The sequence below is a fragment of the Amblyomma maculatum genome, chromosome 2 (genome assembly GCF_055883805.1).
Source record: "Amblyomma maculatum isolate TAMU_Amacu chromosome 2, ASM5588380v1, whole genome shotgun sequence".
In the NCBI taxonomy this organism is placed as follows: Eukaryota; Metazoa; Arthropoda; class Arachnida; order Ixodida; family Ixodidae; genus Amblyomma; species Amblyomma maculatum.
This window is the reverse complement of record NC_139345.1, coordinates 112,537,225-112,609,313: the sequence shown is the minus strand read 5'-3', so window position 1 is coordinate 112,609,313 and position 72,089 is coordinate 112,537,225. Positions and strand designations below refer to the sequence as shown.

Here is a 72,089-nt window from a genome sequence, read left to right as displayed (position 1 = left end):
GTTTGAATAGTGTCGGGGGAAACTGTCCTAATGCAATCTTCTTGGAGCAAATGAGTCTTGCTTCCAAACGAATACCAAATACACCAAGAAAAAGTCATAGAATCAAGTTTTCGCTAAAAACAAAAATTTGATAGCTTTGTCCTCAGTGCCGCTTTAACAGCTGTGCGGGATCTTATCAATGTTCAGCATTTATTCTATAACAGTAAAATCAACAGCGCCTAGGTGATTATCCGGTGATTGCGCTCAAGAGGTGTTTTGTGGGAATATCTGAACTGCTTTAGGAGATTAGGGAGCAGGAAAGGCCAGTTGTAACATAGGACGACAGTGCAAATTGCTCAGCGTAAATGGTGATTCGGAAAATAATGGCACCTGCTGAAGCTAGGCAGAAAATTCTTTTTGTTACACTTTCCGTCTAACAGAGCCCTCCTTTAAAAGTGAAAAAAAAAAAAACAAAAAAAAAAAAAACGCTCACCTGTGCATTGAGTGCCATGCAGAGAAGCGCCACGTAGAAGAACGTCAGCCACAGGTGGGAATTTGTGATGCGGCTCACTGCTTCCGGATAGGCCACGAAGGCAATGTCGAAGCCTGCGAGAAACGGGCCAGCATCAAAGTTTTCAGGTCCGAGATTTTTTCTGACTCACATTTCTGGCTCAGTGAAGCGCTTTGAAAAAAGTTGCCAGTCCTTTCAAGTTTACGTTTTTTGCCGTAGTCGCATGACGATTTTTTTTTTTTTTGCCTGGTGAAGGTGATGAGTAAGAAATTGACACTGGCAAGTCCTAAATACTGCATCAGTGTGCTTTCACACAAATTTTAATGAAAAAAAAAGAAATATAGATATTTGTCATAATTCTTCAGCGCTTGTAATGAAATCATTAGGAGAATAAATGATAATTAAGATGGCCTTAAATCCCGAATCATAATCAATGCTTCGCATCCTGAATACAGCCTTCATTTCATTTGTTTTGCTAGTGTGCACGTAACAAAAAGATAAAGATGCATACCGTTTTTTTTGTTCATTTGCAAAAATGAGCTTCATTTTAATATGGCGAAACCTTTGCCTGCACCACTGAGCGCATGAGAACGCTGTATGCCATACCAGATGAGATGACGTCTTCAACGTGCACCTGAAGCGAAGATGCCATGAAACCGAGCACGGAGAATGCGATGAGGCCGTAGCCAAAGCTGGCGAAGAATTGCGTGGCGATGACTACTTCCACGTCGCTGAAAAGGGAGAAAGTATATAAAGCGGTGTATAAAGAGAATCCGATAAAATAACCCGAAGTAGAAAATAATATGTTAGCATTTTATTTTCCATGTGTTTGCGCTGATGACTTTATACATGTCTCAATGAAAACTTTCTAAACGAACGAAGGGAAATTAAGGCACTCATTATGACACGTAAAAAGTACACAGCCACTGGCACCAAGGCCATGGGCTCGGAACCCACCGGCTGTATCTGGTGGTATTCCTCGTACTTTTTAATTGTTTATCTATATGATTACCTCATGCTTATCGCATGCTTTCCTTGGTTTCAGTGGCTGCTGGATCCCTTTCGAATAAATAAAAACAACTTCTGGGTGCGTTTTTTGGCTTGCGGTCAATAGGCAAGCTGTTTTGTAGCAGCATTTTTAAATGATTGTTTGCGTCGGAGTGAATAAGTGTGCCACATCTTTTACGATGTTGATACAATAAATTATTATGATTTAGTTTTGCTGTTTCGGTAAATGGCGAATTTTGTTCCTGAAAATGAGCGTTTGCTGTGGTTTATGAGGTTTTTTGCAGTAGCTGAGTCATGTGCATCGTAACGTAACTACAAAATTTCAACAATAAGGTTCGTAGCTATGTTGAAGGATATTTCCCATTGTAACCAGCATCAGAGCTTTGTACTAAGATCTGCAGCCAATATAGCGGCCGAAGAAGGGGCGAAAACCCACGCAGTCTTGGGCAATAGAATCTACAAATGTAAACTAGAATATTCGGATAGTCTCGCTTTGACAACGGCACCTCTTTTTCATTTTTCAATCCCACCTTTCTACGTTCACTTACGGCATGGTTCAGATGTTCAAAAATATGTGTGGTAGATACGGCGCCTTTCCTTTCCTATAAACCAATTTACAATTTTATAGTCCCTTCCCGATCGAGGCAAGAGCTCCTCAAGTCCTTACTTATGGATAAAATTACGCCACAGTTGCGTTCAATGAGTTGTCTACACAGCTATCTCGTTTTTCTTTTCTTTTTTTTTTTTTTTTTTTTTTTATCTGAGTGCAGTGCCTCAGCTTGTAAGCATATTTTTGAACGTAAGCTTTTCTGCTCGGGGTGCAACTTAGGATTTTACTGGCCGTTGCACAAATGGCCTTGACCTTTGACTTCAAACCTCTTCACGTCCGTTCCCTTACGGCGTGTTTCAGGTGCCTACCGAGAATTGTGACAGATAGAGCGCATTTTCTTTCCTTTCCTAAAAACGAATTTACAAATTAGGTGTAGCCACACCGCTGTGGCGCAGTGGTCAAGAGGCACGATTACAGTTCTGGAGTTACGGAGTTCGAAACCGCCCACGGCGGCTGAGTTTCCATGGAGGCGAAACATTGCGCCATAAATCCTAACACAGCACGCCAGTGCGCGTTAAAGATCCCCAGGTGGTCGAAATTACACCGCACCTCTTTCTCTCTTTGCTTTCACTCTCTCCTAAATCCCTTTCCTTACACCGCGATTCAGGTGTCCACGGTAAAAGTGAGACAGATATTGTCTTTCTTTCCCTATTTTCAACAAAATATTTAACAAATCTAGGGGGACACTTAAGGGTTTTGCAAACATGAACGATGTTTTTCCCTTTTATTATTGTCTAGTTTTATTTGCTTTATTTTTAACTTTTTGCATCATTACTTGCATGATAAAGCTTGAGTTTTTCATTCTCAGTATATGACACACTTGAACCTCCTTTTTACAAGTTTTCATTTTCGATTATTTTAATTACTTAACTGATATATTACACACGCTAAATCATCTTAAATCGCATCATCAAACAACGGCTTTTCCTTTTGAGCATTTTGACATCTTCGGACCTTTTATTCATCTTTGTTTTCGTTATTTCAATTAATTCGTGAATTACGTACAAACTTTTTAAATTAGGATCTCCAGGTAGTTTTCTATTCTTATCATTTTGACACTTTTGAATTCCTTTGTTTGCAGCCTTTCTATATTAAATTTTTTCCATAAATTGATGAATTACACACTCTAAATTTTCCTAATTAGCATCGTCAAGCATCGCGTTTTTATTTTGAGGATTCTGGCACCACTGAATCCAATTTTCCATTTTTTTTCATTCCTTTCATTCGTCTCTTAACTACAATGATCTCATTAACTCGTCATTACCTATCGCATGCCAATTAATCACCAATCACTAAGTTTCAAATTATCATGATATGACATTCTTTTTTGCACAGCCTCGATTATTTCCTACACGCGTGCGGACTACTACTACTACCACTACTACCACTACTACACAGTACCACTGCGAAGATAACCTCTCGACCGAACGAGCTGTACAAGCTATCGCTTAGTAGCGGAATGACAAGGCGGTGTCAAAGGCGCTATCACGTCTACTCTTAAGGCGAAGCCTGGCTCCCTAATTCAAACCGTCAAATAGCGTACAACATTGCTAAATAGTGCAAAATCACGCTTAACAGACCTTTAACCGTCAAATAGCGTACAACATTGCTAAATAGTGCAAAATCGCGCTTAACAGACCTTTGGCTGGCGTAACTATAAGTTCAAGCCATTGCTTAAGCCACTTTTCTTTTTTTCTTTTTTTTACATGGCGGCGACTTTCACTATGAGTGTAGAAATTACAAATGCTGTTGGCGCACCCGACAATTTACTTCATTTTTACACAAATAAAATATTAAGATGTCAATCGCTTCTCTATCAACAATGCGCACTTCCCCTTCCCCACCAGATCCAGGCATCAATTTGTAACCCCGGGGAAGTCCTTTGCTGCACACCGTCGTGGAAGGTACAATCAGGCAGCGGACGACATTAATGACGCACTGCAGTGGTGGCTCTTCGTCGGATGCAAAGCTGAAGTAAGATAACATCAAGGTTTTAAAGAGGACGAGAGGAAAACAACTCCACTCACACGTATTGTTTTAAGACAACATGCAGCGATGCGCATAGCCACTAGTGGGGACTAGATCGAAGACTACTAAGGAAAGAGGACGTTCGCACCTTCTTCTTCTTCTTCTTCTTTTTTTTTTTTTTTTTTTTAATGTAACACCTTTCAGTTCCCTGATTTAACCTCTTGCACACTGGTTGAGCCACGTTTGCTTGGCGTGTCACATTAATAGCGTTTCTGTTAAATCTCTGCTGCCATGATGCCCAACACGAACAAAACAAACTCTTACTTCGTGAGCTTGTTTCGGATCCGGCCGAAACCGGCGTAGCAGATGACGGTGCCGTAGCCCAGGCCCAACGAGCGGATCACTTCCTCAGCAGCCCTCCTCCAGAGCTGGAAGACCGGTAATGGGGAATCGTTACTGACCGCTCGCGACGCGTAGTTTCGTCATGGCTGCAGGCACATGTCAAGGAAAAGAGAGGGGGGAAACTAAATCTAGATAATCTCACCCCATTCTACTCCGCTTTTGGTTGTCGCGGTATTAATTGGCAAGACTCTCGTTGGGAATGCTATTTCACAACCCCATTTCCCCTTTCTCGCTGAGTACTGTAAAATACCTTGGGCTCCTCCAGAAAAGCATTCTTGGCTACGTACCCACATGTCTCTTGAATACGAGTGCTCACTGCAGATGGGATAAATTCGATATAATATAGCTACTTTGTAAGGTTATAAACAAGGCGTATGAGCCGGCATAACAGTGAAGGTTATTGTTTACTTTAATTGCCATATGTGCTTACTTTGTAGAAGGTCTTTCAGTTGAACGTAATAAAGTCCTCACTTTATCGAGATTCAGCTTGTATGAAGGCTTTTCTTTCATTACGATTTATTGGGACCTGTGATGAATGTCATGCACTTATCTCAAAAAGTTATCACTTTCGTGTGAAATGGTGCTCACTTACAAAGAAGAAAACGAAAATCAGCAGCGAGTTCATACAGCATCATGAATGAAGACTTGAAAGTGTCGCCTGCATCATTCATGTTCACGCCTCCACCTTGTAAGAAACACACGTACGTTTTACAGTTTTAAACTGCGCTAAGAATTGATTTTTGCGCACATGATTAGAACAAACTCCACACCGAAGAGCTGAGGATTTTTGGGCGATAGGAAAATCTCATTTGGAATATCTGAAGCGGGAGTTAGGTTGCTAAAGAGCTTTCATCATTTCAGTCTTGGAAGTGAACCATGCGCTGCCAGCGTACGTGATCACACACGAGGTATTTCAACGCGTATGCAGTATGTTCGATTTTTCTTTTTTTCTTTTTGCCAAGCCAAATAGACATTTTTGCAACCTCAATCATCGAGTCTAGCTTATACGACCAGAAATTTCGGCGAGAAACGTGCATGTAAAATCTTCTTATGGCGTATTTTAGTAGACGAATAACCTCTGACATGCAATAAAGAATAAGTGGTTCGAAAAGTTTCATGAAGTTCGTAACTGCCCGCGTTTATTTATATGTTCACCACTGTACTCTAAAACAACTTTTATGGCTGTACAGCGAAGGCTGGGCGGGAAAGGGAAAGGGAGGAATAACACCGTCTTTTCCCCATTCGCCCCATTCGCCTCACCGCACACCTACTCCAAACAATACAACACCACACGACGGCAACACAGACCTTCGCACTCTTGCTTAGCCTTAGCTGTAGAGCCACATAAAGCTGACTGCGAAGCTGACTGCGAAGCTGACTCGTACAGTCATTTTAGAAACATCCAGCCGACCATAGAGGACTTTTGTTATATTTACAGCTTTATCATTCCTGCAAAATTTGTGAGATTAGATATTACCACACTAAACGCAGTCCACTGCACTGAGCACGTGTGAACGAAACAGAGCACTCTGATCTTCAAAAGCGTAATAGCTATTTGTCACATAATCCCGTCCGATTTACTAAATTGATCTATCGCGTGCTATGGACGTGCATGGTGATTGAGAAGATCAAGGAGCAGCCAGATTGAATATAAGTTGCTCGCGCCTCTTCCACATTGGTTATCGGTTCGTGACTAGTGGTTTAGCTGTCGTATCATTTATTGCTGTAGAGCGCAGGCGGAGACATGCCCAGTACACAGTAATCTGCTAAACCTCGAGAGTAGGCTCTTTCTTGCAACCTCCTCGAGTGTTCCGGAGCCTGTTTTCTGTTACGCGGCTCAAATCTCCCCGTGCCCTCTTCAGCAGCAAATACCGACGGCAAAAAGGTTACGCTGCTACACTGTTATGATTGGTCAGCGCAGGGGCGAAACACGACACATCGTGATTGGCCAATGCGTGCACAGTCCCAGGCTATATAATCACGAAAGTATCCCACAATCAGAAATGAATGTGAACTGCTTCATAGGGCGCTTATGCAAACGCCCCATTCACAAATGGATCACGACTGGAAGGAATAAATGCCCTGGAAAAGAACGATAACTGGCTCAATGAGTCTGGCTTCGTATGGATAAATTCATTTTTCCGAAACTGATTCTTGGTTAACCGTAAGCTCGTTAGATGTCGCAAACATAGGTGTGGAGGTCCTGTTCAAACTTAAAGCAAAAATTTGTCGTGTGAATTGATCTGGATTTCATACCAGATCAATTCACCCACAAGCAAAGCTCCATAAAGCTACTGAATAATAATGCATACCGTGACGGATAGGACCTCACTCCAGCGGGGCACGACGTAGAACTTGAGTCCAGTGGACGCCCCGGGAAGGGTGAGCGTCCGGGCCAGCAGGATGAACATCAGCACGAAAGGCACGACGGTGGTGGCATAGATGGCCTTCAACGCATGTGGACCGAAAGAAAGATGACACTTAATATATATATGTGGCCACGAACAAACTGCAAAGCGGAGTTAAGAACAGCACGCAAAGGACAGCCCAACGGCAACGCAGCACACGGGAAAGAAAGATGGTACGCTCCTTGACAGCAGATCGAGAAATGCAGCACATCAACAAAACCTTACGCAGAAAAACCAGCACGAAAACAACGCGGCGCAACCCACCACGGTGCAGCACCGCGGAAGGGCTAAATTATAGCTGAATTGTCACAGCCAAATGAAGATGATACTCATAAGGTAATAACTGACAACACGTACGGCCGCGGCGTTATAAGAATACATTAGGTTGTAAGGGAACCGTACAGTTTTTAAAACACTATATGAACTGACCTTGCAAACGACGACAGAGTGACCACACACCACTTTCCTGGACTACACTTTTTTTTTCTGCTTTTTTTTTTTTGAATTTGCATTTAGGCTCATTTTTTATTATGTATTTTAGGCGCTTTACTACAATTAATTTCAGTATGCTTTCTGATTTAGGTTATGCAGAGTGCGATGCGTGAAAATAAAGGATTGTCCCCTTTGATCATTCGCTATGAGTACACGTTTTACATATTGTTTTGTATGAGACGTGTGTCACGAGCACTTAGCCCTTCTATTCAAACGCCACTGTGATTTTTCATTTCTGTACGTCCATATGCCTTTCAACTGTTGTGCGTGATGTGTAACATATTTCTGTTTGTTATGATTTATTTGATCCGGTTGGCATGGAGAGTAAAGCCCATTGTAGTACGTTCCGCTGCTGATACTCATCAGATGCCGGAACGCAGGCAAGCTGCAGTGATACAAATTTTACAGCGTAGCCCTTTGGTGCCCTTTCTTGCGTTTCGTGGTGTCGCTGTCATAGTTGCCCTTCGTAACCAGCTCCGTAGCCGGTTGTTGTTGTTGTTGTGGCTGTAGGAAGAAGGAAAAGAAAATGCACGGGCCTGCTACTGGCTCTGTAGCTGAGCCACATTCCGCTGCCTCGTGCGGACAGAAGGGAGAAAGTAGAGAAGAGAAGAAAAGGAAGAGGGAGAGAAAGACGCGCGCCGCAACAGCCGTCGTCCACCACCTAAGCGGTGGCCGGTGCGATGACGGCCTACAACACAAAACTTCGGTGGCAGGCTAGCCCCCGCCGCAAGCGGCGTTGACCTACCAGTCACAGCCCCGTAGGGCCAGGAACAGCCACCCTTCATTCCCTCTCCGTCACACAGCATCTGTCACATTTTAAGGCGAAAGCCTTTCCTTGTCCCATGGTGAAAATCTCGCGTGAGCGTGTCTGTTCGTGAGAATCTGCGAGATTTGTTCTTGTCTAGCTTTGCTGCCATCTGCAATCCCACACTTGAACGCGCGCCAAGGAACTCCACGCGACAGGAGCGATGGTGTACCGCCCAAACACACTTGCCGGAGAAAGTGTGACAGACAGCGCCCTTCATTTCATGTAAATCAATTAAAATTATAAATATCCCTGCAATGAGTTGAGCTGAGTTCAACTGCAACGAACGCGCTCGCCAAGGAAAGGAAATTTTCCACTGTGCGGCACGAGCTCCGGCCTTGCTGGATCGGTGGCGGCGGATCTCGATATGTGCATTACCCGAGTCGAAACGCATAGCCGCCTCCATTCGCCTCTGCGAACTGCATTTCCTGTTCCTGCGACTGGCAATAACAGACAATCGATCCACACCAACGTTAGTAGTGGGGGACTTTCCTATTAACTCCTCATAACTCCTGTTATGCTGAAAACCTGGCGTCGGCGTTGGGAGCGTAAAATCGCGCGCAAGCCTCTGGCAGGCGGTATTTGGCAGGTGGTATGGCGGGTTGTATGACGTCCGGAGATCACATTACGGGGCAAAGTTGGACAGCGTCCGCCAACTCGGGTAGCTCCCGTGAGATGGGGGGGCGAGGCGGAAATCGAAGTCAGAAATCTTGGATCCTCAGTCTGATACGCTACAGCTATACATTGGACACGCAGGTACCCCTCGTACAGCTTGGTTAAAGCAGCACTCTATGTCCGGTGATCTTGCACATATTGTAGTAGCCTGAACGATTGTGTGCTGCTCCCTATGCTTGAGATAAGAAAAGTACAATTAAGACTCGAATTAATTGTGGAGCGAAGGGCTTCTACGCGAACGAGGATCAGCATGCCGTATTGACGCGTGCTGTATTGTGGCATGCTGCGTTTTCCGGCGTTGTTTTGTCGTAAGTGTACTGGCTTTTGTGTGCTGTCTTAACGCACTCTGTTCTGCGGTGTACTGTTATTATGACATAATAAATGGAAGATCCTTCTGGATCGGAAGGGATTGTTGACGCTATAGGACGCATTAGTTCCTCTTCCCGTTCTTCTCACTGCTTCAGCACTGCGTGCTGGTTACACTATAGGCCTGCCCCCGTGTAAATTAACTTTACTGATGCACGCAGATGAAGCCAATATGTAGCAACATTAAGGGCAGCATAGGAAGTTGTTTTGGGTTGATCAATGCGAAATAAGAATGCAGTCATGGAGATAATTGATTAGAAAGTAGAAAAAAAATTTAGGAGGAGGCTGAAGCTTCCCCTAAGAGTAGACGCAGTGCGTATTCATTGCCTCACTTCTATTCGTACCTAGGCATCCAGACTTCGCTTAAACTATATAGCTGCCTCATACCCAGCGTTTTCCGCCTTCTCAGCATCCGTATTTTCCTAGGTATAGTCAAACCCCACCATCACGAGAAGGCCCATCCTACTATCACACGTATTCGGTACATTTGCAGACGACGCAGAAACATTCCCAGCCAGCCTTTGGGAGGAGATAGCCAGCGCTTCGGTCCAAAGGCGAGACAGCATGGCGGACGCTGAGGAAGTCGCAATCGACTGGCCATCAAGCACGCTCACACCACCGAGCAAATGACTGCTATCATGAGCGACTCGCAACAAGCCTGAAAGGCATGACCCAGTGGGGAGCTCTGCCGAGCAGACGCGTCCACATCATGTCGAATCACGCTCCCAGTACACACACATGTCACAGTATTCTGCTGATCCTAGGCCACAAAGGCATAGAGGGCAATAAGGCTACTGACGGGATAACTCGAGGCCATACATTTCGACCCCCGTCTGCGTCCACCTCCGAACCTTCGTCTCCACCAACATACGGCGAAATCATAAACTACCACAGACTTTATCGCGTGAAATGCGCAGCCCCCACAAAGACCTCACTCGTCCGGAAATCGCGCTATATGGAGAAACACGCAAGCCCGTATACTACGCTACACAATAAGGTTTGGCCTACGCAATACCCCCAAAATGCCCGTACCGCCTGTGGAGAGATTTCCAACATCCTGCACATGGTTTGGAACTATAGTTTTCGAAAGTGTCACTATCTCCCTGACCTCGAATCATCGGATTAGTGCAAACGCCGAAACCAGAAGTAGTAGCCATTTCCGGTTCCGGCGTTTCCGCCAATCATATGAATCGAGATCAAAGAGATAGCGACACTTTCGACAACGACGCAAACTCGGAATACGGACTGTGGTTACAGGAACTTATCCATGGGCAGTGGGAGGTGAAGCTAGCTAGAGCTCCCCCTTCAGCGCCAGCTGATCGGTCAGATTCGCCAGCGATTTCCCGGACTTGGTGAAGCACCCGAGTAATTACATTAAATAAATAAAGTTTATTCTCTCTCTCTCTCTACATATATCATATACACTCCATACTAGGCATCCATCAATCTTAATCGAGGGTTTTGGACTCGTCCTTGAAATAGGTTCGCGATTCGCTGTTCGTACTGGAATACGGTGTCGCCATCTGTACTGGCAGAGGCGTATCAGGTCGAAGTCCCGGTGGCCTCCGCAGCGGCGTTACTCAAGTCCTTTTCTGGCACGGTTTTCACTTCCTCTTGAAAGCTCCTTGTCAAACCGCGGCATGGCGACGGGTTTTCGAATCGACGAACTAGTGCGCTTCGCGCAAAACAACCTCATGTCGCCGATGGAATCTGAACCCACGACATCGAATTTCGCGTCTGGTGCTCTACAGACTGAGCTATTTGCTCTTCTATCCTCTACTAATTTAATAATTTATGATGCGTGTATCGTATCCTTCAGAGTATTCGTCATCTCCACCCTCGCAACGTACAACGTCTTCTGTTTCCGCGTCACGTGGACTGTGATCTAAAGGGGAGAATTGAAGGTATGTGATAACCCTCTACTCTCAACAGCTGTCGCTGTAGCTCAGTGCAATAAAGAAAAAAATCGGCGTAGCTCAATGAGTAGAGCAATAGACACTAAATCCAGAGGTCGTGGATTCGAATACCATCTGCGGCATGTGGTTTTCTTCCACTTTCTATTCGACTGTCTCCTTGACTACATTATTACCGTATTTTCGCAAGCTCGGCAGGATTCTCGCTGGTATCGCGGGTCACGTAATCAGTTTATTTCAAGAAAACTATAATCGCGCTTCACGAAACAGTTTGCGAAGTTTATTTTTCAGTAAAATGTTACTTTTCATGCCCGTCTTGTCAAGATATCGACGCAAGAAGGGAGGGGAAAGTGAGAAGGGGCAAGTTTTCGAATCTAAGCCCCCCCCCCCTCTCTCTCTCTCTTTCTATCTATCTATCTTTCGGCACTGCGATCATGTGAAAAAGCGGGTATTTGGGAATCGAATAGAGTATTTCCCATTGGTCAAAACAGAAAAGACTGCTCTAAGCCCTCTTGATGTCAATGGTTATTGGCTCCGTTTGTATGTGTCTCAAACCGAGCCCCTCAATTTCGCTACAGCTTCTTGCTGATTAACGTAATAAAAAAGCCTATTCTCGAGTCTTTTGATCGAGCTCGAGGCCACCAAATTAAAATTAGAACTCAATACTGACCTTCTTTGAGAAAACTAGTTTCTGAATTTGTATTTCAAAAAATAGTGTAATTCTAAGTTCAAGCTGTTATGTACTGATTGCAGTTAGCCGCATACAAGATTAGAGCAACGATACATGTGACAAAACGAAGAACTAGTCAATAAACCGACCAAGTGGCTAAGCTACGTCCATGATTAGGGTGATTTGTGTATAACTGAGTGACCTTCATTTACAAAACAACGTCTTCTCAGATATGGCATCGGGCTATGGGAATAACGTCCTAGTAATAGTAGTTGCGAACGTTATTCTTGCAACACACCGATGCTTTTAAAAGAATGTAAGTATCCACTTCTTCCACTAATCCCGTATCCAGGACACAAGTCAGCTGGAGATGTCTTTGCATGACAGTGGACGTGTCATGGCTGATTATTGTTATGGTGGTATTTAAATGGGTGTCGACGTGAGAAGTGACGTGAGGAGTGACTTCACCTTTGTCAATGACTTGATGCCGTTGTGGACGCAAGCGAACACAAAGCACCAGCCAACGGTCAGAGCGAGCAGGAGGTGAGTCTGGTATGAAGCTTGTTGTTTGCTTCGTGGGTTGAAACCAAGCACTCTTTTGCTGCAGGGAGGAGATGCAAACAGGGAACACAATTAATTAGATCATACACACACATATACACTTTAATGGAATAGCAGGGAAAGAGGAAGACAGGCTGCTGCTCAGCTGGATGGTACACAACGTTTCATATTAGGAGCTGGAGATAAGCGGTATACGGCTTTAGAAAGAAGTGATCATGTGTGTCAGCCATCTGTCGCTTTCCTTAAATGAAGGCCTGATGCCACATCCCGTAATGTAAGCTGAAGTGTTTATTTTTTTATTTTGCCCTTTATTGCACCAATTTGGTAGGCCCTGTAAGAAATTTGTAGAAGCTTCCGTGCTGCATAAACTTGAGGAAAGGTACCCAAGAGCTTTCTTGTACGTTTCTTTTTCTAGTGTCTGTTCATGTGTTTTGCGCTGTTCCTTCCAGTTTTCAGGAAAGGTCGTGTAGAAATTCTAGTTTCTCTTAGGAAAGGAGTTCTGTCCGCTCAGTTTTTTTTCGCTTTCATCGGCTTTCTCCCTGCTTCGCAAGATAAGCTCTACCAGAAGTGTTGATTAACACTGACGTTTCCAAATATATGATTGCCAGGAACCCATAATTACGCCCATGTCACAATATATTATAGAAGTAACAGGCTAGAGAACAAGAGAGATCTGCCATTAGGCACTTGACCTCGCCAATAGCGAACATTGCGGCGGCGCGTTGCTGTCGCCCACACCTGAACAAATTACTATGGCGTTTATGAGCCTGTCTTCAAACAAAATTGGCAACTCGTATTGCGTCATGTTCCAGGCGACTTTTTTTTTTCTTTGGTTGCGCAGTGTTTTGGGCGTAAAAATGTGACCGCTAAAACCTCTTGGTAATTTACCGGATTCTGGCGGTGCTGCGATCGCACTGCCTTGGGAGCATTACGAAATAGACGAGGTTTCATGGAGACACATGGAGAGACTCGTCCACTACATCATCTATTTCAGTGCTCTGTATTCATGTAATGAGGCATTATAGGATGTCATTAACACGGGGACACCGAATAAAAGAACCCCCGCTGTTCTCGGCTCCAGAGGCCCTTCCTTTCTTTCAGGTACTTCAGGCGCTGTTCCTTATTTTGATTTAGGAAAATATTTCCCCGTTAGAATAGTATACCTAGGACTCAAAAACGCCAATTCCTATATTTGCGAAAGCCAAGACTAGGCGATCATTGTGTGTGTGTGTGTGTGTGTGTGTGTGTGTGTGTGTGTGTGTGTGTGTGTGTGTGTGTGTGTGTGTGTGTGTGTGTGTGTGTGTGTGTGTGTGTGTGTGTGTGTGTGTGTGTGTGTGTGTGTGTGTGTGTGTGTGTGTGTGTGTGTGTGTGTGTGTGTGTGTGTGTGTGTGTGTGTGTGTGTGTGTGTGTGTGTGTGTGTGTGTGTGTGTGTGCGCGCGTGTGTGTGCGCGCGCGTGTGTGTCTGTGTGTGTGTGTCACGTGGCGGAAATGCACATAAGTTTACGAAAAAATATATATTCCCAGTGGAAAACTTGACTTGCGTGAAAATGATAGAAGGCGGGTGCCACTATGTGGAATGGTACTGCATTCAGTATCTGCTTTAAAAAACACTTCTTGCGACAAGAATGATGCTAAATTCACCTGAAACAAACAAATCACTGCCAACTGCTCCGGATGTGAAAAACGCGCTAGTCCGGTGAGTATGAAGTTGTGTACATAGCGCTTTAAGGGCGGACCTTAAAATTAACTGAGGGTAAACAGTCAAATCACAGTGTTATGCCTTCTACAAGCTTTGGTTTAAAATCATGCATAAGTGCATGATATTGAGTGACAAGGCAAAAACGATCCTTACTAGAAGAACTGGTACGAGGACACTCGGCTGGCATTGATGCAGTTTGTGAAGAACACGCTGTCCTCAAGGGCCGTGTAGTTGTTGGTTTGGTTCGCTGCTTCTAGATGGCCCAACCTCAGTGGCGTGATCGTGAGCAGCCAGTCGTGCTTGTACTTGTTGAGGACAGCCTCCTCGATGGTTCTGCAGGGGAACTGTAGGCAGTCGAAAGAAAATGAAATGTGCGCAACGGAGGCTTCCATTCAAGAAGCGTCCGTGTGCTGTGCGATGTCAGCGCACGTTAAAGATCCCCATGTGATCGAAATCACTTCGTAGCCCTCCACTACGGCTCCTTTTTCTCTCTTTTCACTTTCACTCCCACCTTCCTCCCTTCCCTTACGGCGCGGTTGAGGTGTCCACAGAAAACAAGTGAGACAGTTACCGCGCCTTTCCCTTCCTTTAAATCAATCAGTTCCATTCAAGAAAATACACTCATCGATTGGCATATGTGCTACACTTAGCTGTTCGTCATTTGTTAAAATACAAGCATCGTGGCCGACACGGTCAAGGTTTTAGTTTACATCTCATCCACACTTAGCAGGAAAAGTTCAGTACGCGGTTCCGCTGCATTAGGAAGCACACTAATGGACTGACATGCCACACACCAAGATAGTAGTAATTTGTTCTAATTCCATCGGGCTCATTTTCTTCTGTTGGGCGTCTTACCACTGCACCACCCCGGCGGGGCGATGTTTCTACTGAAGATTGCCCCGCCGGGGTTGTGCAGTGGTAAGACGCCCGACTACTGTGCTGGAGTACCCGGGTTCGAACCCGACCTCGGCGGCTGCGTTTCGATGGAGGCGAAACGAAGAGGCGTCGTGTGCTGTGCGATGTCAGCGCACGTTAAAGATCCCCAGGTGGTCGAAATTACTCCGTAGCCCTTCACTACGGCTCCTCTTTCTCTCTTTACACTTTCACTCCCACCTTCCTACCTTCCCCAACGGCGCGGTTGCGGTGTCCACAGAAAACAAGTGAGACAGTTACCGCGCCTTTCCCTTCCTATAAATAAATCAGTTTTAAATCAGTTTACTGAAGATTGATGAAGGTTTCTGTGGTAATATATAAATCATTTACAAATTTAGGGTATGGTGCGGACACGGCCACGATGTCGGTATATTGTGAGCCATGCTTAACGGGAACAGAACGTACGCAGTTTTGCTGCTCAAGTAGCGTCCGCAGCGTCTGAGCCATGGTCACCTTTGTCATGTAAGAAAATTAACAGCCGTTGGCGCTATGCGAACGGCGAATGAGGCAACGGACTGTTCCCACTATGTGTGTTCCGCGCTGTATGTCCGCTGTGTTAATTCCCAGTCATGCTATTCCTCAGCCAACCCTGTTCTCATGCCCACTTTCTTTTAGTGTGAATGCACTATTTCACGAGGTCTAACCGGGCCTTCGGGATGTGAATGACAGATACTGCACCTTTACTATAAGCCAATTATTATTATATTATTCAGATGTCTACAGAAAGCGTGACAGATACTGCGCCTTTCCTTTCCTGTAAACCAATTACTAATGAAAGCATTATTAGGGTATGTAAAATGATAAATAGTGATGGCGATAATTAATAAAAAATACTAATAAAATACTGACCCATGATAAAATTAGTGGGTTAAAAGAAGAAAATAAAACCTAAATAAAAAGAAAAATAAATCAAATAAGATCTTGCTGCTTGGCATGGCTGCCTGCGCACCGCGTAATTGGTACGGCACGCCAGACCACGCCAGGATGGCGAGTAAGCCGGGTCCTTCTACTGTCTTGGTCGAAGAAGCACGCCATATCCGGCGGGCTGAGTTGGAATGGGAGCCTGAATACGTTGCCTAATGTGTGTACTATATCCTAGAGAGGAACCAAATCGAAACTTAGAGAGAGAAAAAAAGAAAAATACCGACCAACAGCTAAACCGAATGAAACCATGCTTTCACACGTCTAACTCGGTTTAGCCTCAGTTGAAACCCTGCTAATTTTTCCTTTTAGCTGGTTAGCCGTCACGCATTGATCCTCACAATGCCTTCCTTCTTGATGTAGCAGTCGTCGTCGGCCCAGGCGCGGTCGCACTGCGTCCATGGCGCTGTGTCCATAAGCGAGTAGTAGAGGAAGACGAGCACGTAGGCCAACACCAGGCTGTTGAAGGCTGCCAATGACACGCACGCGTACACCATGGCCCAGCCCACGCCTGCGGACACGGACAGAACGCATGGAATAAAAAAAGTGGCCCAAGACAGCGAGAATATAACCTCAGTTCGTGCGCATCTTCAATATATAATGCTGTTAACGCACGGTATGCAGGCGACCTCCGGCAATGAACCTAAAAAGATGCCGTCAGATACAGAAACTGTGACATACCTTTGATAGACATGCAAAAAAATTGCATTTCACTTGTATCTACAGGCTGCCGCAATGCAATGACTAAGACGCTACATTACTGGATCAGAGCTAGGGGCAGGATAGGCTAATCCTTGAGGCTAAAGACAAGTTTTGTTTAAGGCTAAAAACAAGTTTTATTTAGCGTGACGCTGTATATACCTACACTCTTCTTTCTACCCCGCCCACTCATTCTCCTTTCTGTTTACTTAATCCCTTACTTCCAAGACCGGTTTAGGTCGCGTTCTTTCCTTGTAATCGAGCCCAACATTGTCTAACTGCAGTTGAAGGCACGCGTCACGCCAGGCGTTACCTGTATGCTCTAATAAGCATCTGTAATGCTTAACCTGCGAATAGCTCGCTTTAAGTAGGCGGAAGATTTCTATCCTGCAATTAGTATTGTCTAAAGGTATCCCTTTTTTTTTGTTAGGAAAAGGTTAAACATATATTGTCGCTTGGCCCGCTTTGATGAAGGGATTTCTGCATTTTAAAGGTGTGCCAGTAATGTATTTTTGCGACACCAAGCTCTAGCTCGTGTTTGGCTGCTTCCTGGTCAAAATAACGGGACGCTAAGCCACTTCACGCGAATTTATTTACTTTATATATGTTTACGTGTGGTCCTTATTTCACTTCATGAAAGTTCACAATTGATTTCATGACAGCGGTGCCCTACATTGGCGTACGAGAACATTTCAGCAGCACATATCTCAACAACAGCGTGTTTTAGGAGCACGATTTTGTGCAGGGTTACTGTCAAATATTACTAACAGGCCATCAGAGCTAATGACCACTCCGGAGGTTTTTCCTCCGATAAAGTAAACAATTGCCTTACGCTAAATGATCCCTGAAGTGAAATGTTGTTCTATGTGTTCTACGTTAATTATTAACCGCGCACAATGTTTTAACACTCGAATCATAGATCTGAGTCAAATTCAGAGACTCGTTCACTTTCTGTTTCCAGTTTTAAAATTTTTGGAGCGTTTGGCATGTTTCATTGGTAAAAAGCACTGCAGGTGCGAAAGGGTTTTGAGTAGGACGAGAATATAATTGACAAGTTAATGTTGCCTTAGATGCTAGGGCATATTTGACAGAGTAAAATAACCTCAGCACAGTGGCGGCTTTACAGGGGAGGCGATTATGTGGAAGAACCTCCCTTCTCCTGTCCATATTAAGCGAGAAGATATCGTTTTTTTTTTTTCTTTTTTGTTTTTTTTCACGGTGCTGTGAGACCCATGAATGCCCTGCGCTGACGGATCCCCTAGCTACACCGCCTCCTCAGGAGAATTTCATGCGAGGCCTAAGTGTAGCGTTCTTGACCCGGTATCCAATACCTATGGCTCAATTCCCCGCCCACCATTCGTAAAGTTTCGTTTTGGTGCAGTGCACTTACCTTTAGTTCTAGTTCATTAGTCCACGAATAGGTCTGACCTATTCGTGGACTAGTGAACTAGCAGAACTAAAGGTAAATGAACTGCACCAAAACGACGAATAGTGGGCGGGGAATTGAACCATAGGTGTTGGATACCGAGTCAGGAACGCTGCTCTTAGGCCTCGCATCAGACCTATTCGTGTGGGTGAGATTTCTCTCTTTAGGCGTCTTAGAACGTCCTATAGTGAGCACAACCTTGTCTACTTTTCAGAGCTTTAATTTGACAAGTAAGATCTGAGACCTCGGGTCTTAAAAATAATGAAACACGCGAAACAACGACGAAATCGGCGCGTACGCGAACACGCTTTTCCAGCTCGCCTTTTGCCAGCGGATATCCATCGAAGGCCTTTGTCTGAGCGTAGCCGGAGAACTGACCCAGGACAAGTTCCAGCAGGTACATAGGTCTTCCGGCGATCATTGTAAGCATGATGTATGGGATCATAAATGCTCCTGAGAAGAAAAAGAAAGGGCAGAGAGGTGTTGGAGAGCCGCTGCGTCTGGAGAAAATTAAGTGCCGGTAGTTGAAAAGGCCAATCGATGGCTATGACCCCAAACTGAACCGTATTTCTTCCACATCGATAGTGGGGGAAAATACGAACACCCGCAAGGATCACCAATGAATACAGCAAACATAAATCAGTGCCAATTGCGTTCGTGTCACGGAAATGTTTGAATTAAAATATATGCATTTTAATTACCAGTATACCCATACATCTTGTACATGAAAAATTTAAAAGAGAAGTTGTTTTTGAATTCATATTTTTTTTTTTTGCATATCGTAACACTGAACCATGATAATATATCCGAAGATTCTTCTGAGGAACGCTTTTGTTTTCTGCTATTCACTGTGAAAGGCACAGCCCATAAAATTACCTGTGGCAGACTTTGCTGTCGTGAGTGGAGAGAAAACTTTAAAAGGTCACATTTGGTAAACGTCGGAAGACTAGACGATAGCCATAAATATATTCGTGTGAGCGCCTGACAATATTGCTCCCCTGCCTCAAAATTAAACGTTATTTTCAAGAGAGCTGGACCTGTTTCTAAATGCTAATAATTCGATTAGGTGAAATTTCAAGTCTTTCGTCATAGCGGACGTTCATATTAGAAAAAGGAAGCAGCGTTTCTAGTCTTTCTGGCACCAAATGCGAACTAGGGCTTTCTCTCACTTACATGTACCCTGCAAAAAACTTCATTTGATTAATTCGCACAGGACGAGGAACCCTCGATAGACAGTACCAATGAGAATAAAGCACGTAACAGTGATTCTTAATACTCTTGTTGACGAGATTGTAGACGTTTGAATTGACCGCAGTGTTTGTCTATTGCTGTTCATAAAAGACATTCGGAATAGATGGTTTTAACGATGTTTGCGGAGAGAAGGTATTCAAAGGCAGTTCCAAACAGATAGCGCAAACTTCATTGCTTTTCTTTTTACGCTTTTGTCTTAGCTGTTCAAAGTAGCAGTGCATGGAAAGTTGCGGACAAGAATATTTGTGCAGGTAGAGAGGAGCTGGCTCGATGACAGCATTCGCTTAACGGCGACCTTCGAGGCTCTCATGACAAACCGTATTCAGTCTCCCGAGAGAGCGGCCTGTGGCGCCACCTATCACTGCAAGTGGGAAACGTCGTATGGTTGCAGGCACCTATGCCGCGGAAATGCCGTCAGGTTAACGCACCTCCACCGTTGTCATAGACGACGTAGGGGAAGCGCCAGACGTTTCCCATTCCGACGGACATTCCAATGAGGGAGAGGAGGAAGGTGCCTTTGCTGCCCCACTGGTCGCGCTCTGCCATCGCTGCATCCGGCCCGGGCAGAAACCAACGCAACATTTGGCGCATGAAGATGGGCATCGGCCACGAAAACAATTGATAGCATGGAGTCATAGGTGCAACAATAGGGAACGATAACTATGCAGACTGATGGCATTAGCAGGCGGCCCAGTACCACTGAATTTCATTTCCGAGTGCTACCTATACATGAGGCTCAATGTAATTTACACATTTGATGCCCTATTATTGATAATATCGAAATCACTACTGAATTTCGCGATAAGCACTGCTTTTAAAAGCCCGAGTGCAATAATTAACATACGAAAAAATGGCCGATAGGAGATGCTATGTAAACTGCTTACTACAAAATTATGCATCATGACGGCAGTAATGTTTTGTTGGGTTATTGAGACCAGAGAACATGCTGCCTTCTAGCCGCTGTAGACATCCATGCAACGCTCCAGGGTACCTTATTGAACCCAAAATACTGTTGCGTTCGTGTGCCACTAGGCTACTTTATTGGGATCTACACAGTATAGCACGAATTCAGACGCATCTGCGTTAGGAAGAAACTGATGCGAGCTTACTTTCAGCTAGCTTCCTTGTGGAGGACGCATACGATTGACCTGGCACAGCTTTTTCTCTTCTTCTTCCCTTTCAGCCTCGTGTGAGTATTGCACGTACGCGTGCGGTGCGACAGCCATGAGTCCATGACCAATGCCTCCTGTGTGCTTTAAGAGCAGCGGACATGACCAGCATCGACGACTGCTGCCTACTGTTCTTTCCAAGATGTATACATTGATTTTACTGTTCGGATACATTAAGGCAGAGGTCTCAAACTCATATTGCTATGCACGCCCCGTTGAGAAAATTTCGGCCCATGATAACGATCGAAACAATAAGAACAAGAATTGACAACAAAATATATAAAAGAATAACCATACTATGAAATCAATAATTAACAAGAAAATAAATAAAAATACATCAAACCGCCTTTTTCCTAGGCCATGTCCTCCCGTTCTTGGGAAAGAAAGGCAGCGTGGACACGGTTCTGCACGCCCAAATCATGTGGCAGAGCGTTGCCCACTCACCGCAATGTGGGCAGTCAGATGGTTTGGGCGTGCCGAGTAACCCCTTCTCTAAGCCATCTCCCCCACCCCTGCATGGAAGATTGGGAGGCTGCCCTGCAGGACCCCTGCCCGGAGCGCCAGCAATGGCTTGCTCGCCGCGCTGTTACTGCAGCCACGGCCAGCGGGGCCCTGGACTGAGGGTCTTACCACCTGACTAAATAAATAAAGATGTTTTGTCCTCCTCCTCCTCCTCCTCCTCCTCCTCCTCCTCCTCCTCCTCCTCCTCCTCCTCCTCCTCCTCCTCCTCCTCCTCCTCCTCCTCCTCCTCCTCCTCCTCCTCCTCCTCCTCCTCCACTGTTCTGCCTAAATACCAGACGGGCAACACATCACGATGGCTAGGAGAGAAAGCTACAGAAAGGGTACAACCGTAAATAAATATTACAGTCACTTATCCTCAAAAAAAAAAAAAAAAAAAATAGAGGGCGGGTTGTCCGGTGGCTTGCCCTTGAAGGCTGCTGTACAGCCTGCGGCGAGGCCTTTTACTAATTTTAGTTGGAAAGCGTCTGGTTTTAAAGCCGTCTCCTGAAACTGGCACATGGTTTCGGAACAAAGGCTATACTGTTCTTTATTTTTAACAACTTCCTTTTTTCCCCTCTAGAAAGCGTCGACTTTACCCCTCATCCTTCGCCTTACTATTCAATCCTCCCTAGGACTCCCACCTTCGCCCCCGCCTTTAAACACCGCGGGCGTGTCCTTTCGGCGTTGCCGCGCCATCTCCCCCCCGTGTGCGTCCCAACTCTTGACGAGCCTTTCACGGACGCAGAGATCTGGGCCGCACTGTCTCAGCTCAAGACAAAATCTGCCCCTGGACCAGATAAAATCAATAAGATGCTGCGGAAACGAGATCTAAAGTCGGTCACAGCGCTCACGGATTACTTGAATGAGGGCTGGGAGAGTGGCAGCATACCCCAATCCTAGAAGCACGCCAAGATGATTTTTATTGCGAAAGCAATACTGCTCGCAGTTTCAGCCGTCAGCGTGGCCCGGCGGTGACCACCAAGCTGGCAGGAGCTGACAACTTGGGTCTCTCGTTTCACATGGGACGGTTATGTCAGAATCAGCCTGCCAGGACCCTGGCATTCAGGTTACTCCTAGAGCCCAATAAGGCACGTTCATACGGCTTGGTTAAAGAGGGGCTTTATATGTGGGCTGGCAGGAGCTGCCAATTTGGGTCTCTCGTTTCACCTGGAACGCTTATGTTAGAATCAGCCTGACAGGACCTTGGCATTTCGTTACCCCTCTAGGCAACTAAGGCACATTCATACGGCTTGGTTAAAGCGGGGCTTTATGTGTGGGCTGGGGAAGAAGAAGAAGAAGAAGAAGAAGAAGAAGAAGAAGAAGAAGAAGAAGAAGAAGAAGAAGAAGAAGAAGAAGAAGAAGAAGAAGAAGAAGAAGAAGAAGAAGAAGAAGAAGAAGAAGAAGAAGAAGAAGAATGCTCGGTCACCCGCAGCTATTGCTTTTCGCTCAATATTCGGTTCAGCAGCGTTGAACTCTTCTAATTTTTATTCCACAACCTAACAAGATGATATATCTCGATAACCTAAGGCCAATCTCGCTCATCACATACTTAGGTAAGCTAATGGAGCACGTTGTGCTTAATAGACTACAAGACTATGCCGAAGAATACTCGCTTCTATCACACACCATGGTGGGCTTCAGAAGTGGACTTTCTACAAAGGATGTCGTGCTTCAACTGTCACATGACATCATTAGCAGATCTAACAAGGTAAATACGCAACCACAAGGTAAAAACGCAAGACAAATACGATAGCCATCCTGGCTATCAAGCTTATGAAAGCATTTGACAATGTCTCCCATTATACTATACTAGAACGCCTAAACGAAATTAACCCTGGCGAAAGGCCTACAACTACATCAAAGTCTTTTTCAGTGAGCGCTCGGTGGAACTCCACGTGGACAATTTCAATTCCGACTCGATAAAATTGGGAAACAGAGGCACCCCTCAGGGGGCTGTACTGTCTCCGTTCCTCTTTAATCTGGTATTAATCAAGATCCCGGATAGACTCATCAAAATACCAGGAGTACAGCACAGCCTCTATGCGGAAGATATTACGATGTGGGCAGCAAAGTGATCTCATGGTGAAATCGAAGCCGCTCTTCAAGCAGCTGCAGATGTCATCTACGAAGAGGCCAGGAGAGCGGGCCTAGAATGCTCCCCTGAAAAATCGTAGCTTATAGTGTTCCATAAAGGCAAATTAAATGCGCTTGACGGCAGTCATTATACAGGGCGTGGAAGTAGGTCCAAGAGATGAAGATCCTGGGGCTCATGCTGCAAACAAACTATGGAAACGCGCTAACAAACTTACAAACTCAAATGGGCGGTTCAACAAATATCGAGACTAATACAAAGAATTACTAATAGAAAATGAGGCGTGAAAGAACACGACCTCTTTAAACTTATAGACGCCCTCATCATAAGCAGAATTACATACTTCTTCCCGTACTGAAAACTTCGAAAAAACGAAGTTGAGAGAGTCGACGCCATCATTAGAATGGCTTACAAAACAGCTATGGGCCTGGTTCGCTCGCCTCCCAACGAAAAGCTTCTCAGACTCGGGGTCTAGCACGCCTGCCGATAGGACAATACTTGAGAGACTAGGTATTGAGGGTGAACCCCTACAACTATTCAATGCGATATCCGAAAGAGAATCACCATCAAACCTCTTCCTCGGAACATGAACCCCCACGCACATCAGGGCCGAAGAGAAGCGCGAGCTAAGAGCCTGCACAAGACCCTGAGTCGGCTACAGGATGTTATCTACGTCGACGCCGCAGAAGACGCGGAAGACCCTAATAAATGTTAGATATATGTGGAGTCACACACCCCAACATTAACTCGGCGAGACTCGTGATGGCAGAGACGGTTTCCACATCCGGACCCCTAGTGGCGGAGGAGGCCGCCGTCACCGCGGCCATCGCCTTTACTAATGAAACAACATGATGGGTTGATGGGGGTTCACCAAGGCGTGAAGAAAACTTACTGAAGCTGCAGACAGAATTCTCCTATCCCGCAAGCAGGCTGACGCTAAGTGTTTAGTTGCCTCTTGCGATTTATGTCAACGCACAACTCCAAAGGGTCACACCACACTAGCTCCTTGGTCCGAGTTCCCGTCATTGAGACCCCGTTTCAGAGAGTGGCGTTTGACATTATTGGCTAACTCAACCCGAAGTCCGCTCAAGGCAATCGATACATCCTGACCATGGTGGACTATGCCACTCGGTACCCTGATGCGGTCGCACTTCCTAGCATCGAGACCGAAAGGGTAGCCGAAGCTCTTGTCGAAACGTTTTCTCGTGTAGGAGTGCCCAGACAGGTCCTCAGTGACGGGGGAACTAATTTTACGTTCGAAGTAATGAAATAGGTTAGCAGTTTGTTGTCAGTAAAACAGCTGTATACCTATGGGAGACTTGCGCTGCCCAGGGGGCGCCACAAAAACGGTGCTAAAAGCGCCCTCTAGGCGTCTGCTGGGCAGTACAAATCCCCGGCATTTGCATTCGAATGCATGCAGTCGGTATAGATCCATTGCTTTAATTTGTGTTATGTACAAATTACAAAGAAATTAAGGCGCTGAAAATGCTTTCAATGTTGCCACGAGGTAAAAAAGACATTAAATAAACCAATGCCAGGCATTATACGACGTGCAGAAGTCTCAGCGCTCTGCCAGTCGATATAGCCAGGCGGGTGTCGCGCGAATTCGTGTAGCTCTTCGAAAACTTTACATGCACCTAAGCTTAAGTACATGAATACACGAAACCGCAACAGGGATAGGCGGCGTAAATAACTCTTCTGAGGCACTGTCTTTCCGATAGGCACCTTGCGCGGACCATGCATGGGCCGCTGGGGATTGCGTTCGTTGCGTACTTGTCCCTGAACTTTAAATTGTAAGTTGATCCTGCGCTGGTTTTTGCTTTTTACGCCCCGTTTAGCTAATAAGTCAGCCCGTAATGTTTGGAAATACAGGGTCCACGTACTGAAAGTCACACAGAGAGCTAAAGCTGGGACTGCAGAAACGCTCGAATTTTACCGCGGCAGGAGTTTCGGTGTTCGTCATTAGGTACAGATATCTGTGAAGGCACGCTGACCTCGTTCTACTGCTCAGGTGCAAATCGCCTTTAACCTATGTGCTTGCAGCTCTCGAGCCCGAGCTTCTGCCTTTTGGCGCAGGGGGCTCATCGCACATTAGAAGCGCACTGCCAGCTGAAGAACGCGCAGTGCATAATGATTGGAATGCTATTGCCGGCTGCTTAGTAATTATAAATCTGCGCTAAATGCCGTCTATTGCTGAAAGTTGCCTCTTGAAAGAGGGTGGCTGTTTGCATTAGAGAGCAAACGTTTCAAGTGAGCTCTAGTTCGCCATCTTCACCTTTCGTTGCTTGCTCATAGGTGCAATTTTTATACTTGTGCAGCTGCCGAAAACAGTAGCATAACGGACGGTTTCTATCGCGATCACAAATAAACGCGCACGTAGCTGGCTGTACTCTTGAGCCAGCGGAGCGGCCAGCGTAGAGCGAAAGGCGTTTCTCTTGAAGGAGAGCATGCATGCACCGGATCGCCCGGGCCGTTCCAAACACACCGTAGCCTCGTTCCGTGCGGCTATGAAATACAGCAGTAGGGTCGAATTAAGTTATCCAGGGCACACTACGACGCAATCGCAAAATAGCAACGGTGACGATGTTTCAAGGCGGACGGGTACACGGCAAGATCGATGCCGCATGCTTCGAACATTTCGCCACAAGACAGTCGCAGCGTTTTTTTTTTTCTATGTTAGGCTACTGCCGGTTCACAATGATGTCCATGATACATGACGAGCCTTTTCACGCTCATCAAGGGGCAGAAAGAAGCGCGAGTCGACGTAGAAATCCAGCGAGATACGTGCTGCAGCATAGACAGAGCCGACGTTGAACTACGCAGTGGCCGCCACGAGGCGGCGCCACCCTACATAAACCCAAAACTTACTGGATCTCTCTGCTCCTCCGAGCATGGTGGGCTGCAGCGCAAACAGCCCTGACTATAAAAAGGCAGACCGCAGCACACCCGCAGCAGTGGGCTCTGGGAAGATTCAGTCTTCCGTGCCTCTCTAGCGGCTGCTCGCTCTGGGAAAGTGTCTTGTGTCTCACCGAGCCCGCGATCAACTCATCGTTCTCCTCATTTGTACGGCCGCCGTTACCGATCAACTCTGCGGCTTCGACGCCTCATCTCACAAGAAAGCCGCGAGAATTCTTTTTGCCACAGACTGTCGGTTAATTGAGTATTTGGCTTTGTTATCTTTATAGTCAATCTTTTATCGCAGTGTTTTTATTGTGTTTTCTCTCTTGTCATTTACCGAATTACCGAGTTGTCTTTTATCACTATCGTGTCATGGCGTTTTTTTTGTTCTCTTATTATGCAGTGTAATTTGGACTACTGCTGTACCATTGTTTGTAAACTAAAGTGACTTTATTGGACTTATTCCTCAATCACACACCGACACACGTACTTTATGGGTTGACCGGCCTAACTTTTATCTGTGTTCTCAAACCTCATAGAGGGACGAAGGGTAGCCGTAAAGTGGATCCCGACTCTCTGTTGACCGTATAGGCGGGAGTTTGTGACCGAGAGGGACCGCGAGAAGACGGCTTTATTACACCCGACGGGCTATATGAGTTCCAAGTCATGCCTTTCGGCCTTCGCTCCGCCCTCGCAACCTTTCAGAGACTCACGGACACCGTTCTTGCAGCTCATAGCGAACGACAATTATCTTGTATACCTGGATGACGTGAATGTATTTGCCCCGAATTTTGAGGAGCACCTTCGTCATCTTGAAGCAGTATCAGAAGCCATTCAGTCGTCGGGCCTCACTCTGAAACACGAGACATGTCATTTCGCTAGGGAAAAGCTGAAAATTTTAAGCCATGTTATGAACGAGGTAGAAGTTCTGCTGGATCTTGAGAAAGCAGTTGCCATAGGCAATTTTTCGACATCGCAGGACCGAAAAGAACTTCACCGCTTTCTTGGATTCTGTGCGTATTACCGGCGTTTAGTGGAAAGCTCGGAAAGCAGCCCTCTTACATTTCTTACTAAGGCAAATATGCCTTTAACACGGGGAGCACCGCAAATGCAAGCATTTCAAGATCTTCAACGTCGCCTGCAGTCACCGCCAGTTCTGGCACATTTCGATGAAAACACCGACACCGAAATGCACACCGATGCTAGCAATGTCAGTTTGGGCGCTGTCCTAGTACAAATACATAACAACGTGTGATTGCCTTCGCTGGTCGGGCTTTGTCCAAGGCCGAGGCAAACTACTCTTGCCTCTGAAAAGGAATGCCTCGCCATCTTGTGGTCTATTGCGAAGTTTAGACCATATCTATATGGTAGGCCCTTCAAAGTGGTGACCGACCATCACGCGCTTGGTTGACTGGCAACCCTTAAAGACCCTTCTGCTTGCCTCGCAAGATATAGCCTACAATTTCAAGAGTATGACATCACTGTAACATACAAGTCAGACCTAAAGCATTTAGACGCGGATTGTCTGTCCCGTGCTTCTTTGCAGCCATTGAACCAGCTCTGGGAGCCACTTTTGACGCGTTTCTTAATGCGATCAGTTCAGTTAACTTTGCCGATAAACCAATGCAACAATCTCGAGATCCGCCATGTAATCGACCTTCTTCAAGGGGCCAGCAGCACGATACCTGAATCTTTTCGTGGCACTTTTATCTTCTTTCTGTCTACGTGACGGCGTTCTCGCCAAGAATAATTCTGCCGTCAACAGTCGCCAATAACTACTTGTACCAGCAAGCTTATGGATCGAAACTATTTATGCCTGCCACGACGAACCTACATCCGACCATCTGGGAGTCACTCGGATGCTAGCCAGAATTGAGGAACGGTTTCTCAACCGATGTGGCGCATTATGTTCGGCCCTGCCGTTGCTAGATGTCAGGAGCCGGTGCCGCTTAGACCATCTTGTGACGAAACGACGTGACCAAAACATGACTTTATATACTAATTTACAGACATGGTTCAGGAAAGAACATCGACACGGAGGCCGAAAACTACTGGCTACCGCGACTGTCCTCACACAGCGCCGGCCAGGGAGAAGCCACCACGCCCCCTCCGGCCGAGAAGCACGACACACGGTGACACGGTGAACTCTCAGGATGATATCACTTCGCCACCGCCTGGGCGCCTTCTTTTATCGGCGCTTGCAAAAGGGCGTCCGCCGCTCGCCTTCACCTGCTCGACTCCAGTCGTCGGCCGCTGCAGGAGCCGCGCGAACCGCGGCTAGGAGTCCAATCCTAACACCATGATTACCAACGCCGAAAGATTCTGCCCGTGAAGTCAGCCTGTCTTTTAAAGCCCATTAAGTCACATTTAAGAACCTCCCAAATAATCGGGATAGACTTGCTCGGACCGTTCCCTACCTCCACCTGTGGGAACCGGGATTATAGCTACGAACTGCCTCCCCAGCTTACGCGGAAGCCGCTGTTCTTTCTTGTGCTACCGGCTTTGAAGTTGCGAAATGTTTTGTTCTTCAGATTCTCCTGCACCAGAGGTTCTGATTACAGACACAGGAACTGCATTTTGTGCATAGCTCATCTAGCATATCCTTTTTCTTAGTTGCATTAGCCGTGCCGCTGGACGACTGCATACCACGCCCCAACAAACAGCCTGAGGTAGCGTGTAAACAGGACCATTGAAGACATGCTGTCGATGTACGTGGACGTCGATCACAAGACGTGGAACAATCGATGTCTTACGTAACATTTACATACAGTGCCGATTTTCAGGAAATGACCAACATGACTCCATTCAGACTAGTTTACCGATGAGAAGTGATGACCACGCTCGACGCCATATGTTACCCCATGTAGACGAAAGTAAAAATGACGATGCCGTCTTTTTTCTACAGTTTGCCGAATAGGCCCGTCAACTCGCAAGGGTGGGAATCCAGCACAAGCAAGGCCGAGGTGAACGCTAAAACTTGTGGCAATGAGCTACACAATATTTTCCAGATAACCTTGTCTGGGTCTGGTACCCTATTCGACGACGCGAACTCAGCAAAAACTCTTGCACCGTTATTTCGGTCCCTACCGCTGTCTTCGACGCTTTGGTGACCTGGACTATGAAGTTTTTCCTCAGGAACCATAGCCCCGACTTGCCATTGCGTTCTGAAGTGGTCCACGTGGCCCACCGTGAAGCTTTTTAACGCTAGACCACAGTGACCACTACACTGCTCCACATTTTAATTTACCTTCCCGAATAAGGGGGAGGATGGGGTTAGAAGCAAACTCTGATGACGACGACGTATCCAGAGGCGGGGAAAAAGAAGAAGCGTGCTAGCTCCAAGACTGAGCTTGAACGTACGCCCTGCCAATTCTTTAAGAGTACAGCGCGACCGTTGACTGCCAGTTGCAGCTGCGCCGAACCGAAACAAAGCGGAAATAGAGAGAGGGAATGAGCAGGGGAGTGGAATCATGCTACCTGAGCGAGTGTTGTCTGCTTGGCTGTTCTGCTCCGTCAGGAGCGACCCCTCGCATCAAGCTCCATGTCCGAGTTCTGTGAGCACTAGTTCTATCTGCTTTTTGCTTGTGGATTTGATTGGTGCAGACTTGTAGCATTCCAAGTGCTACACAGTCCACGGTTCTAGGCTCAAGAGTCGAACTACCCTACCACTGAAAAATAATGTCTGGCAGTAGTGTGGGTCACCGCTAAGTTTCGACCGTACATGTATGTAAGACCATTTCGTATCGTAACCGATCACCACTCCTTGTGTTGGTTGAATAATTTAAAAGACCCTTGCGGCCGCTTATCTCATTAGGCATTACAACTGGAAGAATTCGATTTTGCCATCACTTACAAGTCTGGTAGGAAGCACACAGACACTAATAGCCTGTCACGCGCACCAGTCGAACCCCCTCCGCAAGACATCGCTAACGACGATAGCTTCTTTGGAGTAACCAGCACGTCCGACCTCATGTCCAGACAGCGTGCTGACCCCGAGCTGTGAATGCTTATCGATCATCTCGAAGGGGGGCACTCTTTTTCTGACGTTCTTGAGGAATGAGCCTTTGCAAATGCTGTATCGAGAAGTTTCTTTTGGAAGTAATCAATGTGACGGTATTGAAATGTCCTCGACAATGATTTGTTCTGAAGTTAACGAGGGTAAATAGTTATTGTGTATAATAATTTGTTTATTGCAAATATGTGTTATTCATTAAAGATTATCCGCACTACATGCAGCGGAAAAAAATACATACGCTCTTCCCTTACGGCGCGGTTCAGGTATCCAAAGAAACAAGTGTGACAGACACTGCACCTTTCAATTCCTGTGAACCAATTATTATAATTATTTAACAAAGTTAACCACGGAATATCATGCAGCAGCAGGACGTTTTGACGGGATTGAGTTTGCTATGTCTCAAATATTAAACGCTGCTTTGCTGTGTTAATCAGGCGGCCATACTTCCAGACCACACATTGCATGTGCTTCACAGAGAATATATTCTTAATGTTTTTGTCGACGATGACGTTGGATACGAATCACACTTTGTAACATCGTTTGGCAAACGCAATTTCGATGTCAGCGGAGCAGTTTGACGCGGTTTAGGCTAGGTGAGGCTGCTGTCTAGGTGAATATCTTGCGTGAACCTGTGCAGCTCCTCGTCGTCCTTGGCTTGTGCTACGGGCCAGGCATCAACAAAGTGAGATATTTCCGTCCAAAATCATCACTTCTTCGCAGACAAGACACGACATAAGCAAATTGAAACAGGCAGTATTTGGCTACGGAGTGTGAAAATAAATAGTTTATTTTCGGCCTTTTCTTTTGATGCAAATTTTCTAAGTGGCTTATGTAGGAATGCACATTTCTGAATTTATAACTGCAGAATAACTGAGCAAATTAGCTATTTGAGAAGGTAGATAACTTTTCTGCTTTTAACATAGACGTATCCTACCGGATGTCACCTCAAGAGTAACATAAGTCATTCTGTCGTCTTAGCTGTTACTGACTCGTTTCACAAAAATGTGGCCTCTGTTGCATCCACAGGCGGCCGCCGTGCACTCAACAGGTGGTGGGTGCTGAACCGGGTAGCCACATCATTTATTTATGACGCAGTTTTCCACACGGCATAAAAGGTGGTGGTGGTGGTATCACAGAAATGTGTGGAGTGCAGCCATGTGCAAGAAGTCACATAAACTGCATGCATAAATGTTTTTCGTTATCCATAAATCGAAATTAGTTATTATTCGGTGAAAGTCCAGCTTTTTGTAGAATGGTGCGCATATGCGAAGTTCCTGGGCATGTCCATATTAGAAGCCGGACAGTGGTGTCGCTAGCGTGTTCTTCGCAGTGTTGGCATTTGTCGGGAACTGGAATTGTAGGACTTTCCCACTGGTGTCAAACGGCGGGTGTAAGGGCCACTCCCACTCTCAGCCGTCTCAGAGATTCCTCCTCCACGCTTGTTAGACTGGGAGGAATGGGGTACGTACATGGGGCAATTAGAGCACGTGTACGCTACTTGAGGGATGCTAATGATGTCAAATGGGTCAGGAGTGGATTCGGTGACAAGGAATCCTGAATAGGTTGTGACACATCTGCTGCATGAGGAAGCACGTCTGCTGCAATGGTAATCAAATTTTTGTTGTCTTGAACCCAGCGAATGATTATAGTCACTGAGTAACGGTGACAAGCAGCATGTATAGTTTGTATAGTCCATGGCCCTAAGAGTGCCATGGACTTTCTTTAAATGCTTTAGGGCTTCTTTGGAGTGAGTCATTCTGTGTACTTGTTTAAACGTAGGGTCGGCAGGTAACGCTTCTATGGCGTTTAAGATAGCTTGCAGTTCGAAGGCAAGAGTTGATTTGGTATCGGTAAGGTAAGTTAGAGTGGTGTTCAGGTGAGGGTGAGTTGAGCTTTGAAAAGCAACTAAACCACCTGTTAGGGTTACGGCTGCATCTGTGTAAATAACACAGTCATCAGGTGCTGCGCAAGAAGTTATTGGGAATGATGATGAGAACTGCGACATCTTGGTGAGTAGCGGTTTATTAGAAGTAAGGTTGTAGTAGTCCCATGGAGGTGGCTAGTGCTCAAATTCAGGACGAAGGGAAGCTTTCCTTAATCTGTTTGCCTGTCGTCGGGCGGTTAATTCTGCCAACATGTTAAGGTGGGCGTACTCCTTGCGTAGACGGATAGGAGTTGATCGAGGCAGGCCAGTAATGACAGATGTGGCGGGGTAGCCACATCTGATGGCCTGACGTCATGATCAGATTACCTGTGATGATTTAACGGGATGAAGATGTGCTCCGACGATTTTCGCTTAACTGTGGCCTGGAAGAAAGGCCATAGCCAGTGAAAATATACTTACAATTTTCCGCCGGTCAAAGTGCGTCTTCCACACCACAAGTAAAAGTACGTCCTCGAGCATACCATTAAAAATGAAATATTATGCTCCGACATGCACCAGTCCGGCACTCCTCAGCACCATGCGGTGCGCACGCACTAGGGACGTGCGCAACGCTACTATAATATATATTAGTATATTCAGGATTATCAATAAATTTTAATGTGTCTCCTGTCCTTTTAGCTCACAAGCATTATAACGCTGAATCATTGGGGAGCTTTAGAATACGGAGACCCTACAGGTTAGGGGAATAGGGTAATAGCGGGGCGCAAGTGCGCTTGCCCAGAGTGATTACCGCACCCCTCGCCTATTCATCATAGCCATCCGCGCGTGCGCACTGCCGCTTCGCTATTGCCCAATCACTCTAACCGATAGGGTCCCCCTATTCTAAATCTCCCTATTCGTTTACGAACCCCTCACCAATGTCTCTCACTGTGCGCGCGCGTGTCTTCGTATGTATGCGTGCGTGCGTGCGTGTGCGTGTTTTACGCTTACATTTATTTGATTCAATTGTTCACATGCATTTTTACATGTGACTAAGATATAAGCGCTGAAAATAAACCAATGGGTGTCGACTATCACTACAGTGCCTATATTACTGCAGTGTTTATAGAATTGAGTCCGTAGTTCAGCGCTTTCCCTATCGTCCATGTTTCTTCAAATTGGTTCCCGCTTCTTTTGCTGCAGTGCTATTTTCCATATTCCAGCGCATTGTTGCTCTTATGCTGCAAATATACGAATCGCAAGAACGTGGCGCACGCTATTTGGTGTCGATTTGAATACTAAGCATTTGTGTTCCTACACATGTGATCGGGGTAACATTTTTGTGTGAGAAGGTGACAAAACGTCTCGCATCTGCGCCGTATACGAATAGTTTCTAGGCGCCATATGTTGTCTAAATAAACACAAGACTGCAGTGGACAATGTGTGGCCTTTAATGCTTTTCATTCAACCCAGTCTGAGGTAGATCATTTAAAGTTTAATTATGTGATTCTCAGATATCTGCCGGCGCTGAAAACGGAACCAGGGAGAAAATGGTACTTACATTTGTACAGATTTGTCGCTTCTAACAGCCCAAGAAAGGTCGCTATTATTATCAAGCGCAAGGCTGCATTTTGTCTTCTTTGTCGTCTCGCTACAACAGCTCCTCATATGAGGTATAGGTCCGGCGCTGTCCTGGACGTTTCCATTCCGTCGTAGCGTCTCATCTTGCTGCAGACTAATGTTACCGCAAGGGTGACATTTGATGTACACACAGGTATACAATCATGCCTGGAGCGACTTACAAATATCTTACAATTTCCCCAAATATGCGTAGCAACAAGTATCGTGAATTTATGTATATGAGTGTCTTAAATGATTGATGCGTGTACTAAAATGTTCCTCATTCTCTATTCATCATCATCATCATCGTCAGCCTGACTATACCCACTGCAGGACGAAAGCCTCTCCCATATTTCTCCAATTAACCCGGTTCTGTGCTAGCTGCACCCACTTGACCCCTGCGAACTTCTTAACCTCATCCGCCCACCTAACTTTCTGCCGCCCCCTGCTACGCTTTCCTTCCCTTGGAATCCAGTTTGTTTCCTTAAGCGACCATCAGTTATCCTCTCTTTGCACTACATGTCCTGCCCATGCCCATTTCTTCTTCTTGATTTCCACTAGAATGTCAGTAACTTGAGTTATTTCTCTGACCCACTCTGCACGTTCCCTATCTCTTAATGTTACGTACCATTTTTCGTTCCATAGACCTCTGCGTTGTCATCAACTTAAATAAGAACCCTCTTGGTTAGCCTCCACGTTTCAGCCCCATAGGTGAGTACAGGTTAATGCTATTTTATTTTTTTTTTTTGGGGGGGGGGGGGGGGGGCATAACGAAAACCTCTATTACGCACACCTCGAAGATCGCCTACTACTTAGTAAAATTGATTGCACTGAAACAGCTTGTAGAAAAAAAAAAGCTTTATTTTCATCGCTTCAGTGTTCATACATAACTGCGAACATGGCAGTAGAAACGATTATAAGCTATAACGGCCTTCAGTTTCAAACTAAGAACACTTCAAGGCTTTGCTGAAGGCTGATGGACGTTGATATGCGCAGATAATGAAGCAGCACGCGGACAACCCGTGACAGGTAGCCGGGGCTCAGAAAAAAAAAAAAAAATCCTATTCTTGATATAACGCTGCCTGATGAACAATGGTGCACTTTAATTCGGAGATGAAAGTTTAGCACGGCGTTTCTAACAAACTAAAACTAATAAAGAATAAGAAGATGAGTTACGGGTGAAGCTAAATCAAATATATGCGCATTGCAGCGAATGTATAACCACGCCTGTTAGTAACACAACGCATATAGACTATGTTAGATCTCGATACGTAAGCCGCACCTGTGCACTTCCTTCTACTGGGTTTTCTGTCTTTTCTTTGCATAGGTTATAAAACGCCACGAGGAAATTCATCAGTTCGTTTTCTCACTCACAAGTAACATATGGCTTAAGGTTCCGTAATGTTGCACATAATTAATTTAAATTTCGTCTTTTTAGAGACGACAACAAAAAGAGGATTTCCGCATGTAATCCATGGGTTGTACGGTTTAACAGCGTGAAAAACTTCCCCGTTCCAATGTTTGCCTCCCAGTAAAACGCTTTTTAGGCGTTAAGATGTGTTTATCGACACAATTGGCGACACGCAAACTTAACGTGATGCTTGGAAATATAAAATGACAGTAATAAAAACAATAGTGTAATTGCAAGTGAATTACGCACACGTGGTACTAGACGCGTATGGTAGGTAATGAGTACACCACGCCTCGTGAACTCCAGCTGAAGGATTGAAACACTTGTCGAATACATCGAGGTGTGTTCTGAAGTGCCATTACATCCCTAGAGAATCCACAAAGAGAAGCTCTCTATCATGATTTCCAGTGAGCGCAGAAATCAGACGAGGCTTAAGAGTTCGTGTAATCGCTAAAGCGGTTTTCCAGCTACAAAAAAGCCACCAAGTAGACTAGTCCAAATCGACCGGAACTGTTGTCGTCATTCACTAGTCGGCGACTTTATGCGCCCACAATGGGAATTTCGAGGAGGTGCTTGATACGCTTTCTTTTTCTGAACCAGTTGCATTCAATCTAGTATAGGAGTGAACATTCTCCATAGTGAGTCTATACTAACACGAGGCATGATGCTTTACGGAACGATGTATCATATATATAAAATAAAGAAATGAATCTGGAAGCCGAGATGGTTTTCTTTGGAACGGCTTCGAATTCATTCCCATCGCTTGACATCCCCGCTGTTGCTATGTCACGAGGCAGAGATCCCCTGTTCCTCCGTACTGGATAATGCCCTGACGCATTTAATCGTACTTTTGGCTCAAGTGGTACGTACTCAATCTCTGACGTATTTGACAGTAAACGCATCATCGTGTCGAAAAAGGCAATTCGGATTACTGCACAATGTAGAATGCCGCGTATGATTCGCTTGGATGTAATAAAATAAAAAGAACACAGGCTAAATTTAGGCCTACGCCGTATTTCCTTATCCGCAAGGAAGCTGCAACTGACACGCGCAGAAGCAAATTTAATTCGGTTTTCCGTGCTCTAGGCGCTCTATATATTTAGCTTGGCTTCGACAAACAGTGTGCCGAAAGCACTCTGCTTACACTATGTTTTGTGAACACAACGCAAGAAACAATTGCGCCCTTGTTGTTTCCTGCAGCCTTTGTGTTCGTCAAGGTAAAAAGGTGGCGTCGGAGACGTGGGGGAGAAGGGTCAAAATTTAAAACTGCTCATCTGACAGGCACCGGCGCAGTCATTGCACTGCGGGAAGGTAGAACCTATGGTCGCCAATGACCTCTTTGAAGACATACTCCGATTTATCTGTGTTGAGAAACGCGGCCGGACATTCCGCACTCGCCGTCCGCACTAGGCGACCGGTGGCAGTTGAGCGCTGTTTCCACGATCGAGTCCTCGGATCCTGGTACTCGGCCATGGACGTTGTCGTGTGCTCGAAAGTGCCTCTTCCCACTTTCTGGTGTGTCCGTGGTCTTTCGCGTGGCGCCTTGCTGATGCGAGCGTAGGCACCAGTGTTTTCCAGCGACCGCAGCACTTCTGTCGACTCTTCTGCGCCACGAGTGAAGGCGTAGTCAGTGGCACCCTGGGCGAGAGCATCCGAAGAGTCAACCGGAAAGATGATGTCTTTCGCGACTGCGTCCCTCTTGATCGGCTTTGCGCGTTCGACGAACTCGCTAGCGTGATGCTGCAGGCTCGAGCGCGACACGTAAGATTCCTGAGTCGTAGTCGAGAACGTCATTCTTCCGGTGACTTTCAGGTTATCCACAGGGCGGTAAGGTTCAGGTTTTGGCGGGATTTTGACTTCACGGTAGGCCTCGCCGGTCGTCGTCTTCCTGGGCACGTAGTCTGTGTCATCACCGAGCTTCTTCAGACTCGCTTCGCGTTTGATGGGCTTGACTCTGGCCGTGGGCGTGACGCGCCGGAACGTGTCCCTCATGGTGGTAGAGATTTCGGCGTAAGAATCCTCATTGCTTCTGACCTTCAGGCAGCTCTGTGGCCTGTACGGTTGTGGACGCTCCACGGACACCGGCTTGTAGGCCGCTCGCGTGGTCGTCGTCATATTCCCGATGCCGGACGAAGAGCGTTGGCGCTGTTGCAGCACACCCGGAACTGCCGAGGCTGCCCCTGCGGGCTGTCCCCGAGTGTACGTCTTCTGTCTGTCGCGTTTGACTTTAACCGACTTCTTGTAAATATCCTCCATTTCGCGGAGCTCGTGCGCCTTGTACTCAGTCTGTGACGTCGTTTTGTATTCCACGGAATCATGACCGAGTACAAGCGTAGACTCCGGCTTTCTGACTGAAAATCTAGTCTCGCCAATGACAGGAGGTGCCTTAGAATAGCCGATCTTGTCTTCGTTTCTGACCAAGTAGGAGGTGTCGTCGCTCAGCTTGAGCGTCGAAACGGGCCTGACCGGCGTCGGCACTTCCACGACAGTCTTAGGGGTGAACTCTCCGTGGTGGACTGTTTCGAAGCTCATGCTCCCTTCGGGCGCCAAATTAGGTTTAGGGTAAAAGGGTTTTGGAGGCTGTATTTTTTCGCCAACGTTCTTGAAGCTGTCCGCTGTTGTTGTAGAGAAGTGAAACTTGTTTTGGTCTGCCCCGCTCAAATGCGAATTCTCTACCCTGGACACAAGAGGCCTCTCGGCACTTTGCTTGACTAGACGATGCGCTTCAGAACTCACGGCACCCTGATCAAAGTAACCCTGCGCTTCGTTACCTTCCACAATGACCTCTTCACTCCTATGAACGTCGTCCTTAGCTTGCACTCGTTTCTGGTGCATGGCCTCATACTTCCTGGCGGTCACTGAAGACTCAAGATATTCTTGTTGCCCCGTATCAATTTCGACTACGTCTCGCATCCGGCTTTCGTGCTGTTCCACTGGTATCTCCGCATTTCTCTTCTCTTGAAAGGTCACTCTTTCTCCGTTTAAGACTTGGCCAGCAAAGCGAGCCTTGTGAGTTGCATCTTTTCTGACTGCTTTACCCTTTTGCTGTCCTCGTGGTCGCTCCTGCGCTTCTTGCTGAAAACCTTGCCAATTCCCAGCTTCTATTGCTTGCTGACTGCGCTCTCTCTTTGACGTCTTTTCTAATGCGGCTTTCTTGCGTACAGACGCATTCTGCTTGGCTGCTTTGTTTTCAGAGCGCCCGCTGTCTTTTGCTCCCAGCAGGCCTTGAATTTCGGCTATGAGCTCCGCAGAATCCTTGCGACCGAACATAGTGATTTCATCAGTATCTTGTTTCTTGCCTTTGATTTTCCGTAATTCGTCTCCTGTCTGCGTGAACCTGTGGAAGACATCGTGGCTCTGAGGCCTTCTGCACAGGGCGACTCTACCGCGGCTACTTTCTGGCTTCTTGTACGACTCGTTTGTCGTAGTTGAGTACGAAACAGGGCCGTCCCACTTGAAACTGTCGTCCTCAAAGTGGGCTTTCCTTTGTCCCTTGGCCTTATGCTTTATGAGTACGTTGTTAGCTCCCAAGTGCATCTTTAAGTCGTCGCAAGTGGATGCGAGCCCAGCAGCATGCGTCTGTTCGACTCTGCCTTTCTGTAGTCTGGAGGGTTTTTCATTTCGGTGTGAAGGAACCGCGTAGAGGTCCCCATCAGAAGAGCTACCATTGCTTCCAAACAGCTTTGCCAGCGACTTAGGCTTGACCGGCCTCACTCGGTCCATCTTTTTCTTGTAGTATTCCATCTCGTTCGTCGTCCGCAGATCCATCTCACCCGTCGACAGCGCGAGGTTGTCTTTGGGATAGAACGGAGCGGAGACTTCGGGCTGAAAATATGCATCGGAGGCCATTGCCCCCAACGGGTGGTCGGTCAGATGCGAACTTTCCATTACTTGAGATTGAAGCATTTCGAACTCCTCGCGCGCTTCGCCAACTCTTGACGTTTCGCGATGCTGATGGTTTGCTTCAAGGTAAGATTGTTCGTATGTTTGTGCTTCCGACGAAACTAGTTCCCCCGATCTGAGCTGGCCGCCGTAAGAGTCGCCTTGTGCAACGATCCCTTCTGTTCTGTCCTGGAAGTCGTCCGCTGCGGTCACGTGATCTTCAACTGCGTGGTCGGCTTCGGTCCGCCTTTTCTTGACATCGCCCTCGTCATCTACGTGAGCGGTGTCGTAAGATGGATCGTCGAACCTTCTGGGTCGCAGACGCCTCGTCACCTTCTCGGCTTGGTCATGGAGCTTGAAATCTTCAGCAGTGGTTGTAGAATAGTGAGTCTTGCCCCCCGTTCTCAAGCTGGTCTGTGGTCGCGTCAAGGGATAATGGCGTGACTCGGACGTCGCTTGCCGTTCACTTCGATACTGCTCAGCTCTGGAAACCAGGTTGTGGTCGACAGTCGAGAAGTACTCGGAACTTGTGGTAGTGTATTCGTGAGGACCGTCGAGCCTCAGCGATGTCTTCGGACGGTATCGTGATGATACCCGGCCTTCAGCTCGACCGCCGTCAGCCTGCCACGAGGCGCTGTGCCGGTGACAGTTTGCCTCTGACTTCATGTGTTCTTCTGATTCATGGGCCGCAAATTCGGATGTCTGAACAACGTGTGACGCCATGGCGTCTCCAGACAAGGCTGCCTTTCCAGATTCCACGGCATGCGCAGCTCGTTGCCTGTTCTGACCCCCGATCTCATCACCGAGAATTGCCGTGCCATTCGCGACTGCCTGCGCATGGAAGACTTTGCTGTCGGATGCCCGCTCCTGCCTGGACAGTCTCTGTTCGGAGACGGTAGTCGTTTCGCTTGCGTCATCTTGACGCTCGATGCTGCGGTACGATTTTGAAATCTGGCGTACTGTGTCCGGCGACACCTCCCACTGCCTCCTTCCGGCTTCTTTTTCACCTAGAAATGAAGACAGTTGTTGAACCATGTGAGGAGGCAAGAAAAGAATATACACCAGCTACAGATGTTGTCACACATTTAACGCAACCAGCAAGTGTTGGCGACTTTGACTCATATATCACCATATAGATAGCCATCTCAATAGTTCCGAGAGATGGTCATGTTTCATCTCAGCGAAAGTTAATCTCGAGGTGTTGTTAATTGCTATAACTACATTCGTAAGCGCTGGGGCGAGATGAGCAACGCAGACAAAAAAGGAAGGAAGGCTTTCGCTTTTCGAGAACGTTAAAAAAATGAGAACTCGCAAGTTATGCTGATATGTGGTCACTTTCTGAAAGTATCATCTCTATATGTAAGGAGAATGCTGTGCCTGGGTATCTTAGTATTTTTATTAACATCAGACAGCAAAAGACATAGCATCGTAAGAATGGCGTATTTCTTTAAACTCCGAAACACGTCGCTACGACAACAATGCAAAGAGATTGGCATTGTTTCACACAATCACAAGTTTTATTCAGCAGTCTTCTGCGATCTAGAAAATACGTACCAGGGCAAGATCAAAGCGGCTACTACAAGCAGCTTGATTAGGTTTTTCCCCATTTTCATTCGGAAGCGCGGATTTTTTATGCGCATGGTAAACACAAAATATCTTCATATTTCAACATGGAGATATATGTTGCACTTCAGAACAACCGTAACGAAAACACTATAATACAACAATGTATCAAATAAAGGCTCGCATATTTGAAAGCATACAAAACAAAAAGCCAAACTAACAAAACCTTGTCGGCGATGAGAAGAAAAGAGGTCTTACGCGAACCATGCGAAATACCGCAATTATACCAATCGACGCGGGATTGCACAAAGATTAAAAGAGCTTCATCAGCACGTAACGTATTTGTGGAGAATATACTCACATCCTGCACATGCTCTTTGTTGCAATGCATCTTGTATGTGGTTTGCAGAGAAGTCTGACGACGCAGAGCGACAGCGGTGTTTCCTGCGTTGAGGAATAAGAAAGGCGTGCCATCAGTGTTAGTGGTCAAGTGGATGCTTGCCATGGAAATTTATGTCACCTTGCATTGCAAGAACCATCGTCACTTGTACATCATGTCATGAGACAAGACTACTACGCCTGGAAACATCATCTGCGTTAAGCTTAGCATGAACAAGTTGGTACGGTCAGAGCAAATACTGCAGGACATAGTGATCATTTCCCACGTTTAAACAACCAGCGGAAAGGTTCGAATGCTTTCAGTCGCATAGTTCGCACACTGTCCCGTTCGCTCGTCGAGAGTTGTCCTTGCCAGCACAAGACTGCAAGCTAATGTTTGCTGACATGACCATCCACGCTGAATGTGATTTACAGCAGTTGCAAATTAATTCTCACTTTTGAGAAACAGCAAGATCCACGTGCTTTTATCGTTACTAAGGCATCTCTCACGCTGCGCAAGGCATCTTTGGTTGGCAACTTGTAAGTTGCATCTTGCTTGTAACTTGTAAGTTGGCCTTTGCGCTTTTCTAATGTTTTTCTTTAGTGCTTATTTAGCGTACCTTTCTTTAGTGTTGATTACTGCTTGTATATAGTACTTTTGCTGTCCTGTCCTTTTGCTGTTTAGTGTTTATGTTAACATTCTGCTAATGCTTTCTGTTTTAATTGCCTTCTCTGTGTGTAGACGTTGGTCTATATTGACTAAGAAATAATGACGACGCTAAGACACTTTAAGCCACGTAGATGCTGAATGTATCCGCCATTACAAACCGACAGGCTCATGGCAGATTTTTAGATCGTTTTTCTTATTTTTACAGCTTCTGATGTGTTATGGATTCAACCGATCGACTTTCGGTTGCTTCTTCACCACGGCAGAAACAAGTGGCGTTGATTCTGGTTCCATTCCACTCTGATACGTGTACTAAATAGGATATCATAGAGCTTATAGTAAGGTTTGAAGGGAAATGGAGCTGAGCATGCATATTGTCGCGAATATTTGAAATTTTTATTTTGCTGTTTACTGCAGCCGCTGGTATGTGGCCTTATCACTGTAACTGTAAAACGTGGAACGTACTTGTGTGCTTTGTTTGTTCATGCTTTGTGTCACGAAACACGGCTTTATCATTTTCGCTGTAGTGTGAGATAGGCCGAGATTAGACTCGAAGAATTGCAGGGCAAGCACAACTGCTTCCGCATTATTCCAGACTTTTCCCAATGCCCCTCAGCTGAATTATCTCAACGTTTCGTCGCCGAATGCAAGGGGCATTATTAATTCGACTACCGACGGGCACGTTTGCTGTTATCGTCACCGCCGAGTTGCTTAATTATTTTGTGTGCGCGAGTCAGCCCAATAAAGAGCTAATTTAACTGCAACCCCAGCCTCTTCGTTTGCTGTCCTTGGCATTGTCATGACTACGTGGTAATATACTGTCCTATAGGGCGGGCACGTACTATGCAGTCGAGGTTTGGCAGAGCGAATAGCAGGGTTTCTTGCCAATAAACTCATGACTGGTAACGTAGAAGTGTTATATAGCATTACTGAGAGAGTGGCAGGCATCGTAATCAAGCTTAATAAGCGAAATAAATTTACGGTTGCAAAGGTCTATGCGCCTACATGCAGCCATGATGACCAGGTAGTTGAAAGCTTTTATGGAGGTTCAGAAGCGGCAGTTGGTAAAGTAAATGCGAATACTGTACTGATTAGCGGCAGTAATGCTAAGGTAGGCAAGGAGCAGGCTGGAGACAAACAGTGGGTGAATATGCATTGGCTCTAGAAATAGCAGATGAGAGTTACTAGTTGAGTTTGCAGAACGCAATTATTTATGGGTAATTAATTCCTTCTTCAGCAAACAAAATAACAAGCAACGTACACGGAAAAGCGTTAATGATAACGGTAAAAATTAAATCGAATTCATATTGTTTTCTAACCTTGGCATTGTCTAGGATGTATAGGGAATCAGAAAGGTGCGATACAGTGAAGATATGAGGGTAAAGTCTCCAGTTCTAGATTTGAAGAGGGGAAAAAAGAAGATAATGAGGAAGAAACCCATAAACCAATTAGCGATGAGAGGGAAGGTAGATAAATTCAGAAACTCGCTACAGGCTTTAACCGAGGAAGACAACCATATCATAGTAGCAAATAACAATAATCTCAGAGATGTCATTACTGAGTGCGCAGTAGATGTAGGTAGCAGGATAGCTAGACAGGACATCAGTAAACTGCCTAAGCAGCCGAAAGATCTGATAAAAAAAAAAAAAAAACGCCCAAGCAAGAAAGCTCCCAACCAACAGAGAGGATAGAACTGCAGGGCTATCAAAGCTAATAACAAGCGTAAAGTGTCCGGCTTAAAAAAGAACAACATGCAGAGAACCGAGCATGCTCTAAAGAACTGCGGTAGTCTAAAAGCGATCAAGAGGAAACTAGGCATCAGCAAAAATTTGATGCATGCGCTAAAAAAAAAAAAAGAAAAAAAAAAGGTGGCACTGTCATTAATAATATTTATAGGCTAGTCAGTGTAGTGGAGGAGTTCGACTCCGAACTATACAGTAGCTGAAGTAGTCAGAACTTTAAGTAGATTGTCAGTAGCGAAGAGCAATCAGACGAATTCCTCCAGTACTAAAAGAACGAATCCAACAAAGCTCTAAAATTCATTAGAGTAGAGAGCTGGTACAGTTGGTAGACATTTGTAGAAATTAAAACGACCAGAAAGACGCAGACACAGAGAGGTTCACAGGATATTTACAAATACCGACAAATATGTACCAACTGGCCCAGCTCTCCACTCTACTGGACCCTGTTTCTTATTCTATGGGCACGTTTCCAGCGTTGTCTTGCGTACATCTCTTTACCTGCGTCTTTCCGCTGGTTTTAATCTCTACAAAGCTCTAGAAGCTATGAGAAAGGAAAAAGAAGCTGAGGAGGATCAATGAACTATAGATTTGTTGAAGGTCGATGGGAACATCATGCTAGAAAAACTGGCAATCCTGTATGCACAATGTCCCATCACCTCGAGAGTACCAGAATTATGGAAGGACACCAACGATATCTTCATGCATTTGAAAGGACTTGAAAAATGACACTACTATCCATTAGTTACTGTTCGTTATGTACAAATATATTTACTAAGGTACTAGCTAATAGAATCAGTGCAAGCTTAAACTTCAAACAACCAATGGATCAGGCAGGTTTTCAGAAAGGGTACTTTACTATCGATCCTATACATATTATCAACCAGGTGATACAGAATAGCTCGGAATATAATCAACCCCATGTACGTAGCATTCATATATCATGAGAAAGTATTAGACTCAGTAGAAACATCAGCAGTCATGCAGGCATCGCAAGATGAGCGTGTGTATGAGCCATGTGTGAAAGTACTGGAAGATATCTATAGTGGTTGCACAGTAACCATTGTCTTCCATGAAGGATGTAATAAAATTACAATAAGGAAGGGTGGCAGGCAAGGACATACGGTCATTTTGGTATACTATTCACCGCCTGCTTAGAGGCATTATTCAGAGAGCTTGAGAGTGAACAGTTATGGATAAGGGTCAATAGGGGATATCTTAGTAATCTGAGATTCCTGATGAAAATGACTTGCTGAATAGTTTAGGTGACTAATTGCAAAGAATGATTATTGGCAGAGACAGGCAAATCATAATGATATGTCTGGAATCAAAATGCAGAAAACTAAAGTAATGTTCAACAGCCTCGGACAGGAAAAGCAGTTTGCGATATGCAGAGAAGTTCTGGAAGTAGTAAAGGAATACGTATACTTAGGACCGCTAATAGCTGCAAATCCAGATCACGAAAGTAAAATAACTAGAAGAATAAGATTGTGATGGAGCGCATTCAACAAGTACTATCAGATCATGGACGGTATGCTACCAGTATTCTTCCAGAGGAAAGTATATAATAGCTCTATCTTACGCGTACTCACCATATGGGACAGAAACATGAATGCTAGCGAGCTATGGAAAGAAAAATGGTAGATGTAGCGTTAAGGGACAGGAAGCTGGCTGAATGGGTCAGGGAACAAACGCCAATTAATGACATTCTAAAAGGAATCAAGGCAACGATAATGAGTGGGTAAATCGTGTAATACGAAGGCAGGATGATTGATGGTCTTTAAGGGCAACGAATTGGATTCCATGGGAAGACAACGCGTAGCTAAAGGCGACAGAAAGTTGGGTGAGCGGATGAGATCAGGAATTTTGCGGGTAATGAATTAAGTGTGGTTGGCACAGGACCAGGTTAACTGGACGGCTATGGGCGAGGTCCCTGCCCTCTGGTGAGGCTGGTGGTGATGGCCATCGCTGACCCGGAACCTATTGGTCGAAGAATTCACATTCGTGAGGCTCAGTCTCTATCCCTACAACGCGAGGTCCTTGGGCCTCAGTTAAGGTCTGTCCAAAGTCATACGCACAATGCAAGCAAGAATGCATGCATGAGTACGCGGTGGGGGGTCGGTGACGGAGCGCGACTCCAAAGCACAGCTGTGCTTGACGCGACCCTGCATAAGCCGTAACACAATGCCCAGGCACGGTCCCCCGAGATTTGTTAGGAGGTTGGCGTAACCATGCAATGGAGGCTCTCGCGGGACCGTGACGACACTCCTGCATATATTCTGACTCGTAGACGAGGAAACCAGTGTACATCAAAGCAACTGTAAATTTGGTTTTTAGGATTCAGTGTTGCCTCTTCAGCCTCAATGTATGACATGACAGCAGTTTTAGAAGTAAACAACCACTGCTTCGACCAGAACACAAATCTGATTACGGTAGACAAACACAGCGCCATAAGAATAAGCTTTCAAGCTGATGTGAAATCAATGTTGGTCCTTGGGCATATTGTATGCGGAATGAACAGCGTCGTATGCTGACAAGTGAAAAAAAAAAATGAAACCCTTTTTGAAAATAATCGCAGCCCAAGCGCCCCTTACAGTGGCTTTGATTGATATAGCGGATACTAATTATATCCGGTGGGCGTGTCCACTCGTCGATGAAGTGGGGTTCGTGAGCCCTTGTCAATCCAGTGCGCGTCAAGTGCCCATCTACGCATCTCTACAGCACTGTCGGCGACAAGTTAAGCGCAAACAAGTGAGCTGTAATGCCAACACATAAAACAAACTTGAGAGACGATCAATGAGATTCATGAGGCATGGGGCAGATTCATGAGGCTGTGTTACTTTTCTGTGGCATGCTACATGATTATGTTATTTCATATCCAAAGAAATGACAGATATCAATGCTTGTTGCTGAATCTCTTATTTTGCGCAAGCAGTTTTAGAAAACCTGCGACCAATCCCATGAAACACCGACCCAGCCACGTCACTTAGCAACTACCACCTTCCCGAGGCATAGTCGTGATTTTTCGAGGCTGCCAGGCTTCAAACAGGGGTGGAAGCAGGGGTCTAATTTGTTCGATTCTCATCACATCCTCCCATACGGAAGAAGCTGCCCGAGTTGAGAGCTCATTACAACCTTCATTGTCGCATGTCTGGTGACGTCATACAGCCTGCACGCTAATCAGTGCCTGACCATGTCACCTGCCAATTACCACTTGCCAGAGACATGCTCGTGATTTTTTTAGGCTACTTGACTTCAAACGCGGAGAGAGGGAAAGAAGAGGGGGGGGGGGGGGGGGGGGGGGCTGAGTGCCGGTATTTGTCACTTGCCAACTACCACCTACCACGGTTATGCTCGTGATTTTCCGAGACAGCGACGCTGCAAACAATCTACGCCGACGGACAATTTTTTGCGACATTTTCGTAACACTTTCGCGCAAAAGCAAACTCATATTAGCTTCTGGAAATGAACTGACAGCGTGGTCGATTAACACTTTTAAGGAACACTTTTCACCCCTTTGAAGTTAAATAAGCCTGCGCTAGTATTAAGTTTTCCCCGGGTAAGACCTTCTCATTTTGCCGTGCGCTAGTGGCTCTTGTCATGACTTCAGTTAGACTAAAATATCCTCGGCGATACCGATAAGGCAGAAGAATAAGCGACTAATTCATTTATTTATTTTTTTCAAAGAAGGGCGACAGCCTGGAAGATGCGTCAACACGTCTTCGTTGTCCCTTGCACTGAAAAAGATAGGTTGGTTGGTTTGTGGGGTTTAACGTCCCAAAGCGACTCAGGCTATGAGAGACGCCGTAGTGGAGGACTCCGGAAATTTCGACCACCTGGGGTTCTTTAACGTGCACTGACATCGCATAGCACACGGACGCCACTCCGTTTCGCCTCCATCAAAACGTAGCCGCCGGGGTTTCTAGTGAAGTTTGTGTAGCGTAAACCTTTTCAGAATGTGTGTCTAGTGTCCGAAGTTGTTCTATGCAACACAGGCCAGTGTTAACGTCATATTTGAGATACCAAACACTTTATTTGCGCTATTCTACATTTGCTGACATACTTCGCCCGTATTTTGGCATTAAACCTCGCCTCTCTGCGTGCCATCGTATCTTCCTTTCTCCTCATCTCTGTAGCTTATTATTTATCATTGTGAATCCACAAGCCCGTCAAAGTGTTCTGCCTAGAACACCGCACTTGAACACGGTACTTTCTGTTGAGTAGGAAGCAGAGAGAGAGAGAGAGCTAGCGCTCGCGACAGAGACCTCAGAGTTCGCTTCCATAACGCGGAAAAACAGTTCCGAGGCAGTGCTGCTCTGTGTTAGGTCTGTATGATAAGCTTGCTCGTGCATCCACGCCGTAGTCCAAAAGTGTTTTTCACAAATTCAAGATTAGTAAAGTCATTCACTTAATTAAAACGATCAGTCAGAAACACAGAGGGGAAGAGGTGAGGTGAGACAAAGCTTTACGAAGGCAAAATGAAGGATGGCAAATGGGACGTTTGTGAACAAAAGGGCGGAGTGACAGATTAATGGTACCTGCTTTTTCACGATTTTCACTAGTCTGAGGATACCGAGTTCCCGCACTCATACCTTCCTCTCATCTTGTCCTCAGCCAGCAGCCACTTATTGCTTCTGTAGAGCTGCTAGTTGTCTTTATGAACACCTCAAAATCAACGTAGAACGACCGCATGACCTTTTATTGCCGCAGTTAACGGCGTGGCTTCCTTAATGTATTACTGAGTGTTACTTAGAGCGGCAAGAGCAGCACAGAGCTCCAAGAAAGGAAAAAAAAAATGGCGACGATTACGATACTTCTTAATGCGAAATTTGAGAGAAGCTCATCAGCTGTTTCAGCTTTACGATAGATTGAGGCAAAGAATTCAAGCAATACATGTATGTGCAATTACAGACAACTGGTTACGAGGGACAACGACGACGCCGACGCGAAACTCAGGAACGGGCGCCAAAGAGCTTAATGGAGAAATAATATCATTCGAGACATTTTTTGAAAAGCAAAGTATCTTTTTTACCGTGGTGAACTAGATGTATATACGCCAACTACATCAACATATGATGTTTTTCTCTGTGAGTGTGCGGTTACTGCACATGTTACCCTGGAGTTGGGTGTGGGCGCTCGCATTATTCATGAATTATTATTTTTGCAGTGTGTACCATGTGTGGTCACGTCTTCCACTTGAGCTCTGAAGCGTGCCTTTCATAATTGGTTCATAGGAATGGAAAAGCGCAGCATCTGTCACAATTGTTTTTGTGGACACCTGAATCGCGCCGTAAGGAAAGGAAGGAAGGTGGGAGTGAAAGTTGAGCTGGTTGCGAGGGACAACGTCGTCGGCGACGACGACGCAAAACCCAGGAACGGGCGCCAAAAAGCTGCGCTCTAGAACTCGAACATAGCCGGAAACGCTAACAGTCGTTAGTTGACACTCTGGCATCAACACGTACCTGGTGCAAACGGCGTTCAGTGTTTCCGCGCATTCGCTTAACTAGCTCTGCACGTCTTCCGCATGGCTCGGTACCAGAGAAAAGTAATCTAACGGTGGTGCAGCCGACATCCGCTAACAAGCGCGCACTTATAACCTGCTGCTACTTCCGCCATTGTCTTATTAACTACAGCGCGGCCTCTTCAAGCGCTGCGAAATAAAATGTCAGATGAAAAAGACACGCTGCTTGGAATGACCGGTAGGGATTTCACGTCACTTGTTAGAGGTTTTCGCGCGAGAAACTCTGAGAAAATACACTTTCCGCCCTGTGTGAAATTGAGTAGTTATTTTCGTGACGATACCTTTTGCATCGCATGCCTGCCAAGGATGGAGTGATATGTTAGCATAGATGGCGCTGCATTCCGGATAATTAAAAGAGCAAGGAATGTGGTTTCAAAACGGCCAATTGATTTTGAGGAAAGTTAAGAGCGCAGTAACTGCCTTGCCTCTCGGTGTTTACACTTCAGCCTCATCAATTGAAAGAAAGGATCAAGAAGGGAATTAAAGTAGAAAGAGATAAGCAGCTACCACAGTGGAGGACTCCGGAATTATTCCAGCCACCATGAGAATAGTTAACCGGCACTTATATCTCACTGCACACTCGCTCGTTTTGCGTTTTCGGGCGCTGTGTGATAGGTTTGTAATTGTTAAACATCGAAAGATCAGAAAAGAAAAAAATTAAGGAGGGCGATGAATACTATACTTTCGCGCTGTGAAGGCGAAAACTGTAGCTTCAATCCAGCGCAACTGACCAGAATCCACCCAAAAGCAAACGAATACAACGCAATCCACAGTAATAACAGTTATTCCACCACGTGCTGCAACTTGATCCATTGTAATTAACACTTAATCTATTGCAATAAACCAGAATTCACTTGACTCTATCGAAGTTCACTGTAAGCCAGTTTACAAAAAAAATGCTTTTTGATCCACTGCAGTCACTAGAATTACCCTTCAATCAATCACAATCAGGCATAATTAAAGAAAATACACCGGTAATCTAATCCGTAACACCTTAATCGTAAGAAAGCGAATCCTAATTCCTCATATTTTAGAATATACCGCAATCAAGCATAATCAAACAAAGTACACCCTTAATTTGCCGTTAATGTAACGTAATCCAGCATTGATTTAACGTTATCCTGCAGTAACTTTCACAATTACTTTTCCCTTTCGATTTGGTAAATGAATAAAATTTGTCGCCAGTTGCTGACTATCCAGGCTGAAGAGGTCACAGCCCTGATTTACCACTAACGCCGTCGGGCTCCGCTGCCGATGTAGCAAATATAGGCTTTCGCCTTAAAACATGAAATGAATGGTGCTGACAGGACTTGAATTAAGCATAATGAGGGAGCGGTTGACAGTGGCGCATGCTGGTTTTCTCTGGTTTACAGGGTTTAAGGTGCCAAAGCGACTCGGGCTACGATGGACGCCGTATTGGAGGACTCCGGAAATTTCGACCACCTGGGGTTCGTGCACTGACATCGCACAGTACTCGGCCGCCTTGCTTTTCGCTTTCATGAAAAGGGGCCGCCGCGGCCGGGATTGATCCACACGTCCTCGGGCTCAGCCTTGTAGTGTTTTAACCACTGAGCCACCGCGGCGCAGGAATGGGAAGTGCCTCGCACTGCAGCCGCACCTCCGAATGAAGGCAAGGGTTCCCTATAACTAAATAAAAAGTGAATGAATTTTAAAACGAAGCTGCTACTGGAGGAAGAAAGGAGTGGTAAACGAAAAAACGAAATAAAGATGAGGTAGACAGAACTACTTTAAACAGGCAACGGGGCAAATGAGACAGAAGAAGCATATGGGAAGAGGAAGTGGCATACAGAGCAGGCTCCCAAACGCTGGCGACGATTTTAATCAGGGCAACGACACTAGACACTACGTGGTCAGATTTCGAGTTTGCCTCCACATCGACGGCGGCCGCGACCCGAGCAGCCCCGACTCGAGCGCAATGAAGCGGCCAGGCAGGATTGAGCGCGCGCTTATAGGGCTGGCGGAAAGGGGGAGGGTGGCGAGCCGCCCTACTTGGTGGAGCAGCTGCGGACCCCGATGACCCGGCAGCGTCACTCACGCGAACAAGCGACGCGCACTTCATGTTTCACAGATGGGCGCGCTATGCGTGTGTGTGTGTGTGTTTTTCTCCTTATGTATGCTCTCCGGTCATCGAAAACAGCGCACATAGTGGAAAAAGGTACTCCCGAATAAGTTGATCCCTTCGGAACCCGTGATTGCAGTCAATGTCCGAGAGAGAGTTGGATAATAGACAGGTCTGAGGTTGAACAACAAAGTACCTCGCATTCCGTAATAAAATACACCGTGGGAAGCAACGAAATGCCACCGGCAATGAGGATGGGTTGAGTTCTCGCCCTTTGCGTACTGTTATGAGCGCAGCTATAGTGCTCTAGGAGATCTATTTGTATGCCGGAATATAGAGCTCCCCTTCCCTATGCAATGCAGTCCCTATTAGGGTTTTAAGGGTCGTTCGACTAAATGAAGTGTGCATCGCTCCGCGGTATGCATGCTCTTTTTGACCAATGTAGTTGGTGTTTTCGTTCATTTCACTAAACTTTTACAGGACAAAAACTCCAGGCAAGTAAAGGAGGGCTTATGAATTACGACTGCCTACCGGCAATTGGCTTCCGTGGGGATGTGAATTTCGCCAAAGCCGCGTATTTATTTGTAGCTGACTGTGCAGTGAATGTGCGTCGGCGCACGCGACGCAGCAATTGCCGCGACGCATGTGCATTGCATCAGGCATGTGTTATATCTTTGTATATTTTTTTAGATATTCATGTTCTCTCTTTATATAGCTGAATGGACGGCGGAGGTTAAAGCAGATTACTAAAGACAGAGCTGCTAGCCCTTTTCTTTCGTGATTTTTTTCCCAAATGAATATTATTTGACTTCAGTTCTATAGCAATTTACTCTATTTATGCAATTACAGACGTGAGTGACGTTGAGCCATTAGCCCTTGTTTCTTTCGCAAAGTCTCGCTAGTGACTTCGTGGACTAAAATGTTCCGCTAGAATGAAACAATAAGCAGCTATAAATAGCATCAGTTGCTTTTGCTTCAAAAGTGCAAAAGTAGGCTCCATGAGACTAAGACAACAGGCAAAAAACTGTGTACCTTACTGCTATGCAAAAGAGCTCCTCGAATCTACGCGAGCAAATAAGTGGCTGGTATGTAGTGCCCAGAGCAACCTGGCATCACCAAGCTGAATCATAGTGTAAGGAACAGATCCGGCAGCTCCCTTGCGATTCATAGACACCGCGTACACAGGCGGCAGGAGCTGCCCAGGGAGTGTCACGAAACAGTAACTTCGTTCTGTTCTAATTTCCAGGATTTCTATACATATGGGCGTGCCAGTGGAGTGGTTAATGGATACGCCAGCTTCTTTCAGCCGACAACACCTTGTAATGAAAGAAGGCCTGCGATGGCACCTCTTAAATGGAATATTTCAACGAACCGTCGCTACTGTACCCGTGGTTTGAATGTATCCGCGATGCAGGGAATTGAGAGAAAAGAATCGGGCAGCATAGCAGAAGACATCCGCTCTTGACAGTGGCGGTACGGGGCGTTTTCTATGGTGACAGATATTGTGCCAGCAGAAAAACTTCTAGGCTATCACATCGATTTTATCTTCCACAGCGATCGACAAAAAGATGGCAAGAAGAACACAAAGCAAAACTTCATGATTGTGCCGACATGCAGATTTGAAGGGGCCACTGCTTACTTTCTGTAATGTGAGAAGCAATTAAGACGTCCGAAGATGCTAGTTTAAAACGTTTAAAATAAAAAAAAATAATTCCAAAATTCTGACGCATTTCCTAACGACTGAAAAGCTACTGCCACTATGTCCATCACTTTGATTTTTTGTCGTTTCGCCACCAATACTATTACGTACAGACATTTCGTTGACATCGATCCTTTATGCAATGCTAGAGCGACGGACAGAAAAAAAAAAAGCCCGCATCCAAGAAACTGCTGCCTTTAGATAGAGAGCAACAGACGACGCCCACGCCATGGAACGAGAGCACGTGTCTCCGCACGCTCCCGCACAGGCGCATCGCAAGCACCGACAACGCGTTATGCCAACACCACCTAGACTATGCACGTCGGAAAAAGAGAGAGAGAAGAAAAAAAAAAGAATGTCGCGGCTCATCCAAGCGTGACAACACGCACGCGCCACACAACAGATAAAGCAAAACATAAAGAACAAAGAAATAGTGAGCCTGACACCGCCTCTCTGCGTTGTGTCAGCAGCGCGCAGGCCTCAATTCGGAGAACGCGGTAGCTGATGGAATTTCCCGGATGTGGGAACTTGACTGGACAATGCGGACCGCGATGGGTCGGGAAGTGCGGGCGCAGAGCGACGGGGACGCGAAGACGACCTTGCCATTGGAGAAAACCTTTAAAAAAAGAAAGGGGGCGTCCTTGAGTTCTCAACAAAGGGCGGCTCAAACACATATGCACACACACACACATGGAGGCCGCCATGTTGCTCTTCCTGCGCTCACAGCGCTCTGTCTCCGTCAGCCGTGTCGCTTTGTTTATAATTGGCCGCGCGGGCGGATCGTTCTTGCGTAACGTTTGCCATTCACCGCGGGTGAGGGAGAGCGCGCCCCGGTTCGTCACGCCATGAACAGCGATGTACCTGTGTGCGCGACTTCTCTGCTTTGCCAGTACCGCTTCTGTTGGCGTGGAGCCGGTGCCCAGAGCAAAGTCGCTTTGTTGCACGCAAAGCGCCAGCTGAAAGGCTTGGCGGCAGACCTTCGCGCCAGAAGGGCAGTTAGGGAGTATCATTCTGTTAAGTAGTGGAAGCGGCCAAATTGAGCTTCGCTGGAGGAGCGCGGCTCTTCGAATCTGGAAGGAATCGATTAGGTTGGCGTAAGTGGACACAAGCACGCTAAGATACAGTCGAAGGCAGAAGGCGGTGCGCGTAGAAGGGGTGACATGAGCTATTTGGGACCGTAAAACGACGAAGCCGCGTTAGCTCAAAGTGTTTCTTCGGTCATTTTAAGAATAAGGATGGTAAACAGTCGCGGAACATGGCGAACGTTAAAGACACGCTTCCGGTGTTCAGAAACCCGATTCGTGCGCCAACTGACTAGTTTTCTTTTTTTCTTTTTTTGGTGCACCGATATGAACGAATGGACTTACTAGGCACTTTGTCATTTCCTGTCTAGCGATATAGCACAGAGTCACAAAAGCACGCCTTGCTAATGAAAAATTTAAAGAATATAAGAATATAGTGCACATAATTACTTGCAAGTGACGGGTGCTGCCGGATTTGTTTCGTCTGGTATGCACCGTTTTGAGTTTGATGTCATTCTGTATTAACAGGATTACATCAATGATGACGCACCCCTAGAAAAGCCGAGCGCCGGGACTGGGGACGCTTTTTTCTCATATGACTTCAGCTTACAATTCGTCTTGCAGTCAGAGAAAGACCGCCCGTGTTTGAGTGTATTCCCTGTTAAATAGAGGGTTCGAGGTATGTGCATATAACGCTAAATCCGTAAACTGCACGGAGACGAAAGAGAAAAGCAGTGTCACTTACAGTTAGGCGTGAACACAAGCGAGATTATATGACTTACGGAAACGCCATTATTGAAAGGCCATTTAGAGAAATTACACATGATCTATGAAATATCCTAAAAGATTTTCACCGTGATTGGTTTCGAGGCCTAATTATACTGCGGTCTTCAATACCACCTACATTTTACTTTCAGAATAGTTCATCAATCTCTCTGAGTTTCATTGCCATCATTCCGTCCCGCGTAGTTGGAAACCTGGTGGGGCGCAATAATTTATTGGCGTTACAAAGGAAGCAAGAGGATTAGGTCGAATCCATGCTCAGCTCTCACTCGACAGAGACAGACTTAACGACAAACACACACAAAACAGCATCAAGATCTACACTCTGCAAATATTTCAGACACTCGACAGCACGAAGTAAATAGAGGTGGTCATTCCAGCATAAGAAAAACTTGCGTAGAAATGCATGCGTTTATGCTTTTGGTCTCATTTGCGAAATGTGTATATGATGTCCTTTCTTTGTATTGTGTAAAGTTTTTGACAATTTTTCAACTTGTGTGTATATGCTGACTGGGTATGTGGGAAAGTGCTTGCTCCGGGGAAAAAAATGATATTTTATGCACTGTAAATATGAGCTTGTCTGATTCAACATGTATCAATAATATGCATATATATTACCTACCTTTACAGTTATGCATTTTGCTGCTACGCACATCAAAGAAGATTTCGTTTGTACATAACTTAACCGCTGCCCGCTGCCAGCAAAGGTGGCAAGAGCTTCAGTCAATCTGCTAACGTAGCAGCTTTTAGTCTTTGTACTCACATTTTGTGGTACAGGAAAAATGCGGAATAAAGTGAATGCGAAAACCTGCCAGCATCTACCTCTTCATTCAGAAAGAGCCTTATACCTTTAATTATGACTGCCTTTTGAAATTCAATGTGGCTGTTCGATCAGTCAGGTATTGCAGTAGACTGTCACTGCCTGCTGAAGACGTTCGAAAGATGGCTTAGACATCTCAGGTAAGTGAAGCACAGTAATACGTTCAAGGCGTTTACAAAGTCTGAATTGCTTAACTATAATGAAAGCATGCATAATAAATAGAGATTTCTGTGCGTGCGGTAGCTACAGATATAGAACACCCGATGGCTCTGGTATGAATTCCAAGGTGATGCGATTGACAAGCATATTCTTAATTAACTATTACGTACGATGAGGCTAGTATCTGGGGCTGAAGCGAAATTTTAAGGAAGTTTGGCTGGTTTCGGTGGCGAAGTATTCTTTCTGTGTGTAGTGATCACTAAAGTAAGTGCTCGCATAAATTAAGTACGGATACAGAACAGCGCTTCACATAATTGAAGATGCAGCGGGAGCGGAACACCGTTTGTCATATGGTACCTTACCGCTGTATCCTGTTCCACTTATCCTGGCTAGTTGCTGGCACGGCCAAAGCAGCACAATGCATCGGCCCAATACTGAAAATGTCTGGGCCATGACCGGCACTACAAATGACTGACGCTGTTAACACGTTTTTGGGCAGATGCCTTTCGCGTATTAAGGGGTTGAGTCTCGATTTATCCAAGGATTATGTCGCACCTGATTGAGTAGAGTGGTGGTGGGACTTAATTAACAACCTTCTTCGTGAAGCACCATAAGTGTTACCAGAGTTCCAAAGAAAATGGCTTCATAGGAACAAACAGCTCCAAATGGGAAAATTTCGTTACGTAAACAAGCTTGTACAAGAAAGCTAACCAGAGCGTAAAACATAGCACCTAAATAATCCTAACGCTCTGTTTTCCTGAAAGCATGCTATACGCACAAGTACTGGAGCGCGATAATTGCCGATGTGCTCCTCATCTTAAACGGAGCAATTGGATAGGCCCTGGCCCGTTCACGGTTGCTCCTTAAGAATGCATGACGTCGATGTACTTCCTCATCATTGGGTGGTTGTGACCGACTATGCTTCTGAGCCTCCTGTTCCGGGCTTCCAAACAATTGTTCGCCTCACGAATTCGATTTACAGCGAAGTATACGTTCCACTTGATATGAGGAAAGGAATCGGCGTTTGGCGCTGAGTTACCCAGCCATTCGCTCGGTTTATTCGCACATGACTTGCGGAAACATACGTTGGATCGGCCGCTTTTCGATGGAGGCGAAAAGCAAGGCGCCCGTGTACTGTGCGATGTTAGTGCACGTTAAAGAACCCCAGGTGGTCTAAATTTCCGGAGTCTTGCACTACGGCGTCTCTCATAGCCTGAGTCGCTTTGGGACGTTAAAGCCATCAAACCAAACCGAACCAAACTAGCGTATTATAGCCGATGCAGCTTGTCGCGTACGTCCTTCCAATAGATGCGTACCGTGCGAATAATAGAGCCAATGACAGGGCACGAGGAGTGACAGCTTTAATTACCGGAGGCCACAAGTTGCAACTAGACGTTGGTAGCTGCAGCACTGCTATGAGTGCACTAGTGTGAAATCAGTCAGGCTATTTCATATGCCACATGGTAATGTGCTCAGGCGAGTTTTGATGACAGCATTTTTCACACTTCTTAACTTCAATTGTATCAGTAACGTTTTTTCATCTAGTCCCTATTGTCCAAGATCCATCGTTTTGAGCAAAACTGCGGGATGTGACGCCTGGGAACATTTGGGTCCGCAGTTTCCTCCTTTGCGCACGCGAAATTTCTTCAGGGGTCATTTTTTTCTCTATTGGATTCCCTTTTTAACCAACTGGCCTAAATCCCTGTCCTCATAAATTTTCAAGGTTGATATACCGGTGTGTTCTACGCTCGCTGAGCATGGCTGGAGGTTGACAAAAACGACGGCATGTAATGCACAGAGCGAAAGAGTTAACCATGAAGGGTTGCGGCGATATCATTAATTAAATTAGCTTGCAAGTCAACTTAGTAAATGTTTTTCTTTTTCGACTCTCTTTGAGATTTCTGATGTTTCTGATCACCCATGCTTATGGGCTGTAATGCAGGAGGTGTATTTGGCGCTTCTTTTCATACTGGTCATTTTCGTACTTATTCTTTTCTCCCTTGAGTTCCCGAGGAAGCGGTTGTACAAAGATTTAGCCTGCTTGTTTTTTGTTTCGCCGATTTACCAATCTGTGCATTGTTGTGTACCGGGGCACAGCGTACTCCTAACAGTACGCTACTTGCCAAGTGCACCCATTTTTTTTTTTATGACCTACATGGTAAATAAGCCCTTGCCCGTTCAATCATGGTTGGACAGAAAAGAAATTTCCTTAACTATGGTAAACTTTTGTCTGATGTCGCAGAAACAATTGAACATCGCTTCCTTGATTTCAAAGGTGCAATACGTTTCTGGGTTAACTCGAAAGGGACATTAAAAAAAGGCTTTCAACACTGAATTCCGTACGATATATCACTGCAGTGTCATATGCTGATGCACTTTTGGCAACGTTAATTCTAGCTGGCCTATACAGTCAGTGGTAAACAAGCACGATGGACCGACACTGCGACTCTGTCGTTTCTAGAAAAGATCACATCATCATGATTAATGTGCACTTAAGAGAACTTTACGTGTACCCCTCAGACAGAGTTGCACCGAAATTACACATCCTTATTGATGACCATTATACTGGCTATTTTAGGTTTGGCTGATTTGGTTTATGGGGTTTAACTCCCCAAAGCGACTCGGGCTATGACACGCCGCTCCCTTAAATATAATTTTTTTTTTTTAATTTTATAATGTGTTGCTGCTTAGTTATGCCGAATACTACATTCTGTTTATAGATTGTTGTCCTAACAGATTGTTCAAAGCTTGTGCAGACAGATCTTTGTTTCACTGTAATAAATGTCGCGTTTAAAGAAAAGCGATAGTGTAGTGCTCTCGTGCAGTTCATGGTTAGCGAAGAATATCTATTTATTCGCGTCGCCACCGCTTTAAAGCCCATGCCTGGCACAGTATCGCCATCTTTACTTTATCGTCCGCGGGTTTAGCTAGTTTCAGACAAAAACTCAAACAACGATATATCGTCGGACAGAGAGCACTAGTGCTAACGCACTAAAAATGCGCCGAAAGCGAGCGATGCTCAGAGTCTGCTTATATTAACCCGGTAAAATCCCCAGTACGCTTGGTGGTGGGGCACCGGTACGAAGCACCAGGACATAAATGATGCACACACGGGAGAGGTATGTGAAGCACCGACTGACTGCTCTCACTCTTCAGTTGCGCAATCTTTATCAGGCAGAAACAATTCCCATTCTCTGCCAGACGGCGGGGCAAGTTGCAAGAGACCAAGATTGAAAAAAAAAAAAAAAAAGAAAGCAGGCAAAGATCGATTCTTTTTCCTCCTCTCCACTCTTTTATCTGTCGCCTTCGTTAGTCGCCAGCAGTTAAGCCACGTGAGGCCCGCACAACGTTCTGAGAGAGAGCGTTTCCGTGTCGGGACATGCTCCAGTTGCAGTTCTCGGGACGATGCCAGCGCGCACGTCCTTGGGCTTCGTCGTATGGTGGTGGACACACCAGGCGACGATTAGGGTACTCGACCAGCGGGGAAGGGAGGGAGGGGGTGCTGGAACTGAGTCTCCCTTTTCCTTCGTTATCTCGCCGTCACGTATTCGTGCTCGTACACTCACGGCGCGCGCTATGCTGCGAGCGCTGCGCCAAGGTCAAACACTGCCATGGCTGATACAGCAGCAGCAGCAGGAGTAGCAGCAGCGGGTCAGATGCAGATGCGCCCACCTATGGCGCCGCCACAGAGGTCTGAGCCCCGTTACGCTCACCAGTGCGTATAGGCGCACGCTGAGAGGAGACAGTGGGCGGCTACCGCTGCTATGCAATGCATGGTAATACAGGTTTAACGGTGTTTCTGTGGCACAGCAAAAAGGTGTCTAAACGCTTAGAGCAAATGTTCCGAAAGACACCGTCTCCCCCCGTTTGAAGACGCCCCCTCACGCACGTGTTGGTCATGTCATTTCGCCTCGCTCGATTTACTTGTGTGTCATAATCATCAAATGGAAGGCGTGCTTCTTTCCCGGAGGCGGGGCAGAAAGCGCTTGGCCAAAGAGCGATTCAATCGAATTATCGTACGGCCTCTTTCCTTTCGCCGATGGAAACCATTTTACTTCCCTGTAACCAGAAGCTATGTGGTTTCGCGCTGTGCTTTTTGCTGGTGCCCAAGTATTTTGACGCCGCACGGTATACAGCACTTGCAGCTTTCAGCAACAGCGCCGCCACACCTTTGTGAAACCAGAGGGCAGCGGTAGTTCCGCTGTATCTTTGGTGCAGCCCGCTGAGGTGACCAACGTCTCAACATATCAAGAGTGCTGCTGACTTTCCAGAATTTTTTTTTTAATTTTTGCTTTTAGGTTAGGGTGCTGCTATATAGAACTCATTAGTGTACTCGTATCATCTGTCAACTATCATGGACAAGTCAATTCGCATTTGTTTCTCTAATACAGGCATTGCAAATGACTTCCAGAATTCAAGCTCTCAGCCATAACTCAACCCCTCATAAACGTTACTTTGTATTTTGACTGTGCAATCGAATGAGAAGTACGGAGAGTAATTAGTTCTATTGGTGATTTTCACGAAATACGGGAGGCGTTGCAGTCGAGCCAAGATGGCGACTGCAAAAATTAAGGACTCCGTTTCTGATCAGCTTAAGCGCGATAACTAGTTTCCTCGATGGTACGATTTACTCGGTTTGTTTCATTGAAGGTGAGCGATTATTTCTACCTGGCAGCTTAATTTAAGTATAGGCCTAAAACAAAGAACCAATGATAAACTGCAGATCGTCCTCCTATGTCTGCAAACGTTCGTCTTGCAAGCGGAAGCGTACACTATTGTCGCATGCCTCCAGGGTGTTTTTTTTTTTTTCTTTCTTTCAGTGTCAGCATTGCCAGTGTTCAGTGTTCCCGCACGGCGAGAAAGTCAGAAAAATGCGAAAATGTTGGATAATTTACGCATTGTTCCTGGTAAGCAAGGCTTCACGAAGTCACCGCATGAAGCTGAAAGCTAAAACATTTTGCGGTGGATTCGCATTCGGCTGTACTCTGTTTGAATCTCAGTTCAGCAAGATGAAATCAATTACCCTTTGCATGTGACCATTATATAAGTGGAGCAAGCTGACTTGTTCCTATGCAGACTTGTTTAGTGCTCAAGAGCGGTGTGCAGATGAACAAATCCAAGAGCGCCAATGGGCTCCTTCCTGACTTATTTATGTGCAGCTTCACTTCAGCGCTAGCACTGACTGTGAAGCTGAGTACGTGCTCTGAAATGTCGGTCAATTTGTTCTGTAGAACACTTCTCGAGCACTTTGATACAGACCTGCGGACGTCTGTACATTGTGACGTGAACTCGATGCCATCGAATCGGGGCGCACTCTCGGAGGTGCCACAGTGTGGTTAGTACCATACTCGGGTTTCCTCTCCTTTTTTCACTTGCCGGTAATCTATTTTCGAGGCTTTACTTCATAGCCCTCCACTACGGCTCCCCTTTCTCTCTTTCTACTTTCACTCCCACCTTTCTCCCTTCCCATATGGCGCGGTTCAGGTGTCCACAGAACAAGTGTGACCGATACTGCGCCTTTCCCTTCCTGTGAACCAATAATAATAATAATAATAATAATAATAATAATAATAATAATAATAATAATAATAATAATAATAATAATAATAATAATAATAATAATAATAATAATAATAATAATAATAATAATAATTATTATTATTATTATTATTATTATTATAATAATAATAATAATAATAATAATAATAATTATTATTATTATTATTATTATTATTATTATTATTATTATTATTATTATTATTATTATTATTATTATTATTATTATTATTATTATTATTATTATTATTATTATTATTATTATTGAAACAGGGGAAGCGCAAATTACCGGGTGGGTCTAGCGCGTTATATTTCCAGCGAGTTGAGGCGCCCTATATCGTCGCTTAATTTGTTTCTTGGCCCATCGGCTCCTTTCACAAATGTGCTCACCTCTCGTCACTCCGGTCCCCTCCCGTCGATGTATTATTTTAGCTCCCCCGGTGGCATCCCTTGCGGACCCTTGTTCGCGTACACGCGCTTTACTACTCGCTTGATCACTAATACCTTAACTTGTACCTCTACTATCTTACTCGGGGTCCAAGAATCCCGGAAGGACGAATTCCTATTTCCACTGCAAAAAAAAAAAATAAAATAAAATAAAATAAAAAAATTAATAAAGCTCCTTGTGTTGACTGCTCCTGCCAACTTGGCCGTTTCATGTGGTGTCGTGACGTCCTCCAACCCGGCGACCAATCAGAGCCCGGTTATGATACCTGCCAACTGCCACTTAATTGCCACTAGTATGCTCGTGACTCTTCGCTTACAACGCGACATTAGACTTTCTGGAGAACGGGGTCTTTAACGTTGTTGCATTAAAACTCAGTGAGCAAAAAATAACGTGCCGATCATTTGGATTACAACGAGGTAAAATTTAAGAATGTTATGCTTGCATCACGGTACCAATTAGAACAAGTGGCCACGATTACCGAGCTGGTTGTTCAAATGAAAGAAAACATACTACTTAATGAAACCAAGTCCATACTTGGAAGACAGAAGTCCCCTCCCTGAAAATGCCGCGAATGCACGGCTATCAGCTTTGTGACTGGCTTGTCAATCCGCTGTTTCTTCTCTCAAACTTGGATTCTCTTTAGGCTACTTGCAGTGGACAATCGGTACAATAGTATTTTCCCCCGACTTTTCTATTTAAATGGCCTACAAAAAGACAAAAATCAGTGCTTTCGATTTTTCTTTCTTCCGCGACGCCCGCAATACGACATCTCAAAGTGCTTACTATATTTAGCACCAGCAGCCCGCAACGCCAGTCCGCCGAGCGATTTTTTGCCTACTGGATCACGGCGTGCTAGCAGTGTAGCGTAGACGGCATAAAAACCGCCCATAAATTCATAAGAAAACTATGACAACGAGGTCTGAATTCGCCAAAGACGCGCTCGAGAAGGAGCAAACAAATGTTTACACAAGTTGCCGATCCTTCTTAAATTAGTTTACGGGACCGCAAGAATATGGCGTCAATTTCGTGGCGAACGGCTAACCCCATCTAGCGGGGGGCACCTTTATGCAGTAGGCACTGCTGAGCATCACAGCGATACTGTGTAGCGCCTCTAAAAGACTGGGGTGTGAGAGAGAGGGGGAAGGACTGTTATATGGAGTACAATAATTTAATTCCTCTTCGGCATGGTTGGAGCACTGACGATGCAAAACGTTTTTTGATAATCACCAGTGCCGATGATACAAGAGGTACGCAAGATTTCCGCTGGCCTGGTGCTCGGTTTAACTGAGATGAGTAGCATGGCAAATGGGCATCTGACCCCTCCATGAAAAAAAAAAAGAATGATTTGTGCCCTGGCGGTCTTTGTCCATGATGTTTAATATATATCTATCACTTTTACGTGGTATCAGGAGCTTGTAGTGACTGCTACAAACTGCTAGATTGTGATTAGTTACGATTGTAACATTCGTGAGTAGTTACAATTGCACCCTCTCTGCTCTCGTCCCAACGGTTTTTAGTTATAAACAGTTTCGTAGTTTCCTGCGCATAGGAAAGGGAGCTTACTGGCTGACCATAACTGCACAGCAAGGCAGTATACAGGCAATATGCTCCGATATTTTGGTAAGTACATGTAGTCAGCATGAAGCGTCCATTCAGTAAGGGCGAATACTGTCGAGTATAAATGACCAAATTAGAGTGTCGAAGCAAAACACACGTGATGCAAAGGAATGTCTGCACGTCAAGGAGAAAGTTTAGTTCGAAGATGCATTTACAAACCAAACTGCCCATACAAGCAGATTAGAGTTAGGGTCTGGCTTGATGTTCTTTGAAATATCTTTTTTTGTGCAGGAACACCAGATAGGTTGAACCTATCAACAGCACCTGAAGTGAGAGGTACCCAAAAACAAGAATTCCTTGACGCTGAATTGAACGTAGGCCATCGAGTTTGAAGGTTTGTACAGCGAGGTCTGAGGTATTTGGAACACGGTTCATGCTTACGCTTTGAGTAAGCAGTACCAAGAAACGTTTTTGTGTCACTTGTAAGCATTCTGGTGGGAGCCTTTTTTTTACAGAGAGCAAAAGTTTTCAGTTACTGGTCTCGAGATACTGAACTAAGCAATGAACTGGTGCATGCGAAGGAATCAAGCAATGTTGCTGTAGGTAAAATGGATGAAAGCGTGGAAATATACCTGCCTCAATTTATCCGTGTACCTGTCAAGTTAGCGTTCATTTATAATTACCAAACATGCCTCATGATGCCTAATTTGTTTTATCCGCCACTAAATCACATTACGTGTTTCTGTATGCCTAAATTATCTAAGTCCTGACTTCCTGGATGAACTAAAGTGATTAAGAAAATGACAAAACCAATCAACAAAAATCTCGTGTGACGTGATCTGCCCACGGAGAACTTCACTAATATTCCGAGCAACTGAGGTGTATCGGTGGGTTTTTACAAACAGCAAAAAAAAAAAAAAATTCAATCCCTAATAAACAGAGCGGTATCTTCGTTAACAGCAAGAGCGCAGCACGCAAGAAATAGTTACACAGAAGGGTATTAATGAAGTGAAAAACAAAACTCAGGACAAGTATAAAAGTACCATAAATATTAAAACATACCAGCCGGGAAGTCAAGAAAATCTCTCCGCCCCCCGTCGCTGTGGTACAAAAACAAGGAAGCACGTGGGAACCACTCAACCAAATCTCAACGCTTCCGCAAACAGCCGGCGAATGTGGGCTTCCTAGCAAGCTACCTCTTTGTGCGGTGAAGCCAGCTTTCACGAGAAACCCCATGGATCTGTTTGAGGGAGTGGCACAGACTTTTTGAAGCCTTCGCAGACGGCCCGCGAATCATTGTGCGAGTCACGTCGATGGACTGCCCCCCTTCGTCTGCCTCTTCCTCTCCCCACTGCACATTTCTCACTTTTCTGCCGCATGTCTGTTTTGTTTTCTCTTCAACGTCGGCCGATGCGAATAGCCCCGGTCCGCCAAACCTCCGGGAAAAATGAAATCGATAAGAGCGATCGGTGCGACACTGAAGGCATTTCTGATGAATGGCCTTCCGTTTATTGTTGAGACACGGAAAGCGGGCCATTAAGGTTTAACATATTCGAAATGGACACATGTGGTGATATTACGTCACAACTCGTATCTGCTTCGTCACCAACTGCATTCCATACTAAATTCGAGTTATCATTGAGTAGGTGTTACAAACGCGTGAACGAATCGTCTTAAGCCCTTAGCCGCCATGGATAGCTAATAGCTAGGGGCCCATGATCATACATGTATGACACAATACCATACAGACTCAAAGCTGACGGTTTTAATGTACAGGATCTTACACACTGCGATAATACCAGCTGAATAGGAGCAGCAATGAAGACCGTATAGTTACATGCAAATTCCTGGCTTCACAAATTTTGTATCAAAGCACCAGGTACAGTATCCGCACTCCTATCAATAGTGAAGATTGTCACACAATGCTGGAAACCTTCGTGTCTAGGGATGATAATGAGTTCGCCTTCATGAATAGGTTTTGGTTGGGCCAAAGCAAAGCATCTACATCAGTATACACATTAGCTTCGCTCTGAAATATATTAAGAAAAAAGGTTAGTCAGTGCAGTTTACGTGAAAAGTTACTAACAATGTAACAAGGAGGCCAGAAAAGTGCGGACGAAATAGCACACCGTTACTGCCTATTATATTCCAACATCGTCATATTCCACAACATCACTCCGCCGTAAAATTAACTCTCTTAAGTTTTACAACAGTTGGGCGAAACGTGAAATGGTTCATCTGGGTGTGATTATACATATATTTTAGCTGGTCACTTCCAGGAGTATACTGGACGTAAACGCGAGTACTTCCATTTAGATTTGAGCTCTGACAACATCCACAAAGTTTACCGATGAAGAATATGTTGCGTTGTGTACACACAAGACAGATGACGTCACGTAGTTTGTTTAGCACATGTGAACAGTTTAGACCCCCATGCGCTGTAGTGTGAGCGTTAAGAAGCTTGAGCTAGAATAAAAGGAAATTAATGTGAAGTGGTCAGTACTCTAACAATGTTACCGTTAACAGATTATTAGTTGTAATTGTGGATGTAGATAATAAATCTCATGTTATCTTGCTTTTATTTTCATACAGGTTTGGTACCTAGCTGATGTTTCCTGCAGGAATGTGTTACTGAAGGTTTTTCACTCCCGTTTATCACTCGCAGCTGTTTCTGAGCGTACAGCCATTCATGGCAACGGCTTGTCGCAGGGTCAGCGTCCGCGCGGGCTCTGCGCGCAGGTGTTGTTTAGTCGACTAGGAAGACCGGCGAAAAAAAAAAAAAAATTCACTCACGCTATCTTTCGCGAACAAAGCCACAGAACAACCTGCGGACTTGTACTGGTCGACTACACGGCAGTGGGTCGATGAGATTTTCTTTTTAAACCATGTTATCGTGTCGCAGCTTTCGGTGGGCGAGAGCAACGGCTTTGCTTTACTTATGCAAGAGAGGGCAGATGAGGAAGTGCTTTGACGTAGTGGCTGCTTTCAATATGAGCGAAGCTACGCCCTAATCGGTGGACATGTCATTCCGAATTAAGCTATAAATAACAAAGCAGATCCAGACAATCATATCCAACGTACTGCCTTTGTTTTAGGTGGATAAAGCGAGCAATGAGACAAAGCACTGCGAAGTGTAAAATAAATTAGCGATGGAAAGGCTGCAACTGTAAATGTCGACAGCTGCGAAAACATTTGCTGTGCACAAGTGAAAAATACGAGATAGAGAGAGAGAGAGAGAGAGAGAGAGAGAGAGAGAGAGAGAGAGAGAGAGAGAGAGAGAGAGAGAGAGAGAGAGAGAGAGAGAGAGAGAAAGAGACGGGTATGGTACAAGCTTCGGATATTTTTAAAGGGTTACGACTAATGTGCAGGAGCTGCGAGCACATGTGACTGTGACTAAAAAAACATTCGTACAACTTCTTCTTTTTTTTTTTTTTTGGCTAAGAGGAGTTGCATTTCATTAATCAAAATATGAATTAAACACGCAGGTTACACAATTTATCAAGAATTTCAGTTCACAAAAAGAAAAGTGTTGACGACGAAGTGCACACGCATTCCCTCTAAAAACAGTATTTATAATTTTTTTCAGGCAAGATTTAGAGAGGGAAAGGGGCGGTGTCAGTGACGTCAGTCGCCGCTTTTCTAACTCAACTTTTCATGAAATATTCCCAGTACTAGCAAGGTCTCGCGCAGAGAGAAAGTACACGATGCGTCATTCGCAAAAGAAAAACTAGTACACACCGGACAAATAAATATGAAGCAAATTTTTCACCCAGTTACTCTAACTCGGCATAATTTGTTCAATGAAACGCGAATCTTAGTAGGAGATTTAAAAGAATCGTTAATGCTGTAAAACACATCGATGTCACACGCCTCTAATCTCAACCCTGTGGTCATAACCGCGATTCGCAAGCGAGGGAATACAGGCGAAACAGTGGACGGAAGACAATTATGAGCCATGTGCCGAGAGTGCGGAAACCTGAATAGCAACGCTGGACATGCTTTAGGCACGGAGAAATTATTCATCGCGGAAGAAATTGCTCCACACCTCGGACCGAACGATTTGTTGGCGTGTCACGAGGTGATCACGCGGTGTGAGACAGACGGTGCAATCTGTATGCACGCACGATCTCATAACGGTCACGAGTTCCGATCCATGGTCAAATCTTGTCCACTATATACACAGCCTCAACAACCGCACCCTGAGTCTATACTTGAACACGCATGTCATTTAACGACAGAAGAACTCTGTGTACAAACCCGTATTGCTATACTTCAGTTACAGCTTGCGTTCTCGGCTTCTTACACAACAAAAACGTTGAGACCAAGAAAGCGCTTAAAGTTCCACTTGATTTCGAAGATCCCGCTGCACTAATAACGTCGATTAGTACAGTAAACCCTTTTCCCGGGCGGCCTCTATCGAGCGTTATTACGACTTCGGCTCACAGGCAGCGTGCAGTGTTTGCGCCGCCTCGCCGACGCCTCACGTGACGTCCGACGTGTCCGCCCAGCGGTCGAACTCACCCGCATGTGCAGATCTGACAGACGCACTGCTCTTCTTTCTCGAGCACCACACCGCCGTCGACGTCGCCCGGACCCTGGGACGGCGGCTGCTGCTTCGGCTTTTGCAGCACAACCCGTTCCCGTTGCTCGACCCGGGCCGGCCGTTCCAGCTCCACTTCGTGTGACATGGCGGCGTCGGTGTCGTCGTCACAGTACGGCGCGCGAACGCGCTGTGTGTGACAACACACACACACTGGCAAGCGAGCGAGTCGCTCGCGCTGTTCGCGACTCCCGAAGCCTCCAGCGTAACGCCCCCCCCCCCCCCCCCCTTTTCTTCTCTCCTTCCTGTCATGCACACCCTTTCCTCGAAGCGCCTGTACGTTTCCTCCTTTCCACACGCGCGCACGCACGCGTATCCCGTGGTTACCAATCGTGCGGCGCCTACTGATGCCGCATGTGGGTCATTGGGAAAACGCGGTTGGCCGGCTACGCGGAAAACAGTTTTCATTTATTTCACTTCGTGTACCTGGCCGGAGGAGGGCGCGCCGTGCGGGAAGTACGGCGTGGAGGGCAGAACCGAAGGTCTCCCGTATATGGGGAGCATGTGACGCCAACTGGGCGACACCCTTTCACATTTAGCGGGTAATCTTCTCGGGTACACCTGGTAATTGTTTGGACCATTAAGCAAAGGTCATCGTTGCTGAGGGAACGATTTTGTCTCGTGTAGCTATATCGGCAAGGCTTTTTATCGCAAGCGTCCAATACATGTTGTCGGCCGAACTATGATCCTTACGGAAGACACGCCCACGGAGCTTTTAACGTAAACAAGGACAACACGCCCTCCAGCTGGGGGCCACATTTGTTAGACACCATTTTCAATGTTCCTTAATTTGACACAAAACAACTTACCGGTAAGAAACAGAGTTACCGTTGTAGGGACAACTGGACAACCATGAATAATTAGCTTCTTGTAGTTATCGCAAAGAAGGTGTATGAGAGCACGCATTTAAATGAACTACCAATCCCAACCATACGAACGACTTGAAAAAAAAAAAAAAAAAGCGCCACAATAAAAAAAAATACACAAAATAAGCGCTCACCTGCATGTATCGATGTTCTATCCAACAAAACTTATGTCAGCAGTTAAAACATTTTTCAGGCGAAGAAATATTTCTCCATGTCCGGAGAATGAAACAATGTCGAATGAGATACTGCGATAGTCACTGTTTAGCCAGGTAGCTTGGTGGCCCTGTTAGTTTATGATTCATGGTAAATTGAAAAGACAGCGGAAATAGAACGCATTCACAAGAAAATGAGTGCACAGGAAATTGTTCGAGCAAGTTCTGGTCGCTCTGACGGCTGGGGAAATCACGAGCAACACAGCGTGACAGGACGAGGCCACTTGCAATTTGCTATCCTCTGCGATGCAATTCCCAGTGAGTTCAAGGGAAACATCCAATATAAAGCACCGTACTGAGGATGGAAGTGACAGCATCAACCTGGACTGCAGAAGGAAGCTGTGCAATGAATGAAGATCCCGTTAATTTCATAGTTCGTAAACTAATCAAAGCTATTCCAAGAAGATTGAATAAGTATTGTATGCGTCCCATTGTTTTCCCTTGCTCATTGCAAAGAATAACATTCGTCATTTGCCAAGAATGTTGTAAGTTTTTTTTGTTATTTTTCATCGCCAAGGTTTACGTTTGGGAACTTTGCTAGCATGTCATTACAGACGGTGATTTTTGTTTTTATACAGTTTACAAACTTGTATATTAGAGACTACGAGAGATACATCTGTTCGGTTTGTGGAGGTGCGCTTTACGGCAATGTGGAGAGATTAAAGATTAGATGATTTATTAAGATAACTAAACGACTGTTTTACTTCTGATTTTAGGTACAGTGTTGTACTAAGTAGTTGAAGGCAGTCAATATGAAAGCTCAGCCCCGCATTTAAATTTTCTTAATCGGCAGTAAGGTGCAAAAGGTAAAACTAAAGAAACAAAACTCTATTGAAAGCTCACTGAACTGGCTTTTTGAAACATTCATGAAATAGCGGCTACAACACTTTAAAAAGATCGAATACAGACACCGTCTGAGAGTTTGATATTGTTGAAGAAGTTAGCATAATTTTACAGACATTTCCACGCGCAATGACGTCTTTCTATATTTCTGCAATGCGGGATAGCCGACATAACTAGTTTTATTATGTGCCCTTTTTAACGTTCGATATTTTGATCCGTGCTGCCGATTGCGAACATTTAAAATAGGAGCTCATCTTTTATGTTGACTGCCTTCAATTTCGCGATATAGCGTTGTCCCTTAATCTAAATTAAATAAAATTTGTTAGTTAATTTTAGTTGAATATACGTCTCAACATTAAGCTCTACGCCGTACATAACGTCCATCTTGCTATAGAAACCACCTGCAGTGACCGGACAGATGTATCTCACGCAGCTTTTAGAATACAAGTTTCTAAAAAGTGAAAACAAAAAGCAGAAAGAATTCTGTATTCTAGAAGTTCAGTTTACATGTAGGAAGATTTCTAAGTAATTGCATTGCATTTTCATTGTTCATGGTTTCAACGACAGCCAATTATGCCACAAAAAGAGGGCGCAAGAAAACTCCAACGGCGCTATCTTCCGTATTTGCCGGTGAGGATGTAACAGAGGCATTTTGAAAGTTATTAGAACGATTGAGAAACGCGTTACAGCTGTAATTATGCACTAAAATAAGTAATTACCACAGGGACCCGTTATTGCTGCCTAGTTACCAGCCAACACAGAACAGCCACAATTCTAAGCTTTGCGCATACATATACCGTCAGGAATATTTCACCGTTGAAATTTTAATGAGCTATGGGGAAAACGAACGAGTGTTCTCCATAACAGTCCTGCCTGTTTCTGCGGCGTTGTATTTTTAGCTCTGTTATGACCTTACCATTTCCTTACTAAGGCAGCAAATTTTTAATAAACTTCCTTATTTTCTACAGCCCCCGCACTATCTTTTTTTTTTTTTTTCTCGGTACTATAGTTGTTAAAACATCGATTGCCGACTTCGTGATAGAACTGTATTGTTCCAGTACCACAGCAAGAGGAGCCATACCGACGCCCATCTTCGTGACGTGAAATGAATTAAAAAGAGGCATATACACAATAGTCGCGACGCAACGCTCGAACCCGAACAATGCCTCACCCGTACGCACGCGTTGCGCGCAGCATCTTTTCAAATAGGCGGATTCGATCTACTCGAAACCCCATGCATATTGATATAGGATGAAGAAACGTCGCTTATCGCATGAGCGAAGCCACACCTTCCGAAGACGCTGCGACTGCTCAAGGACAGCGATGAAAGGTGTACCGGGCTTCAAAAGTGAATCTTCGTTAACAAGGCCAGGCTGCCATAGCTCAATAGAGAGCCGCTTGTATAGCGCGGAACAGCGAGGCATTCCTAGTGAATGGAATGCATCTGCGAAACAAATCAACTGTCTGCAGTTGGGCGGAGCCGTGTGTATCTGCGTGCATAACCCGTGCTTCGCTGTATAACGCCCCTGTTTAACCAATGATGTACTAGAAGTCTAACTTCGTAGTGATGAAGGGACGACCATGGCTTCCATGTTGATTTAGTAGTATTTACGAATGTGAAAGAAAGACTAACACGTGTAGTCTTCGAGTTGGTATATATAGTTCTTTTGGGAATTACGTGATGGAATAATATGATACATAAAACCGGTACTTCCTTTTGCTTCAAGAAGCAAGCCTTTCTACTATCTGCTCCCATTATTCTGCATTGAAACTAGATGAAACTAGTTGGATTGTGCTTTGCTGTCATTAAACTGTGACAGTACGTTGCGCACGCTAGCGGATTCTGCGACTCGAAGGAAAATCGCTGTTGATGCTACAGCATGTTTCTCGTTGTGGTTTCTATACTGCATTCATTTTGTAACAATAATATAGGAAGAATGACTGCTCTGTGGAATGGTCTTTAGCAGCGACATGCAACTGGCAAGCACGTTTTGTGCGTGATCAAGACAGATAAAAATGGCGAGAGATGAAACAGGGTTGCTCTCTGCTCACGGCTCAAAGCAACTAGAAGTTATTTACTCTGCGGCATCCCCATGGTAAGAAGACGTACCAAGTGATAACAATGTTCGACTCTATTAAACAGCGACCCTAATTGGCAACCGGCCTTAACAGAGTGGCCAGCTTCGGTTTCCTGAAAAAAACCGTCAAGAAGTTTTCTGGGAATATGTGACCCCTCACCTTTAACGCTACGCCGTCAACATCCCTACTACGAATCAAAATGTTTGGTACCCACACTTTTGTCAACTGCGACTGACTGCGAAAGGTTCTGAGGGAAGATGAAGAGCAGGCAACAAATGGTTCCAAATTATTTTTAGCTTTATAGCGCTCATTCCGACAGACCACAATATTTGTTGGATCACCAGCAGCATCTTCAGGTTTCAACAGCCAATATATATTCGAATAACGGAATCAGAGCTTAAGCGCGACACTGCAAGAAGAGTATACATCTTTAGAGCCCGCAGCAATATTACTCGTTCAGTTCTAAAATATTGTGAGAGCACTGATGAATCTACACCGAAGAAATGCGAAAGCATGAACATTGCTGGTGCACACGGTGCGTCACGTTTGTTCTCATTATTATTATCAACTAAATGCACCGTCATTATCATTGCTAATGTAATAATCGTCATTATCACTAATTGCAGCATCATTGTCTTCGCTACTATCATCCTCACTGTAAAAAATAATTATGGTGTGATTCCACGATCCTGTATGCACATTGTTGACCGGCAATATAAAAAAAAGAAAACTTGTGTGGCGCAGTTGG

The 72,089-nt window shown here is 45.5% G+C and overlaps 2 protein-coding genes across 2 annotated transcripts in view; both read right to left on the bottom strand.

Moving 5' to 3' along the window:
• LOC146199575 (sodium- and chloride-dependent glycine transporter 2-like) overlaps positions 1-19,843 on the bottom strand; it is a 20,125-nt gene extending 282 nt beyond the window's left edge. Inside the window, exons 1-9 of the mRNA XM_084595882.1 lie at positions 19,726-19,843; positions 18,368-18,499; positions 16,263-16,432; positions 14,221-14,411; positions 12,276-12,408; positions 6,791-6,925; positions 4,401-4,504; positions 1,097-1,221; positions 473-585 (exon numbers count right to left, since the gene is read on the bottom strand). Coding sequence (XP_084452008.1) covers positions 473-585; positions 1,097-1,221; positions 4,401-4,504; positions 6,791-6,925; positions 12,276-12,408; positions 14,221-14,411; positions 16,263-16,432; positions 18,368-18,499; positions 19,726-19,843 — 1,221 coding nt within the window. The remainder of the gene's footprint in view (positions 1-472; positions 586-1,096; positions 1,222-4,400; positions 4,505-6,790; positions 6,926-12,275; positions 12,409-14,220; positions 14,412-16,262; positions 16,433-18,367; positions 18,500-19,725) is intronic.
• A 15,606-nt stretch (positions 19,844-35,449) lies between these two features.
• LOC146199574 (uncharacterized) lies at positions 35,450-67,527 on the bottom strand. Its single transcript, XM_084595086.1, has 3 exons — positions 67,263-67,527; positions 40,674-40,756; positions 35,450-39,756 (listed from the first exon to the last, which is right to left on the bottom strand). Exons 1-3 carry the CDS (start codon positions 67,427-67,429, stop codon positions 36,161-36,163), a joined length of 3,846 nt encoding a protein of 1,281 aa, XP_084451212.1. The 5' UTR covers positions 67,430-67,527; the 3' UTR covers positions 35,450-36,160.
• Positions 67,528-72,089: the final 4,562 nt, after the last annotated feature.

Coding starts and splice junctions, on each gene's coding strand:
- LOC146199574 (XM_084595086.1), bottom strand. CDS start 67,429: ATGTCACACGAAGTGGAGCTGGAACGGCCGGCCCGGGTCGAGCAACGG. Junction 40,757..67,262: donor TGTCAGATCTGCACATGCGG/GTGAGTTCGACC, acceptor TCCTCAACGCAG/GAAACACCGCTGTCGCTCTG. Junction 39,757..40,673: donor ACAAAGAGCATGTGCAGGAT/GTGAGTATATTC, acceptor CTTCATTTCTAG/GTGAAAAAGAAGCCGGAAGG.